A 55,266-nucleotide genomic window follows, 5' to 3' on the forward strand; every position below is an offset into this window, starting at 1 on the left:
ACTAGAGGTGCCAGCTTCTTCACGAACTGGAAGCTCGGGCGGTCCCTCTGGGGCTCTGTGAGGTAGTTACGCAGCACTGCTGGTTCCCAGTTTGGCAGAGGGTATGTCTGGGGTGGGAGGAGGGGAAGGCACCCTTGAGAGCTAACTGAGGCCCCTCCTCGCTGCCAGTCTGCCAGGCCTGAAGGGAACTCGCCGTGCTATCTCTGCAGTGGGGGCAGGGGACGGAGAGCAGTCCCACGTGGAGGGGCCCCAAACTTTCCCCCCTTCCCCAAAGTGCAACCAGGAGCCAACGGACCCCTTTCTCAGCTCCCTACCCCTTGGCAAGTCCCGCCCCCACGTCCCCCAGGAGCCTCAGAAGGGAAGGGACGCGTCTTTAGCTCACACTGTCTCCAGGAGCCCCTCTCAGACAGCCCAAGTCTGTGTCGAAAGATGGCTACTGCTTTGATTCAGAAGCGGCCTCTCTCAGCCTCTGTCTGTCTGTCTTTGGCACAGAGGAAAACGGACACAGAGCCACCTGGAGCGTCCCCCCCAGTGTTCTCTGGGTTTTACACGGGGTCTTTGCTGCAGTAGTGAGGCGTACCTCATAGCTCCCAACCACCCCCCTGGAATTGGAGAGCTCATGAGGAAAGGAATAAAGACTGACAAGGGACTGGGAGGGGGGGAGAGAGCAGCAGGGGATAAAATTCCCTGTCCCTCCACTCAGCTCTCTCCTACCCAGACCCCTCCGAGGAGTTGAGTCCACAATCCAAACTGCAAAAGGCAACCAGACCCTAGAGGGGATTAAAGCCATCGGGGTGTAACTGTCAGATGCAGCTTCAAAGTTAGTGAATCAAACCATTTTGGTTTTTTGTGTGTTCCACAGAATTAAAAAATATATCCTAAAGAGATGGTCCTTTCTTAAAAATATATATGTAGCGCACACACACACACACACATATATATAATCTTCGAGTATAAGAAGTGGTTTTTTAAAAGTCGCTTTTCTCAGATCATCCAAATCTCCCAAGTGCTTTTCACGTTGACTTCTCTCACCAAGGATGGGGAAATGGAGGTGATGTGCGGGAGGACAAGGAACTGGCCCAAGACCTAGCCTAGCCTAAGGGTCAAAGGTGGGCCCACCAAGACAGGTCCTTATCTCCCCTAAACTTTAACCACCAAACCATATTCCTTCTGCTTCTGGTAGGGTAACTTTCACAACCTTCCTGCTGGGCAAATGTCAGCGATGAGTGGAGCCGTGCTAATTCAACTCATATTGGATAGTCCCTCACCACACTTCCTGATCTCTTCTGGGAGCTGAACCAGCCAAAGGAAAAGGACGTGGGTTTAAGGTGTGAAGGGAGCAGGATCCCAAGGAAACTGAACACTGCAACAATCACATTTCAGGTACTGTGGGTGGTTTTTGTTTTTTTTCCTGCTGGTAGTCTGAACCAGATATTAAAGCATGCTTGCTGTTGGAAATTCACCTTAAATCACCAAATGGCCGATGTCTGAACGTTATCTGCTTCATTTTGGGATAAAGCATAGAGAGCCAGAGATGGAAGTTGGGAGACCCCCCCCTTTTTTTGTGGGTTAGGACAGGTGGGAAGCTCAAATTAGATTGGCCTGATATTACCCCTAAACGCTCTCCTGCATCCTCCTCTCTTTGGGGTAGACCATTCTGGAGGTTAAAAAGGAATGTCATGGGGACAAAGGGATAAGATATGAGCGAGGCAGGAACCTGTCCCCAATCACATTCCCATACCTCCTACCCCTCCTGGCCACCCACCACCCTAAATTAGGAATTCCTTTAGTTTGGGTCCACTCTTAAAATCAATCAGATCAATCTAAAGAAGATAGAGGAGACAGGGGAGCAGTCATCCGAGTGTCTGTCTGCTCCTTGGTCTGTTGATATAGACCAAAAAAGAATAGCAAGATGGAACTGAAATGAAAATAACAAAAAAAAAAGGAGGAAAAAGAAAAAGATTGCAATGACAAACCAGGCGGACCTCTCTGAGGGTGAGAGAGCAGCTTTGTCTCTTCCACCAACGGAATCTGGCTCCCATATTTCTAAACAGAGAAATAGAGGGGTTTTTTTTTTTTTAATGGGTATATTTTTTAGTTATTATTTCACTCCTCGATAAAACGGAGGCAATATTTTAAAATATCTCAACAGCACCACTGGTGGGGAAAACTGGCTGGGATGCCCTTTAACCAAAAAGGGAGAGAGGGGGCGGATGCCAGGGCCGGTTGCTGGGGACTGTTGTTTGCCCCTGGAGGCCTACAGCTCTGCTAGGTCTCTGAATCCCAACAGGCAGGAGATCAAGAGAGAGGCCCCAGTGGCGTAGGAATCCGGGAATCAGAGATCAGGGCCTCCCCCGGGCTCTCTCAACCTCGGGCCTGCGCAGCCCCAGCCTCCTCCCAAAGAGCCAGCCCCTCCTGCCTTGCCCACAGGGCCTGTTCTCCATAGAGAGATCCTAAAGGCTTACACTGGCTCATGTTGTAAGAAATTATGAAACATAACTTTCTCGTTTTTTTTCTTTTCATTAAAAAAATAAAATATTCAAGACTATCAGCTTCTCTTTTGCTTTGCTTTTCTTTTTTTATATAAAATATCAGCAAGCCGCAAAGAAAAAAAAAGGTTAAAAAAAAAAGGTGGGGGGAACAAAAAGGAAAGTAATTGCTGAGGTAACTTCATACCTTGAGGTAGTTTACTTCGCGCACAGCATTACCTGACTGACTCCGCCCACGTGTCATGGTTGTCTCGTTATTACTACTTTCGTTGTGGCAGTGTTGGAAGGAGGGGACTCCACGCATGGGCTTTTCCACATGCAGAGAGGCCTTCCTCCCTTCCCAGCACACTTGATAGCATTGTCCAAGGTAGCTAAAGTGCACCACCTGGCTAATATGCATTGACAATCAGTGTATTCGGAGGGGAGGCCTAACCTCATTTAACTGATGGCTGCCGTCTTCCATAAGGGCTGAACTTCCAACGGGATCTTATTGAGCCTAGTAAATTAATAAATTAAGGTTATTTACCCCTTTTGTGCATAATGCTGCTGGTATTTTGAATTTTGTTTTCAGGCACAACTTTGGTCATGCCAATGATTGACGGAGGCAGAAGCCATCGGTTAAATATGCCTCGAGGATAAAAACAGAAGCAAATACTCTCCAATTTACTGAATATTCGTAATACATGCCAGATGACGGGCTTCAGCTTTACCAGGAGTTCAGGGTTGGGTTCCACATCCCACCACCACCAAGGGAACAGTGCCGTGGGGAGGGAGTGCCCCGCAACCCCTGCCTCTGGGAACCAGCCCTTATAGGAGCACATGGGCTGGAGTGAGGGCACAGTGGCAGCCTTTGGGGCCACTCAAGTCCTCCATGGAACTGAGACTTTATCAAGGGGAGTCATGTCCCCTTCCCAGTGCTCATATCCAATCATTAAAATAGACTTTAAAAAAATATAAAATCTGCCTGAGAATGATGGGAATCAGGGACAGTACAGTGGTCAGCCCCTATCCCGCTGAGCATTCAGTACCACCCATGTGCACCTAGATGGGTAGGAGGACACGAATGGGGCAGGGAATCTTGGTGGGGAAGTCCCGACAGAGCGGAGAAAATTTTAATTGCGCCAATTTTTCAAGATGGTGATCTGGACTAGATCAGCCATAAGGGCACTCCTTTTAAACGTGGATTACTATATATTTTAATCATATTTTTCCCCCATTCTTTATTCCTTGCTGTTCCTATTGGTTGGTTAGGGAAGGAGTGGGATAATAAACTATAGATGCTGGTGTGTCTGCTCCTTTGAATCAATAACGTAAGCAAAGCAATGCACTGGTTCCCACTTTTTCTGGTAGCAGTACAGATAAAACAATTCGTGTGAATATAGGAAGAGGCTATGTCAGGGCACGAGAGTAGAGGTATTTTAATCAACGGACCAAGCAGGAGAAGGTTGGAAGGATTTTAGGGTCAAGAAGCAAACCATCCTTTGAGGCTGATTAAAACACCCCTCTGCATGATTGAAAAACCTGAAGGAAATTTTATTTCTCTTCCCACTGGGGTCTGACCCACCCTCTCGGTGGGACCTGGAGAACTTACTTAAACAATCCACGTTTAAAAGCACCCTGAGCTAGAAATTTCCATGGTGACACCCTGAGGGGTGGGCAGGGTCGGGCCAATTGGTTGGGCGTGTGGGGCCGAGGGATCAGGGTTCCTCACTGGAACGTCTTTTCTCAAGCAAGTGGGCAAACCTGATCTACATCCCGGCCCAAGTGTCCCTGATTCCCACTCATTCTCAGGCCTGCTGGGGAGAACGCGCTCTCGATTTCAGCCCGTTGTCCTTGAGTCGACGTGATGGGGAGGGGCTGGTCACTTCCTCCGTGCCTGGGCCTGGTTACTCTGTCCCTTTTGGTGCAGCTGTTTAACTTGGGCCAGGATGTCTCGTATTTTCCTCTGGGCCATCTGTGGGAGAACCAGAGAAGAGGCAAGAGTGAAGATCCCCAAAGGCAAGGAGAGAGCCAGACCCCAGGGGAGAGAAGCCATCGGGACCTAGACACCGGCAACAAACACAACAGAAAGAGAGTGAGTGAGTGGGACCTAAAGTTTGTCTGCCTCCCCGTGGGTCCTGAGCAGCCCCCACCACGGTGGGGAGGCGGGGGGAGCGGACAGAGTACAAACTCATTCACCAGAATTGAAAAATTGACAAACTCGCCACACAGGCTACTGAACCCAAAATAAAACCCCTGGAGTTTCCAGGTGTATGTTTGGTCAGAGGGTCATCAGGTAGGAGACCTCCTCACAAATCAGAGCTCCCAGTAAAGGGGATGGAACGTCCAGACACGGATTTACAAACAAGCAGTGAAACCTAAGCTCCAACGTAAAAAATGGACAAAATACCCAAGGATCGTCTCTTTACTCTTTCCTTTCTTCGCTAAGGACAGAGTTTTGCAAGGGAAACCAACTGCAACACGGGGTGCCCCTAACCGTTTACCAGAATCGCTTCCTTCCATAAACAGAGTGCTTGGTTTCTTGGTTCAAGAGAAAGGTGGTGTAGGTGGGGGAAAGGCTGTGGACTCAGGATTTATATTACTTCCTACTCAGCCGCAAGCAGATGGTTTGCAAAGATTTCCCTTAATTCTCATTCTAACACATGAAAAATACCACCACCACCACCACCCCCCCCACGTCGGTACTGAGAACATCCTGGCTCCGTGCATCCTTGGACCTATCCTTCACACTACCACACCCCTCATTTGTACAATGACATTGTCACGAGGATTAAATGAGCTAATATACGTGAACCACACAATACTGCTTGGTATATCAGATGCACCCAGAAATCTTAGATACTATCGTGACTCTTGATACCTCTCTCCAAGGACTGTCACAGAAAGTTTCTTAGCCAAGGCCATACAGCAGAAAAGCCATGTGGGGTCTGAGCGCAAAGCCCTCTGCCTCCAAAACCCGTTCCTGGTGCTGTCTGGCCACACCACACTGGGAGCCAAGAGCTGGGGTTCGGGGTTCCAGGATCCTGTATTGCCCTTGACCGCTTAGGCAGCATCTAGCTTTGAAGTGCCTATCCTCTGAACAGAAGGGCTTGTGTCCAGGAGTCTCCATATCCCTTCCAATCCCAACGCCAGAGGATTTTAGGGAAACCCCACTACCTTTCAATCAACCTTTCTCTGAGTTTTAAGATTCAGAGTTTTAAGATTCAAATTTAAGATTTGAACCTGATATCCACCCTCTTTCCAGACTCTGGGGTCAGTCCCAATGTCAGGCAGTGCTGACTGGGCCCCTGGAGGTGATATGGGGCTGGTGAGTTCTGGATGGGACAGTAGAACTGGAACCAGGGATGGAGTAGTCATTGTGAGAAAGGCAAAGGGACTGCACTGGAAAAAGGCAATCCAGAATGTTGTTACCACTGTTATTATTCCACAAACAAGACTGGGTGGTGGGTAATACCAATTTCCTTTCTTACCTGGTGCAAAAGGGGTGAGCGAAGGACTAAAGTCAGACAACAGGAAAGGCTTAACATATAGCAAGTAACACAGAAAAATGCTAGTCACTATATAGAATATATACTATATACAGAACTTCTCAACTCACTTTCCCTACAGTTCTAACAGAGCATAAAACACCTACACATCACACTCCTACACTTGGAAAAGAATGGCCCAGTCCAGAGGCAGGCAGAAGTCCACGGGACTGGTCAAAGCCATGGTCAAAGCTATGCAAATCAACATCTGGCCTCTTGCTTCTCCAATCCCTGGCCTCCTGCTGTCTTCCCACGAGGTGGCGGGGCGGGGCGGGGGGGCGGGGGGGACGGGTCGTGCCACATGTACCTGGCTGGCATAAAAATGCCCGATGATCTTGACGATGACCTGGTCATTCTCATCCGGGGTCTGGTCTCTTGGCACCACCACCTCGGCTGCTGTCAAATTCTGCAACTCATTCACCTGGGGGGGGGGGGGCAGAGAGAAGTTTGGGGTGCTATCAAGAAAGCAGGGAGGGGGCTGGAGGGAGGGGCAAGAGGTGAGTCCCTAGCAGGTAACTGGAGGACCTGGGAGCCGGGCTGGGGAGGAGAATTGGGTAAAGGAGCAAGTCGGAAGTCTTATTGTACGGGGTAGGGGAGTAGGAGGCCAGGGCAGAGCTATGGGGTTTGAGGACTAAGATCCGGAAGGTTCATCCCTGGTCTGAAGGCTCACCGTTTTGCCGCCTTTGCCAATGACCCTGCCAGCAGCTGACGCCGGCACCCGGATGTGGGTCTCCAGCTTTACTTCCTCCTTGGGACCAAAGAAGTTCTCCTCCTTGAGTTTTCCATAAATTCTTCCCTGAGCCTGAGAGGAGGGGGTCCTTGTTAATCAGCGGGCCACACACATGACAAAAGGGAAGTGAGGTACACGTGGAAATAGAGCCCCCAAGCTCCACCCCATCCTCTCTGGCCCCACAGGCCCAGCCCACGGGTGCATCAACCATCTACAACAGGGGATAGGAAAATGGCCAAGAGCACTGACCTGTTCCTTCTGCTTACTTGTAATACTGGAGAGCCTGGGTAGAATAACTGAACACATACTTCCCAGAAGTACAATTCATAAGCTACACAACCCTACAGAGTCTGGGATGATCCCATTTAGGTGAATAAGGCAGCTGATCAAGTCAGCCAGAGGACAGGATGTTGGACAGCCCACACAGCCTCGAGAGCATCCCCTTCTCCATCCCTGCCTAGGTCAGCAGGAGCTAACTGTTAGCTCTCTGGCTCTGTGACCAGAGGTTCAGGGACCCAGCAATGCAGTAGGACATGAAGAAGAGAAGAGAACTGGGCATCAAAGATCTTCCTTCCTAACTAAGGCAGGGCACCAGAAAGAAGCCCTCAGCCTTCCTTCTGTCCCGTATTTCTGTTCACCTTCAGAAGGAAAGAGGGAAGAAGTCAACAGAAGTTGAGTTTGATGCCAAATTGAAAGCAGCATTGCAATGCTGTCCACGGGCACCCAGCTGGCTCAGTCAGAAGAGCATGAGGGGCGCCTGGGTGGCTCAGTTGGTTAAGCGACTGCCTTCGGCTCAGGTCATGATCCTGGCAGTCCCCAGATCGAGTCCCACATCGGGCTCCCTGCTCAGCAGGGAGTCTGCTTCTCCCTCTGACCCTCCCCCCTCTCATGTGCTCTCTCTCTCTCTCTCTCAAATAAATAAATAAAATCAAAAAAAAAAAAAAAAGAAGAAGAGCATGAGACTCTTGCTCTTGGGGTCATGGGTTCAAGCCCCACATTGGATGTAGAGATTACTTAAATAAATAGATAAAAACTTTTTTAAGAAAGTGTTATGCAGATTTGCACTCCCACCCAACCTCAATTCCTTTTCTTTGGAAAAACAAAGATGAGAACCTTAAATTGGGCCTCTGGGGGTCCAGTGATGATGACCATACGAACTTTGGAGTCAGGAGTTTCAGGAGGAGCAATCTAGAAAGCAAAGAGCTGGTCAAAGAGGTGCCCCCTACCTCCACCTCCTCCAAGCCCCCTGCCACCATCCCACTTCCACCACCTACTTCCGAGGGCTAGGAGAGATGAGAACAAAGGCCCTGAACCCCAAGGGCATTGCCCTTGCACCAAAAATGTGATGAGGACGTGGGTGCGTGTGTTCCAGGGACATTCCCTCCTCACCGCCCACCCTCCCAGCTTCCCGGGGAGGCTTCTGTGGGGTCCTGCCCAGAGTGGGGAACAGACAAAATGCCCACGGTGAGGAGGGCAGGGACCACACTTCAGCAGAAAAGAATCCCTGCATCTGACCAAGTCCTTTAGGGGCCACTGACACAACTGGATTTAAGCTTGTGAAACTTTCACGAGGACACTCTCCCTTCTCTCTGCACTGGACCCCAGCCAAGGGGGGGCGAAAACACAGTCGGCATCTACCGCAACCCCCCCCCATCCCACCCCCCAGCGCTGGGCACTGGCCGAGAAATTTCACGGCCCTAGGACAATGATCGCAGTGACAAGGGAACAGTGGTTGAGGCTGACGGCCTTAGCTTAGGGGCTGCAGGCTGAACCCATGTCAGTCTAGGCCAGAACCTAAGCGATCCTCCTCTGCAGCAACTCGGCCTCCTCCCTCGCCCGGAAGCCCAGGAGCACCGAAGGCCCTGGGCAAAGTCATATGCAAAGGGGACGACAATCCATCAGAGAAACAGACCACACAACAGCGGGAAGAAAGGTTGAGGGGGTGGAAGCAGGGCGCTGCCCTCTTCCCAAGACCTGGAAGGAGACAGAGCAGGTCACCTTAATGGAGGCACTGGCGAAGCGGGAGAGCTGTTTGATGTGCTGTCCCTTCTTCCCGATGATAGCACCCACTGCCTGCGCCGGGATGAACACCTGCACCATCTCCTGCTCCGGAGCCTGCTGCCGAGACAGGGAGTGTTACGACCAGGGGTGAGGGACGCAGCCTGGAAGCCCTTCCACCCCCCAGGGCGTGCAGCCTCAAAGAGAAGAAGGCAGACACCCGGAGGCCAACGTGGGCAACCCGCTCCTTGGCTCTCCCCAGGCCCCCAAGGACAAAGGGAGAGGGCTGCCGGCAGCCCAGGTGGCATCTGAGACGCTGTGCACACAGCTGGGAGTACTGCCCAAGAGGGGCATCCCAGGCCTCCCTTCCCTCTCTCTGCAAATTCCCAAGCATCAGGCTCCCGCAGGGGGCTGGACCCTAAGGGAGGCCATGGAAGGGCCCAGGCACCTCCCCCCGCCCCCCAAGGAGATCTCGCACCTACCATAAAGGAGCTATAGGGAGCAGCCCCGGTGACGCTGCTGGGAGGTGGCGGGACCGCACTGGACGAGGCTGGAAACAGACCTACAGCCGCCAAGTTCAGGCCGGGGATGAGGTGTGACTGCAGCTGGGGAAGGAAGGTAAGGAGGGAGAGGTCAGCTCATGATGCAGGGCTGGCTGAATCCAGAAGGCAGTGCTGGGGTGGGGTGGGAGGGGTGGGAGAGGTGGGGGGCAGTGAACACAGGAGAACTGGGTGCTTTTGCACAAAACCTGCCTGCCCTTCCGGTTCTCACACACACACACGCACATACACTTAGAGCGTGGAGCTGTGAGTGATGGGACATTATCGCTGGACCAAGGAACCAGCAACACCAACCAGAAGGGTCAACCAGAGCCTCAGATGTCCCATCTCTCTGCTGGTTTACTCCACTAACCCTGCCCTGGAACATTCCTATGAGAAGGCACAGCAACAACAGATCTCCGTTAGACTCCAAGGCTCACCTTTTTTCCTGTACTCCACATCCTCACTCCCTTTTAAAAATCAGATGAGGGGCACCTGGGTGGCTCAGACGGTTAAGTGTCCGACTCTTGATTTCGGCTCAGGTCAGGATCTCGGGGTTGTGGGATCAAGCCCCGCATTGGGCTCTGCACTCAATGCAGAGTCTGCTTGTCCTTCTCTCTCTCCCTCTGCTCCTCCCCCACCCCCGGCTCACCCTGGCTCTCGTGCTATCTCTGAAATAAGTAAATAAAATCTTAAAAAAACAAATCAGATGAAAATTATGGCCCCTCTCCTCACTGAAGAACACACAAACACCAATCTTACAGGAAGACCACAGACTTTGAAACAGAAGATGAAACCCAACCCCCACCTCAGCAATCAGATAAAGAATCTCTATTCATTAAACGTAAAAGATCTGGAGGATTGGAGATCCAAAGGCGTGTGGCCTGCCCACCCCAGGTGGAGACCCCCATCTGCAGTGCCCCAGGCTCAGAGCATTAGGGTGACTGGCCCTCTGGCACTCACACTCATGGCAGCCACGTCGTTCTCGTAGGCCTCCCGGACTTTCTTCATGATCTCCTGCTCGGCCCTGCAGCAGTTCTCAATGGCCCCCTTCACAGTGATGGTCCTCTCGGGGTTATAGAGGGTGAGGTCCTGCAGCCTGGCGGGAGAGCAGAGCCGCGTCATCCTCCCAACAGGAAGGGGCCACGGCTGATTCAGAAACAGCTCCTGCAGGCTGTTTCACTTTCAGCAAATAGCTCCCCGTCTCTGGCCTTCAGGCTGTAACCCGGGCAGGGAGGGAGCAAGGTACAGGGAGAGGAGAACACCCAACTGAAACCCCTCGATTTGCAATGAGTCCAATCATAGACAGGTTTTCATCACCGGTAAAGCAATGAGGATGCTCAGGACTGGAAGTTTCTCCAGTGGTTCTATGCAACCCATTTCCTGTGCTTTTGGAACAGAGCGAGTCTGGGATGCAATGAAGAAGCACAGTGCTCACAGAAGAGGTAATCGATCTGCTTGGCTCTGGTTCTTCCGGGGGAGATAGGCCCCGACACAGGGGAGCATACACCCAATCCTCAGACCAGGACCTGGGTCGGTCTGCTTCTCACGGACCAGCAAACATGCCTGAGACCCCGCCCTAGCTGCAAGCTCTCTGAGATGCAGGGGATAGGAGTGATGGGCAGGCCAGAGGAGGAAAGGATGCGCTCCAGCAACCCCAGCCCTCGCAGAAATAAACGCTCTTTGCCATGTCACTGATTATTCTTCAACAGAACAGAAACTGCATCCAACTTACGGGGCCAAGCATGAAGGCCCAATGATATACTGCCGTCCCTGAGCCCACGGGCATCCCACCCATAAAGAGGTAAATGAGAGCCTTACGAGGAGATGGTGATCTTTGTCTCTGTGTCCTGCTCCACCTTCTTCAGGTTACGCCCTTCCTTGCCAATGAGACGCCCCACAAAGTTATTATGGGCCAGGATCTTCAGGGGAACCTCGTCGGCCCTTGGGAAAGAGAGAGGGACAGGAGCTGTTAAATGCTGGGGCACGCAGAGACACGGTCAGCATGCCACCGCAGACGTGGGGTTTCCGGGACAAAACTACATTTTAAAAGATGACAAAAATCAACAGATTGGTGGTTGCTTAGCACTAGAGAAATGGGGAAGTAGGGAGGGGCCGCCAAGGGGCACAAGGACTACCAGAGTGATGGCCATGCTCATTATCGTAATCGTGGTGATGGTTTTGCAGGTATACGCATGTTAATGCTCATTCAATTGTATACTTTTAAATAGCCACACTATAGAACTCCATGAAGTTTTAGAAAGAACTGAGATGGGTCAGTAATTACTGATCCATAAATGTGAAAAAAACTAACTACAGAACACGTTCATTACAGTCCTATTTGCGCTAAAACATGCACATGCACACCTGTGCGCACTAACGTATATGGACAAACGCATACACACGCTTGTAAGTGCACAGAATTGCTAAGAGAGGGGTGCCTGGGTGGCTCAGTTGGTTAAGCGATTGCCTTCGGCTCAGGTCATGATCCTGGAGTCCCGGGATCCAGTCCCGCATCAGGCTCCCTGCTCGGCAGGGAGTCTGCTTCTCCCTCTGACCCTCCCGACCCTCCCCCCTCTCTCATGCACTCTCTCTCTCAGTCTCTCTCTCTCAAATAAATAAATAAAATCTTAAAAAAAAAAAGTAAAAAAAAAAAAAGAGCTGCTAAGAGAGTATACAGGGTGTTACTTGTGGAAGAGAGGACCTCGTGTCTCAGTTTATGTCCTTTGTCTCATTTATCCCTGCATTCTTGCGAATAAAGTGTGTTGGAGCGGGGGAGGTGGCACTCCCCTCATTACGAGAAATGTTGAATAAAAGCCTTACGTTTTGGTGTCCTTTGCTTCCTTATGCATAATCTCCAAGATCATCTTACACGCAGATGAGCAGCCCTCAGGGGTCGAGTGGACGCTGATGGCCTTCTCCGCAGCGCCTGCATTCTCCTTCCTGTGCACATCTATCCTAAGGACCACAAGGTCAAGGATGGTTAGGGGTCCCTGGTGAAACCCAGAGTCTTCTTCACCCTCCTTACCACCTCTCCTCAACCAAAAGTACAGAAACGGCTCTTGGAACAAGTCCCAGTGCAGAACAGGAAAGGGCAGAGAAAAGGCCAGAGGAACCCAGGCCAGCCTGCTGCTCTGGATTCTGTCCCAGTCAGGAGGTGGGAGGGAGGGGGGGAACGGACGATGGTGGCATCTGGCATGGGAACACAGGGCTGGCAATAAGTAGCCCACAGCTCTAAAGCTGCATTCCCCTTAAATGCTGGATTCTATCCTGTAAAACTATAAAGGGAAGGCACACTGTCCCAAATTAAAAGTAAATAATAAAGGATGCATTCGGAGTAAGGACATGATGTGACCTGTTCTTTTCCAGAGTACCCTGATTAGCTATAAAGATTAGAGAAGAGGGGTCACTATACACAAATAAAAAAAATAAAGTCAGGGGCGCCTGGGTGGCTCAGTCGTTAGGCGTCTGCCTTCGGCTCAGGTCATGATCCCAGGGTCCTGGGATCGAGCCCCGCATCAGGCTCCCTGTTCCGCGGGAAGCCTGCTTCTCCCTCTCCCACTCCCCCTGCTTGTGTTCCCTCTCTTGCTGTGTCTCTGTCAGATAAATAAATAAAATCTTTAAAAAAAATAAAGTCAAAATTTAAAAAAGAGGTTAGAGGGGTTAACAGTAGGGGAATCGGAGATGGGGCAGGATGATGACCTATTACTGAGGGCTGGCTTTGGCCAAGCTGCCCAGCCCAGTGGCCACCAACAGGCAGTGCTGAACCCACAGTGCACCAGAGTGACTGACTCACCTAGACTAGGTTTGCTTGGTGGCACATCCTACGAGAAATTCTAGAACCATTCCTACTAATAACGGTGTGGCCCAGCCACTACCACCAACTGGCATGCACCAGGCCCATTCAACCTCCCCACCTTCCCAGGACGCTGCAATTGGAGCAGTAACCACCCCCATCCCCCAGTGAAGAGAAATGGGAACACATCCCAGGCAACATTTCCTGAAACGTAAATACTGAGACTCCCCGGTGCACTACCAGGCGGTACCCCGGCTCCCAGTGCCCAGCAGCCAAGACTCACTTGGACTGGGTCTGTTTCGTGATGTTTCGGATGGTGGCCCCCTCCTTGCCAATGATGGCACCCACGTACTGGGTTGGCACCAGGAGCCGCAGGGGGATATCCACTTGCTGCTGCTTGGCTGGGGCCCCCGCTGCTACAGGGGAGCCCTGGCGGGGCTGACCCCGAGAGCCAAAGCCTCCTCGGCGCCCATTCTCAGGACCCTGTGCTATCTGCTCGTCAGGAATGTAGGAGACTTTTAAGGCGTGGTTCTCCAGCTGGTGGCCATTCAGCTTCATGATGGCTCTGAGGACAGAGGGAGAGTCTACTGGTCACACCATGCCAATCACACCAAAGGCGTTCCGTGTGCAAAGCACTCTAGGTTACAACTTGGAACACACTAAAAACAAGGGAGATGACCACCTACCCACCACTCCCACCTCCACCTCAGAGAACTTGCCAGTCTAAACGGCTGAAGACATCAAAGGGAAACCTAAATTAAGTTATTCCCAATGAATTTCGAATTGGCTTATTAATTCCAGCCAGAACTACGCATCTCGTAAGATTAATGTGAGAATCACATGTGATTCATGGTAAGTGAATAAATATAATAAACACATGAAACAAGAGACTTGTTTTTACACCTGTTGAGTCTGGCACCTTCCATGTTTGAGGAAACTGTAAAAAAAAAAAATAGGGTTGGAGACGGAATGTCTTGCTTACAGCTTGGAAGCAGGAGTTCAAGTCTATCTGGAATGTCTGCAAAGCAGGAGTGAGTAACACTGTGGGAGGGGAGGAGGCAAGCTCCATCCAGTTCCACACCAGCTGATGCAGGTTAGAAATGTTAACAAGGCAGCAACAGGCAGTGGGGAGTAAGCCGAGTATTGACATGACCTTTAGAGCCAGGCTAAGGACCACACACTAGCCACAAGGGGCAGTTGGGACCTCCAGAAAATCCTGAGCCCAGAGAGCCACTTAAAAGAAAATGGGGGCAGGGCTCCTGGCGGGCTCGGTCAGTAGAGTGTGCTAACTCTTGACCTCAGGATCCTGAGTTCGAGCACCACGTCGGGTGTAGAGAGAAGTTAAAAATAAACTTTTAAGGGCGCCTGGGTGGCTCGGTTGGTTAAGCGACTGCCTTCGGCTCAGGTCATGATCCTGGAGTCCCGGGATCGAGTCCCGCATCGGGCTCCCTGCTCAGCGGGGAGTCTGCTTCTCCCTCTGACCCTCCCCCCTCTCATGTGCTCTCTCTCATTCTCTCTCAAATAAATAAATAAAATCTTTAAAAAAAAAAAGATTAAAAAAAAATAAACTTTTAAGGGGCGCCTGGGTGGCTCAGATGGTTAAGCGTCTGCCTTTGGCTCAGGTCATGATCCCAGAATTCTGGGATTGAGCCCCGCATCGGGCTCCCTGCTCAACGGGGAGCCTGATTCTCCCTCTCCCTCCCTCTGCCTCTCCCTCTGCTCATACTCTATCTCTGTGTCTCGAATGAATAAATAAATTTTTAAAATGTATCATCACCCAGCTAGAGGCAGCATGCTGAAGGAACAAGAAAGCTGTCAAAAGCTAAATGTGGCAAAAAGCCTGTAACGGGTGGGATGTGAGTAAATGCACAAAGTGTACAAAGTCTGTCAGTACCAGTGGGTGAGGCGTGTAGTTGCTCAACCAAAGGGCTTAAGGAGCGAGAAAGCACAGGTGTGTGGGACTAATAGGACCCGACAGAAGCACAATCGGGGCTCGTGGCATCACCGAAATAAAATGTCTACCCCCGCCACATCAGAACGTGAACAAATCCCTTTTGTAAACCTCACAGTTCCTCCTTACTATCACTAGATGGCGCCGTCAACACAGCAAAGGACCCTTGCAGTGCCGGGGCACCCGGAGACCCAACGCGAAGCCCACTTTTTCTCTTACAGAGGATTCCCTACCTTTCCTGGGAGGGTCTTTGGGTCCCTTCCCGTCCATGGATTTGCTACCAATCTTGGTAAGTTTCTGAACCATTGAGATACCTGAACCTGAACCTGAACCAAAAAGAGTCTGCGACTGGCTATCACAGTAACAGAAGGCGCTCCTGCCTGCCTGGACCCCAGCCTGGAGAAGCACGAGTACTTGGCTCCCAACAACCCGCGAAGACCCGCCCCGCCCCGCTTTCCGGCCCACTTACTGCCTGGTCTGTTCCCGGTTGGAATAGGTGACATTCACCACCGCAGTCTCACTCTCGGTGTTCACTGGGGGAGCAAAACAGAGGCCAAGGTTAGAGCAGCAAGATCTGGAGATGCCGCCAATGAACTCCCAAGTGTTAAAAGCTCATCCTTTCGGGCGCCTGGGTGGCTCAGTTGGTTAAGCGACTGCCTTCGGCTCAGGTCATGATCCTGGAGTCCCGGGATCGAGTCCCGCATCGGGCTCCCTGCTCGGCAGGGGGTCTGCTTCTCCCTCTGACCCTCTTCCCTCTCATGCTCTCTGTCTCTCATTCTCTCTGTCTCAAATAAATGAATAAAATCTTAAAAAAAAAAAAAAAAGCTCATCCTTTCAGGTTATAAGGTTCTAAGAAGTTACATGTGTTGTAAGAAGGAATACATGAATGACAAGGCAAACTATGTGCCCTTTAGGCCCCTCTCTCCAGAACTCCTAGAAAATTCAAATTAACCTTTTTGCATTTTCCCTCCTGTGTCTTCTTTTGATCTCCCCTGGCCACCCCCCTACCCCCGAGAGCTGGGCGACAAAAGGGTGCTGAAGTCAGCATAGCAGTTAGGCGGCAGGGAGCGCACACACCAGGTCTGGGAGACGAATTTATTCTTGGGAAGCTAAACTAGTTAAAAATGCACACACCGTAAGATTAGCAATTTATAGAAGCAAACATCCCAAGACATGGTCTCTAAGAATACGGTCAAGAGACCCACTTCCACTGCAGAGCATCCTCAAGGACAGATGGACCACACGTGAGTGTATCATAACCCAAGCTAAATGGGCTGAGAGGAGCAGCTACTGGGGAACCGAGGGGTGGCGATTTCCTGACTCAGTCTTCCAAACATCTTGGCAATGGAAATGCACATTCAATCCATCATAAATCCATGGCACCTGCCATTATTCCCATCCAAGTCCTCCGTTCTTACCATGAAACCTCTTGGTCTTCCCTGGATTTTGCCATATACTCTTTCCTACAGGGAGAGACTGGGCTGGACAATAGAATTCCAGGCGGTCTGGGGGCACACTTCTTGAATTAATAAAATTAACGTGTCTTGTGTCTGTCTTTTGATTTGGGGTTCCCTAGGCCAGCTCAGCCCTGGGGTGGAGGGAGGACAGTGACAAAAACCAAGCCTCTGCCCCCATCATCCTGAGGATAAGTCACCTGGCCACAGACCCTCAGCGCAGACCACTCTAAACCCCTCTGGCCTTCATCCGCAGAGCTCCCCCACCAGTGGTGAGTAAGGGAGATTCCACCAAGAACTATCTTTCCAGTTAAACTGAAACACAGGAATGAATGAAACCAACGAAGGCTCTGCCTTCCCGGAGCTTACGGGAGCAGACAACGCGAAGTACAATAAGCAAATTCTCTAACCTATCAGATGGGTTGATGATGGCATGGAGAAATGTAAATCAGGGTTAAAGGAGGTGGTGGGAAGGGGTGCGATTTTAAAGAGTGGACAGAAAGGGGACTTCACTTAGAAAGTGACACCAGAAGACTTTCTCTGTTGTCCAACAAAATCAAACATTTCCCATTGTGTTCTCTCCAGGGAACGGGTCTCCCCTCCTGATATGGTGTGTTACAGCTCTTGGGTGAGCCCCAGACAGATTTGAGCTATCGTGGACTCCTGCGGGGCCTCCCAGGGCGGCTCACAATGTGCTCCCAAGCCCGCACTCATTCTTGCTATTTGTCCAAGAGTAACTCAGTCATTAGTCTAACGCGTGAGCAGTACTGGGCAATGGTTTTCAGCGTGTCCAGCTGTGTCCTGGCATTTATGATAAAAAGGCAACCTACAGGATTAGAGCTGGAGAACCTGTTTGATAGATTCAGCACTTAACCTATGTGCAGGCAAGTATTTTAATCTAGAGTGATTTCTAGCTTGCACCTTTCCAAAGAAAATGGAGATAAGCATTTAAATCTCGATGGGGTGATTCTTTACGCTTCTGAAGATCTACAAACTCCACTTGTATCTTCTCGAATGGACAAGCTCTACCTTGTGTCAACCAAAACCATTCTTATTTTAGCTCATTTCCTCTGAAAATTATTTATAACCTGAAGCAATGGAGAAACCTCAGAAATCTTAGCAAATATTTTATGACCCAGATTTCTTAGTATTTCTCCTGTGGGCCCACTCTTGAAAGACTGTGCCTGCCCATCACTATGTGCCCAGTAATAAAATCTGTTTTTTTTTAATTGACCAAAGCCATAGAGCTGACAATCAGAGCTTCTATAAAGAGATAACCAGTTGACTATTCCAGCCAAACATAAAGAATCATGAAGCTTTTAAAGTAAAGGGGCTGCAGACTTACTCAGGCCGAGTGCCCCATTTCCATGCTGCTAAACCCTTCAGACCTCTCTTTCGACCGTGACTGACCCCTAAGAGCTTGGGACCCCATGCTGGAAATGAGTGACTTTTGCTCATTAAAGAGAGAAACCTGTTCCAGAGAGAAGCAGCACAGCCAAAGCCGGGACGACATGCCCACGTCCCCCATGTGTGGATCTCCCTTCGTGCCATATTCTGTCTGCCTGCCTTGTCTGCTTTTGCTATGCCAGGTGGATGTGGTCGTGGAAAACGAAGCAGAGTAGATCCCCCAAACTGCTCCAGCACCCACCCCCCACTTCCCCACTGTACCCTTACCTTGCTCGCAGTTCTCCACTGTACCGTACTGAGCAAGCAGGCTGTCCAGCACCTAGAAGCATGGACGAGAGAAGAGAGGAAGGCTATTCTGAGCATCCCAGGAACTGTCATGAAGCCAGCCACCAGCCACCCTCACCCCAAAGGATGGTGGCACAGGCAGAGCCTTAGGTGGGGACTGAGCAGTATGACCTGTTTTAGCTTACTCCCTCTAGGGTACCAATAACTGCTGGTAACCTGTCAGGGTATCTTTGAAGAAATGTACTTGAGCACAACAAAAAGGCCTCTAAGGGCCTTTTTGGAAGTAGACTTGGGCCTCCGGGGTCTAAGTCTGGGGCTCAGGGAAGACCCTACCCACCTTCCTAATGCCTCTCATCACAGGGACAAGCCCAAAGGACTAACATGGGTAGTCCTGGGCTGAGGATGAGAACCAACCAACTCCCTCAGTACTAGCATCCCTGGCCGACGCCCAAACCACCAGGGGACCTCCCCAGTCATCTCTGCCAACTCAGATTGGCCCGGGCTTCCTTTCCAGTCTCCACTTCCCCATGTCTTGAGTTTCCCCCAATCACTTACTTCCCAACGGAGCTGGGGTGGGATGTTTCGAATCTGAATTTTCCGACTCCTGAAATTAGAGGGAACAGGATTAATGACCACTCTGGATGCTTTAGGGGCCTATGACCTGGCAGTGTTTAATCCCTACGTCAGTCTGTATCTCCCTACCTTCTGTTCAACACCAAAGTCTGAGAATCCAAGAATGATAACCTTTGGGAATGAAGATTTGGTGGAAGGGTGCCTCACTTCAGAGTGTAAATTATCAGTGCTACGACAGATAGGAAGACTGTGATCAGAGGCCCGAAGCACCAGGGTAACATAATTCCCCCCAAATCACACCTGCTTTTTTTGTCCCTGTGCTCCGGTCTCGCCCTGCTCTTTCCTTCACTAACCACCTATTCTCACCTCTTACCTCCCACCATGTTTCAGGCATTAGGAATATAAAGCTGCTACAAAGACTTCATTCATTAATCCAATACCCATTTAACTGTTGCCTACTTCAGGCTATACTTTGTTCTAGATACTGGGGACACGGTGACAAACAAAAAAGACAACGTACCTGGCCTCAAGGTGCTCACAATTTATTGGGAGAGACACACATGCAAACAAATGACAGGAGGATAATAGTGCGGTAATTAAGTGTTTTTTATACAGGTATGGATTTAAATCTCTGTTCCACTTAACAGCACTGATCTTAAAATTATTTCACTTCTTTGAGGCTCACTTTCCTTTCTTTGTAAAACAGGGATAATACCTATTCACAGGGTGGTTTCAGGTGATGTTAGATAATATTAGGGCTTAGCAAAGGGCTTCAAGTACTTCAAGTGTAGTAACAGACGCATTTGGAATACTAAGGTGGAAACGATTAACACACAACACAGCATCAGGACCACCACCTTCCCTCCTTCCAAATGACTTCTCTTTCTCCTTCCCATCTTTCAAATACCTCTTAAAAGTGTAATTTTCCCCAGGAAGGCTTTCAGGTTCAAGGTTGATTCCCAGGGCAATTAACTGCTCACTACCCAAATCGATGCCCTAATCCCTGGGCTTACAACATTTCAATTGACTTGATCTTCATTGGTCAATTGTCATTTATGTCTCAGCATATCCTTGATCACAAACTTAGTTCAGGGACATGGTCCAATGAAATTCTAACAGCATGAGGGAAAACTGGCCTGGGAAGCAAGAAAATCCAGTTCTAGCTCTTGAACTACCCCTGATTGAGTCTTCATCTGACTAAGCCATGTAAGCTTCAGGCCTCAATGTTCCTACTGGGCCCTTGTCAGCTCCTAGCTTGCTAGGGGAGGGGGGTGTTGAAAACACATGAGGAAGGGATGCTAAGCTCTCACCATAAATGTTTCCCTCTTGGCTCTGTCCTAGGCCAGCTCACTCATTCCATCCCTGTGACCTTAAGTATCTTACAGCTGCAAAATGGAAACTGGAGGGTCTCTAAGATCCCTTCTAATTGTGCAGCTCTGAGCAGGGAAAGTCTTTACTGATGAAATACACAAAGGAAACCTCTTCCTGGGACAAAATGACTTCAGGGAAAAGGAGGATACGTGTTGAAGGGAATCTACATGTATGGCTCTCTACCTTGGGTGGTTCATGAACCTGATCTAAAGTCGTCAGGCTACACTGCAGGACAAGAGAGCAAGGATAAGAAACAAGTCCAGTCGTCAGATCCCACACCAGGCCACTCTCTTTGATTCCATTCATAGGCAAAAGAGGGGGCCCCATGGCATCTAGCCTAGTGAGGGATGTCCCATATAACACTCATTTTGTGCCCAAACAGGCTGAGAAAATGCAGGAACCGTCACAATCAAAGTCCAACTGTTGGAGAACTGAGGAACAGATGGTTACACCATTGGAAGACTGAGAACACTGACCTAGCTTGATGCCCCATGACAGGAGTCACTCCCTCTAGGAGCTGCCTGCCTGGGAATTCAAACCAGTAAGGGCTTAAAGCAACCCCCAGGCAGGAGGCTCAGTGTGAAGACAGCTCTTTCAAGATTGTCCCTTAGTGTAATCTCAGATCGAAGATCAAAAATACCCTCCTCCTACTACTACTTCAAACTCCCAGATTTAGGGGCTTTCTTTTCAGGGTAGGGAGAAGTTGGGGAGGGGATGGGGTAAGGAAATCAAATCTCAGTTTGGGGTTTTAATCCATATCCTGAAAGCAATGGCAGTCTGGAATGTCTGGAATGTTCCAGGAGAAGGAGGGGGAGGAGGGCAGGGCCACACAACCAATGAAAGAAAAGACCTCCTCCCAGCCCTCTCCCACCCTCAAGAGGCAGAGACTCACCCACCCCTCTAGGACATGCACACCCAATCCTGGGAACCCCGTCAGGCCTCCAAACCTCCTTTCCCCAAGCCCCCAACCCTGACAAACACACAACAGAAGCCCCAGAAGACCCTTTGTCTTTTAAGCCCTTGGCCTGGTTTCTATTACTTATGGTGCTACCCAAGTTCTTTCAGGCCCAAAGCACATGGGGTGACGTTGGGAACTGTACCCTTCCCAGGACCCCCGCTGAACTCATCCGCCCCACAAACTATGGAAGGCCAGGTGCAAGCTGGACCGGGTTGGTATGCTGAGGGCTTGGGGGTCCAGAGAGAAGCTACGGCATTTGATGGGGGTACTCCTTGGCTCATACCTGTTTCTTCCTGTGGAAACTGACAGAGCTTTTGGGAGGACTTCAAGAGATAAGCTGTGTGAATGAGGGCGCCTGACTTGGGAGTGGGTCCTCAGGAGCCTACAGGTATCCAGACGAGCATGGAGGAGGCGGAAGAAGGGCTGGCAATGAGCGCTCTCACCATGGGACAGTAACACCGTCGTTAACAATATTTAGACATCACTGCTGCGGAAACAGTGGGGAAATACCAGCGCCTACAGTCCCACTCCCCTGCCTCCCTTGACAACTAAAGGGTTATGGTCTGGCCCAGGGCCCCACTCCACACTCCAGTGCATCAGCTTCCACTAGGGTTGAGCAGTAGTACCTTTGCCCTAGAACAGGGCACTCTACTCTGAGCAGAGCCTGGAGTGCCTAAACCCCAACATCCCTCGTTCAGAAAAAGCAAGAGAATGCCTAGAGGTTCATGAGCCACCACCTCTGCACCCTCAGGAGCAGATAAACCTGTTGCGTGATAGCCCCTGGCAATGAAAGCAATGGTTTCACCAACCTAATTCTTTCCTGGGTGCCAACGCCCAGTGGCTTCTGACCTCTTTGCATGCCCTGACCTGAAGGGCAGTTTACCAAGCCCTGAGGCAGCTCCCAATACAGAGCAACCACAGGAGACCTATCTCTCTAATGCTGGCGGAAGCGGGGGGGGGGGGGGGGGGGGGGGGGGGGGGGGGGCGGCGGCATGAAGGCCACAGAGACCAAGTGACCATTTTTCTCAAGCCCTGGGGAGATTTCAGGAGAGAACAGAGGGAGAGAGCACCCATGCAACAGCAGAAGGAGTTAAGTAGCAAACCAAGAATTTCAGGAAGCACAGGAGCTGGATACCCGGAAAGGGATGTGGTCGGGAGTTCTCCCTGGGAAGGAAGTTCTCGTCCTTTTCACCTTTTCAGAGAAGTGTCACTGGCTTAGACTGGGAAGGAAAACAGGTCAATTAGGGAAGGGCCTAACATTTGAGGAATGCTTAACAGATGCCAAGCTGAAATTCAGCACTTGCTAGAAGACCCTCATTGCCCATGAGGGTGGGGCCCGCCTCTCCGTTTTACAGACCAGGACCCTGAGAATGGGAGATTATCTCTGCCAAGTACACAGCTACCAAAAGCCAGAGTCAGGCTTTGAACTCAAAACTTGTCTGGTTCCAGGCTCTGTGCGCTGTCCCCAGCGCTGCTCTTTTGATGGAAGAATGGCGACAAAAAGCCTTTGTCAAAATTCAATCAAGTTAGGCCAAAGGACAATTAAAAATATTCAGAATTTGGGCTCCTGGGTGGCTCATTCTGTTCAGCAGCTGCCTTCGGCTCAGGTCATGATCTCAGGGTCCTGGGATCAAGCCCCAAGTTGGGCTTCCTGCTCAGCGGGAAGGCTGCTTCTCCCTCTCCCTCTGCTGCCCGCTCCCCCACCCCCTCGCCGCTTGTGCTCTCCCGCTCACACTCTCTCTCAAATAAAATAATAAAAAAATCTTTAAAGAAAAAAATATTCAGAATTCATACAACATAGTGAACAGTGGGCCTGGGTAAGTGGGTACTATTGTCCAATAAATCAAAACGTCCCACCTGTAATTCCTTAAACTAGGAACTTTTCCCAGCTGCATATTTCCATAAGTGGGTGAAGTGATTCTAATGGCATACTGAACACTGATTAGATACTGGATAACACTGTTAACTAAGAATCAATGATTTTGCAAGTTCTTATTTTTTTTAAGTAGGCTCTATGCCCAGTGTGGAGCCCAATGCAGGTCTTGAACCCTCGACCCTGAGATCAGGACCTCAGCTGAGATCAAGAGTCAGATGCCTAACTGACTGAGCCACCCAGGTAACCCTCAAGTTCTTATATTTTTTTAAAAAAAGAGACAGGGACGCCTGGGTAGCTCAGTTGGTTAAGTGTCTGCCTTCGGTTCAGGTCATGATCCCAGAGTCCTGGGATCGAGCCTGCATCCTCGCATCGGGCTCCTTGCTCAGCGGAGAGCCTGCTTCTCCCTCTGCCTGCCACTCCCCCCCACCCCTGCTGTGCTCTCTCTCTCTCTGACAAATAAATAAATAAAATCTTTTTTTTTTTAAGAGAGAGACAAACAATTACAGATAAAATAAGGTGTCCAGGATTTGCTTCAAAATAATTAGAGCGTGAAGAAAAAATAAACACCGATTGGATATGAGTTGGTATTTTTAAAGCTAGGTGATAGGTACATGGGAGATTTATTACATTATCTTTTATACCTTTTTGTTTACATTTTTTTCCATAATTAAAACTGTTTTGTTTTAAGCAGGGCTCAAACCCAGGACCCTTAGATCAAGACCTGAGCCGAGACTAAGAGTCGGACGCTGAAGCAACCGGGCCACCCAGGTGCCCCTAAAATTGTTTTTCAAATTATTCCAGCTTAGACAGTTTTAAAGTCATAGCAGGTTCCAAATTAGTGGATCTAACTAATGAGGTTTTCCAGTTGGTGTTGTATCAGCAAGAATGTAAGCCTTGGTGATGAGCCCACTGGGGACTGGAAGGGGGCAGGGGCCTGGGGTCCAGGGTTGAGAAGAGCAGATGCACAAATGATAGCCTTCAGAATGGGGCCTCCCTGCAGGGCAGAATGCACAGGAGGTACAAGGACTCCAGCTCTACTGGAAAAAGGCTGAAACCTGCCCCAGGGAGTGCTCTATTCCTCTTTCCACCCCCACAGCCCCAGGGGAAGGGACCTCATTCCCCCCCTCCCCCCAGAAGGAGGAGTTCCTTTAAACCAGGGTGGGGTAAACCAGCGGAAGGTGGGGGGAGTGGGAAGGAAGCAGCAACAGGTTTTGGAAATCTTGTCAAGCTTGGGGCCCCCGATCAAGAGTCAAACCTGGACTTTCATCTCAGCAGAGAACCAGGATTAAACTGGGATTTCCAGATTAGATGCTGCACCTCCAGCCCTCCCCCAAGCTGTGATTTTCTGACAAGCAGGCTGTGTGGCCTTGGATAAGTCCAACCTTCAACTCTCTGGACCTCAGTTTCTCACGTGTGGGAAACAAGGACCAGGATTGGTCTGTTTTACAAGGTCTAGTGTTCCCAGACCGGGATCAACCCTGTCTACCTATAGGAAAAGGCTTTCTTTCTTTCTTTCTTTCTTTCTTTTTTAAAGATTTTATTTATTTGACAGCAAGAGAGGGCACACAAGCAGGCAGGGAGAGTGGGAGAGGGAGAAGCAGGCTGCCCGGGGAGCAGGGAGCCTGATGTGGGACTCGATTCCAGGACCCTGGGATCATGACCTGAGCCGAAGGCAGACGCTTAACAACTGAGCCACCCATGTGTCCCAGGAAAAGTCTTTCTTAATCTGAGGAATTTTCTATGGACTAAAGATCTTAAATAAGTGGTTCTTTTTTTTTTTTTTTTTTAAGATTTTATTTATTGGACAGAAAGAGCGCACAAGCAGGGGGAGCAGCAGGCAGAGGGAGAGGGAGAAGCAGGCTCCCCACAGAGCAGGGAGCTGATGCAGGGCTTGATCCCAGAATCCTGGGATCATGACCTGAGCCGAAGGCAGACACTTAACCTACTGAGCCACCCAAACATCCCTTAAATAAGTGGTTCTTAACAGACCCCCGACACACACATCTTTGTCGATACTCCGTTCCCATTAGGAATGTGATAAAAACTACAAACACTCTGCACCAGAAAAGCGCCAACATTCTGCACACACTTTCAAGATCTCAGGAGTTTATGAAGACTTTGGAATCCACCCGTAAGTCCAAATTTAAGACATCCTCCCACACATCTACACATTGATGCCCCAGTCCTGGCTCAAGCCTACGGGCAGCTCCTCGAAAAGCTGGTAAGAAACTAACCCAAGGCGATGAGAACACAAGCCTGGCTGGGGACCAGCTGGAGCAGTTACCTGCATGTCGGACGAGAGTGAGCCACAAAGGTTGCAAACCTGCAGGCGCACCCTGCTTGCATTCATTCTCATCCACAAACTCACTACCATGACTTGCCCCAAGGTTTCTGTGGTCCAGCTGCTGCAGTCCTTCATTCCACAGATTTTCTTGGCACCTACTAAGCACTGGGCCCCTGCTGTCCACCCCACAGTAGCCACCAGTCACATGTGGCTTTTGAGCCACTAAATTGTGGCTACTGCAACTGACGAACAGAATGCTCGTTTTAGAGGTATTTATGTAATTTAACTTTTCCTCTGTAAAATTTGTGAAATCTAAATGCTGATCGGGGGGCGCCTGCTTGGCTCGGTCGGTTGAGCATCCCACTCTACATTTCAGCTCAGGTCATGGTCTCAGGGTCTTGGGATCGAGCCCCGCCTCGGGATCCATGCTCTGTGAGGAGTCTGCTTGGGATTCTCTCTCCCTCTCCCTCTGCAACTCCCTCCCCAGCTCCTGCACTCTCACTTCTCTCTATCAAATAAATAAATAAAATCTTCATAAATTATAAAATGCTGATTGAATGTTTCCAATGCAAACTTAGCATCTGAACTGGAATAGGCTCTAAGTAGAAAATACTACACACCAGATTCCTTATGACTTTGTACCCCCCTCCCCCAAAAATAAAACCTCATTATTACATTGATTCCATGTTCAATTAATAATACTTTGAATTTCTAAATTAATTTTCAAATTAATCTTTTACATTATTTTCCCTCTTTTCTGACATAGCTATTAGGAAATTTTTAAAAAGAATCTAAGCAAAAAAAAAAAAATTTACTTACATATGTGGCTGTCAATGCATTTCTACTGGATAAGGCTGGGCACTGTGCTACAGTGCAGAGCATAAGGTGATGGCGACAGGCATGCCTCCTGCTCTCAAGGAGCTGACAGTCCAGTAGGGGATCCCATTTGGTTGGGGATGGGAGAAGGGAATGGACAAGGTTAACTGGGGAGTGGGGCGGGGGGGGGGCCTGTCCACTGCATCCCTGGCTGATCCTGTTGACTCTTCAACAAGAGAGTCCCGGACCGCTGACGCTGGAGTAGAAGCACCCTCCCGAAGCTGGCTCTCCTCCCAGTTTTTTCCAGCTGGAAATCACACATCAAACGCCCTAAAGTGCCAACCCCTGCCTTTTCCGTAAGATCACCACTGACCCAGTCCTTCTTCCCCACCCTGCCTCCTTACCCCTCTAGGGTGCAGAGGTGAAGAAAGTAATTGTCCAGGAAAGCCTCCGAAGGGGGCGGGCCTGGCACGCTCCAGGCACGGCGGTAGCTGAGAAAGGGGGCGGGGCTGAAGGGGGGGGGAGGAGCTGGCCCAATGCCCAGGGCTCCGTGCCAGGCTGATCCAGAGGCAGGGCAGCCAGACAGGCGGGCTGTCGGGTGGGCTGATGGGCAGGGTAGGGGCTGGAAAGGAAAACATGAACCTACTGAAAGGTACAGGACTAGGCAGAGCAGACACCACCGCCCAGGTGAATGCCTGGGTGGAGGAGGGGCAACTGGAAGGCAGGGGACACCACTGCGATGTTATCTGTGGTCCCGTGAACATGGTCTTTCAAATGTATGTAGCACCCCTGCACTGTCCCACGTGTGTTCGGACTCCTGTGCTAATGCTGGGGACAAGGAGAAAGGAAAATCAAATCTCCAGGAGAGATTCTGGGATGAACCATACCCCCCCACACACACACCTTTGGAAGGCTCTGTATCATGTTTAATATGCTTCCAGCCTACCTAGAGGCAGAAAAGCAGGTGGGGGGCGGGGAGGGGTCGCTAGGCTGCTCACATGACTAAGGATGCACGCATGCGCACACCCACACAAACGTGAACCCAGCACCAGCAAGTTCCAGTCGAAGGAAATCAGATTCATACATTGAGGCGGGAGAGGGGTAAGCCCCTCGAGTCTGAGAGCCCCTCGAGCCTCAACAGTCACCATCGACTGACGCCTGGAGAAACCAGGGCTCAGAAAAAAGGAAATGAGCCTTTGGTGACGCTAAGGTAGAACCGGAACTCAGCTCTCCTCCCAGGCTGGTTTATGCTCATCTCCACCAAACCTTGCTGCTTTCTCTCTGACAAGAAGTGTTAACACAGCAGAAGCTTGTATAGCCCCGATGTCAGCAGCAGGAAAAATGCCCATATTCTGTATGGCTAAGTGCATGCCAACTGGCTTTTACTGCATGCGGCTCTAATTTGGGCACAGGGTTTAACTCACACAAGAGCTAACTATACTATAATACGGCTGGATGCCTGTCAGAGAAATGTTAGCAGTGTAAAAGGATAGTCACCAAAAATTCGTGCAAGATTTCGTGTATGTTTAGGGACAGGCAAGGAAGCAAAGGTGAGACGTGGAGTGGGGAAGGCGCTAACCGGTGTTAGCAAGCAAACCTCATGGATGAATACTTCACTCAATTCACTCATCTCGGAAATAAATGGTTTGACAAGACAGCCCACGTTTTTTTTTTCTTGCCCATCTGGGCAGCACCAGAGAGGAAGCCAAAACAGAAGCTCTGAGACAGTGGAGTTCTTTCCAGACAAATCTCAAGTCGGCCTGGGCCAACTGCCTCTCCCCCTCTCCACCTTGCGTTCTGCCTCGGAATTGTGCTCTTTCACCTGAGTGGTTCCTAAGAGTGGGAGCTGGCCACGTGAGCTCTGCAGGGTGAAGTGGGAGGAAGGAGAAATCTGGGTATGGGGACGTGGGGAGAAGCCTTCAGCATAAACCTAACTTGTGGGGACAAATGATAAAGAGGTGACCCAACGTGAGCAGCGCAGCCTTCCTGGTGGAGGCAGCGATGGTGTGGGATCAGAAATGAACCGCTGCAGACATCATTCGCCATCCTTCTCAGGCTAGCAGTGAGAAGCACTTCCAGCATCTTCACCGGGGGGTGGGGTGGGGAAGCTAATACACTCTGAGAGGAAAAGGCAGAAGGGGGGCTAGAAAGACTATTCCTGCCCCAACGTCACCAGAGATGTTGGCTGAACGCTCACCCCCCAGTGGAGAGGTCAGCATTTCTCCAGAAAGCTTACGAGCCAAAGGGTCTGGCCCTCCGTGGAAAGCATCATGGGGGCAAGCCTCGGAACTAGAGAAAGGCTGAGTCTCTCCCTCAGGAGGGAACGGCAAGCTTGGAGAGCCCAGTTCAAGACAGGACTTGGCGGTGAAGCTCTCAGAAGAAAGGGTAAGGAAACGAGACCAGCCTCAAGAGAAATCAGTCTTCAACAACTCAATTCCCCACCGAGAAAACGACCCTATGGGACTTAGCGTAATTCTTGGACTCGGCAGTGTTTCCTGTGAAAGGACGCGAATGTCTCCCACTCAACATTAAAAATAATAACCGATCTTCCCATTAGTGGAAAGGAGTGCTCGTTGTGTCCCTCCGGCATGAGGTTAACCAGCTCAAGGCACGGCTCCCCTCCAGCTGCCCGCAAAGACCTGTTGGTAGTCAGAAACTTCAGGAGGCTGGTGTCTGTCTCTTCCTAGTGGGGTGGGGAGTTATCACAACAACTCTCCTCGGACACGGACACCCATCCCGACTTCGGCCCTGCCTTGAGGCAGGCGCAGATGCCCTTTTGGTATTTGGTAGGTCCTTCTTCCCAGCCCAGGGATGGCGTCCAGGAGTTGCAGCAGCACCTTCCAAGATGGTGCCGCAAGCAAGGTCTCAGACATGCCAGGAGACCCAGGGTGGCGGGCAGGGCCTTCCGCCGCGGAGGGCCGCCAAAGCGGGGGCAGGCAGGGCAACGGAGGAGAAAGAGGTGCCTGGGAAGGGCGGCAGCAGCTGAGGGTGGGGGAGGGCTGGCAGCAGCTGGGGGGAGGAGGGGAGCCCTCATGAACGGGCAATTGAGAAGGCCTGAGCAGCTGAGCGGCCGCGCTGGCGTCGCCGGGCCTGCGCCCCACGCGGGCGGCCCCTTCCCCCAGCCCCTCACCTCGCCCAGGGAAAGCTGAGCGCGCGGCCTCCCACCCCAGCCGCTGGGTGGGCCGCGTCGGCAGGGCTCCGGGAGGGGGGCAGGCGATGCCCCCCGGGTCCCCGCCCCCCTTCTCTGCCGCAGGCTCGGCAGTCTAGAATGTTCTGCCGCCAGAACCCCCTCGGTACCCCGACTCATTCGGGGCCGGTCCCGCCCGGCCCAGGGAGCCCTGGGCTCCCCGGCGGGGCCCAGGAGGGGGAGGGGACAAGCGCCCCCGGGCTGCCGGGTGGGGGTGGGGACAGGACTTTGCCCTTTGTCTCTCTCTCCAGAGCCACCGGCCGAAACCCGACCCCGTGAGCGAGCCAGGCAGCCAGCGAGGGGCAGGCTCCCCCTCCGGGGTCCTTTAGTAAATCCAGACCCGACCTCCCTGTGGTCAGGGCTGTGACTGAGGTGGTCCTGTGGGGGAGGGGGCTTCCCGCCTGCAAACAGGCCTGCAAGCATTTAAGTGGGAACCGGCTGGGGGTAGGGGGCCGGGAGAGGGCTGGAAGTGGGGCCGCAGAAGCTGGAGGGGAGAAAATGGCCCGGGAGGCGGCATTCCTTAGAGACCTCGGCCGGGCTGCGGGGAGGAGGCAGGACCAGGCCAGGGAGGCCTCCCACTGCGAAGGCAGGAACTGAGGCCCGGCAGTGGGCTGGGCTGGGCTGGGGGCACGGGACGCAAGGGCCTTCCGGGCCTGAAGAAAAAAGACCCTGTTCCCGGGACGTCCTGGGAGCCTCCTCAGAAAAGCTACAATCCAAGAGCCATCTTCCGCACCCCCATGCAGAGTAGGGCATTTGTCTGGGGGTGAGAAGGACCTTCTTTGTCCTCTTGGGGTGTCATCAGTTAATGATAATCATTAATAACTCACATTTGCACGGACTTTATAGAGTTTACAAAGTCCTTCTTTACACCCGCACCTCCTATGAACCTAGAACCGCGACAAGAGATTGATTTGAGCCTCTGAACCGCCAAAGAATGAGAATATTTTTTATTTCCATTCTGCAGTTAAAAAAAAAAAAAAAAAAAAAAAACCCGGCTCAGAGAGGTTAAGTGACTAACCCAAGGTGACACTAGCCAGCAAGCGTGGCTACACCATGAAGCCAGCCTGTTCCTCCTGCTTCTCAGGAAAAAGAAGATGCCTAGGTTCTTGCTCCTCAAAAGCATACATAAGCTATGAATTATGGTTCTGTAGGCTTTGCAACAAAGGTGAATTCTTTGTCCCTTCCTGCTAAGAGGGGGAGGGGGTGGGTGGGAGAAGCATCTCAATCCCTGCCCCTCCCCCCAGCCTCCCATGTTCCCTGGGGTTGAACCCAAACAAAGAGGGGGGGGGGATACCAGCCAAAGGCTCCAGCCCTGGTGCCTATCAGAATGCCAAAGGATGAATGGAGGCCCTTAAAACTCAAAATACCTAGCTCATTTCCTGGGGTTTCTGGAGATGGGGATGTTGAAGATGAGGAAATGAGGCCCAGGAAAAGATAGGGACCCCGGATCCCACAGTTTACCCATCTGGAGAGATAGCAAGCTGAGGCTGATACCTGAACTTTAACCCCATCCAAGTCCTTCTCCACTTTGCTCAGCTCCCTCTCTGTGGGTCTTTTTCTATCTAAAAACAGAATCCCCATTTCCCATCTTAGCTGTCCAGACAAGAGAATTTTCTGGGTTTTTTTTAACCACTGAAGATTGCCTGAAAATCCCAACAGTGAGAGGAAAATAAAATGCAAAGCAGGTATAAAACACCTGGGGAAGAAGGAGGCTCAGAACAGGGTGAAATTCATGTTAGGCACGTTTTTTATTTGCTAAACTTATTTATGCACTCCCCCCAGAAAAGCTCAAGATAAGATTCAATTTCCTCGAACTTTAGAGGATCACCTGTTCCCACCTTCTAAGAGAGCTCAGCCTTAGAGGTGGAAAGGCTTGGGTTTGAATCCCAGCACTACCACCTATTCAAGGTGCTGACCCTGGCTAAGTTACTTTACCCGCTCAGAGCTTCAGCTTCTTCTGTAGAAGGAAATCACTTGCACAGGGCTCTTTATGAGGATTCAGGGATGTGACAAGATACTCAATAAATGCTCATCTTTTGACCTGAGTCACCTCGAACAGAGCTCTGGAGCCAAGAAGATGCTCTATAAGGGAAATAAACAGGGATATCTGCCCTACCTGCCTGAGGGCCTCACTACAATGCCACCCCTCTCTTCTAGATGAACTGTCTTCCCGTCAACATCTCCCTGTCAATCCATCATGCTCTCCTTAATCCACTCCTATTTTGTCTGCCTGTCCTCCAAAACACAGCTTAGCTCCCTCAAAGCCTCCCTCCTCTATTTGAGTCCCTGAGGTTGTGTGCCTCCCATTTTAATACATAGTCTCTTGGCCTCTGCCGTCCCACAGCTCTTCCTAGCTCTAAAGTGAAAATGCTGGAGGGCAGAGATTTTTATCTTGCACCTCTCTTGTGCAGCTCCCTCTCTCAACCCTTGTCTCTCTCCCCCACTCTGAAAAAAACCCAATAGTGCTAAATAAAAACCCAACAAATAATTAGTGTTAATGCAAGAGAGAGGTCAGGCAAAGACTCCTGTATTTATGGAAGGATGAAGAGGTGACCACCATGTAGGAAGGAAAAAGAAAAACTGGCAATGGTTTGAATACCACTAGAGGCGGGGTGGGTGGGGGAGTTCGTTTACCGGGTACAGTTTCGGTCCTGAAAGATGAAGAGTTCTAGAGATGAATGCAGGTGTTGGCTTCATGACAGCGTGAATGTTCTCCATAACCCAGCTGCACGCTTAATGCTCACAATAGTAAATGCCATGTTATGTATGCCTCACCACGTAAAATTATTTAGATATTTAAGAGGTATTTAATTAACTGAAATTATTTTAAAATACTTAAAATTATTTTTAACTTAGGGGCGCCTGGCTGGCTCAGTCGGTAGAACACACAGCTCGACCTTGGGGGTTGTTACATCAGAGCCCCAGGTTGGGTAAAGAAATTACTTAAAAATAAAATCTTATAAATTAATAAGTAAGTAGATAGATAAATAATTTTTAACTTAAAAAATTTAAAAACATTTTTTTTATTTAAAATTCTCTTAAAACACCAAGGAGCAAGTTAAAAATCTAAAAGCTCCTGGAGGAAAATGAACTGAGAAGTTGTATTTCCTTCCATCTCTAATACTAGTCTTTCATTTGTCATTCATTGTATTTCTAATACCTGGCAGAGGCGTGGCACGCAGTAGAAGACTCTGAATACATAAAAACGAGTGGATGAACATACGCGGGCGTGAGTGAACCCACTGTAAGAGGTACCAAACTTCCCAGCAAAATGCTAGCGATCACACCAAGCCGTACCATCTTTTTAAATATTTTCTTACGTGGAATTTGGTTGTAAATATGTCATTTTAAAAATCTCTCCTCCCCCCTGCAAAAATGGCTAATGTTTGAGTGGCAAAGCCCCCCCCCCCCCCCCAACCCAAGCTAAAGTTGCTGACCAGGGGATGTTTTGAAGAGAGCAAAGGAACCTGAGCCTAGACAGGCTCCATTCTTCCTCTAGTTAGAAGTTTAAATTTAGCAAACTACTCATTCAAGATAGTCAGTGAGGGACAAGCATAGGAAAGTGAAAGAAAGATTATCTCAGAGAGACATAGGATGTTTGTGAAGATCGTCGTATTCCCCCTGCCTGCCTCCAGCTTATTCTGGTTGGGTATCACTCTACCCTATTCTAAAAAGCCAGCAGCAGCAGCTTTGAATCAAATGGTGATAACCATAGGCAGGAAAACCCTCTAGATCAAATTAACTACAGTGAGCTAGATTTTCCCTTCTTTTCAACAAAAAGTTGCTGGTGTGGACACTCGACATAAGGAATCAAGAGAATATCTTCGGAATCCCGCTGTTTCCCCCCAAGCCAACATCCTCTGTCTAGTCGCTACCCAGAGCACACTGGCTGCAGGCACCAACAGCCTGGTCTGCGAAGGATCATCTCTACTCTTTAATTTCGGGGTCTGTCTCCAAATCCTGCCAAAACCAACTGCTCTATTACAATCGGACTTCTCCTCCCGAGAAACTCAGAGACCTGGAGGAGGAAGTAGAATAAATATTTCTGGCCCTGAACAGACATCCTCACCAAGTTTACTCCACCCGACAGCCCCCACTTTAGTTCCTGCCTCCCCTCATTTTGTCCTCTTCAGCTTCAGAATACCTCATGGGAAGTTGAGGAGCCCCAAGCAATCCCAGATGGCACTCCAGAGAAGAGGCAACACACATCATTCCACATAAACTAATTGTAAAACCCTTTATAGTAACTGATTAAAGTCACAAGCCTGTTAAATGGCCAAAAGCCACATCCGGATTGGAAGCCCTTCCTCTCCCCACCCCACTGAGAAGGTTCAATCCTCAGTCCCTAGACTGAGATTTCGAAAGGGGCAATAGGTCTGTGCGAGTGGGTGTTGTGTGCACCCTTTCAGCAGGGAGGCCCAAAGAGAGGAAGTGGGTGGCAAGATGGGCTCTCTTTCCAGCCCATGGGGCCAGGGCAAGTGAAGCCACTGGGGCTGTGCCCTCTATAAGGGGAACAATGTATGCGGTCACTTCCTGGGCATCCAGGGATCCCCAACTCCTGAAAGGCTACTTTGTTAGCTGACCAAGAGCTGAACATCAAGGCAAACATGCCCATCTCCCACCAGGTGGGAGAAGCTGCTCTCTGCTCTCATTTCTTCCTTCCTCTGACCCCCAAGGACTCAAAGTCCCCTTCAGCCTGAATCTTTGTAACACTTACCTCATTGCCAGAATTAAGGCGGTTCTTCTCTCACCAATGTCCCTGCCCTACATGCACCTTTGACGGTAGCCCCCAAGTATGAAATTTCATCTGGCCTGGGTTCATGGCACCAACAACAGAATATATGGCCCACTCCCCTAAGGAATAATCAGCAGTAGCATTCTCCACCATCTCTTCAAGTCTCTTGTCTGACAGGATGGGGTCCATAATGCAGGGGGTCTGGGAGGATTGCCCTGGTGACCTTCATCTCCCTCTCCCAAAAGGTGGCTTTTCTTTTCAGCATGCAGGTTATCAAAGCACCCTACACCTAAGTCCCCTTCAATATGCCTATCCATCACTGTTCCATATAAAATACATGCCAAAGTCACAGAAGGATAAACACCCTACCTACTGCCTTAGATTATGCCCCAAGCTGCCACAGTCCAAAGACAGGAGGCAGAGAGGTCCGTATCTAAAACAAACAATAGCAATAATAATAGTTAATGTGTAATAACACCAGTTCAGTTACAGAAATCGAGGCTTAAGAAGATTAACTTCTGCAGTTTCAGTCACTGCCTGGCTCCAAAGCTCTTGTTTTTAAACACTGAGCTCTCCTGAGAGACCTTTCCTCCACAGTCCTAAAGAGGATAGAAGGAGGCACCTAGGGTAGGTCAGGAGACCCTGACCCCATAGAGCGTCCTCTCTCCTTGAGCCTGAGGAATTCAGAATGATTCCTGTCCACCCAACTCCTGCTGCCAAAGAACTCAGACCCCACAAACAACCTTTACATGGAACAACTTCTTCCTGAATCCTGATTTCTCCTCTTGGAGATTCTAACTACATCCAATCAACTAAACTATCCAATCAAATTTCACTCAGACTTAACATTTTCCATTTCAAGTGGTCAAAACATCTGGATGAAGGACTAATTTTTCAACTGAAACTAACTCAACATGAATGAAAATTGAAGTTTTCCTCACCCTTTTCCTACAGAAATATGTAGAGGGCTGACTAGAACCCATCGAACAGACACGGTGTGGGAAAGAGGTCCTCCATTTCTGCCGTCTCCTCTCAAAGAGGGATGTCTGCAACACCCCTTCCCTAAACTATAAGCAGAATTCACACCCATCCATCCTGACTGGTCCCTTATGTGCCTCTAGCCACCAAAATGCCACTTGTCTAATAATCACACTTGTCTGTAGGGGTCCTGCAAACACCTTGACATAGCAGTCAAAAATTCTTATCATCCAGCTATTTGCTCTGTATTTCATTCAAAAGCAGTTGTACTAATGGTTCACCATGCTCTGTGCTCTCTGCCACACAACCAGAACATCAAATCCTGGAAGACTGGACTTCTGCAATAGGACTGCATTTCGGGGGCGGGGGGGGGGGGGGGGCGCGGGCGGGGGGTTCTGTATACAGCCACATTTCAGTGTTTTGCAATCAGGTTTCCTCCAACTGCATGAAAATGATGAGGCCCAGACCCACTTTTCTCCTGTGATTTGCCCATAATCCACATACATTGTATTTCAGTGGTCTGTGTTTAGGGTAAAAGCTTGTTGGAGCCTGTTGTGCCTTCGTTTTCCAACTATTTACTGCAAACCTACTAGCTGCAAACAGGCCTTACAAAGCTGGCTCAGCCTGTTCCATACTAGGATGACCCCTCCCACTCACTAAAAAAGGACAGAGCCCCCTCTGAACACAATCTGAGGGGACACCCAAGCTCTTCTACTGGAATGGAGTTTGCAAACTGGGGGCTGAGCCTCTTCCTGCTGGCAGTGCCCCCCTCGGGATGGTATGTTATCACAGACGCTCCCCCGGTTGGATCTTTCGCTAGCCAAATCAAATTTTTATCAGTAACCAAAAGAGCATGTACTGTCTTGAGTGCATGTTTTTTGAGACCTTTTCTTGCTTTTGTTTTGACAGGCATTTTAAAAAGTGTGGGCGAGGAGAGGAAATGTGCTCAGCACAGGTGGAAATGGTGTGCAAATCTGGCGGTTCACATGGAGTCAAACACTGGCTGGGACCCTAAGACGCGTCTTGCAAGCCCAGTCAGTGGCCCACCGGAGGACCTGCTGTTCTCTCTTTCACCACACGAATAAAACCCACCCTAGAACCTCTGGTTACTATTCCCCCGCTTTGTTATTGTTTCAGTCTGCCTCTGGGACATGGAGACTGGCCATTTTCTAAAGATTACTGGACCCTGTTAACTCTTCCAGCTCTATGCCCCGTTGCCAAGGGGCCTCAGCTCCGGGGAGAGGGCCACCACTATGTGCACCTCCATTTTCTCTCCACCTCCCGTCCTCTTTCCTCCTTACCCCTTCCTCTCTCCCCACCCTCCTCACCCAGCCCTCTTCACTCCGCCTTGGCCTTTAGCTTTTGCCTTCGAATGGAAAGGTCTGCAGGCAGCCGGGGCGGGAATGGGAAGGTCTGCAGGCAGCCGGGGCGCTGCAAAGGGGCTGCGCCCGCAGCCGGGGACCGCTGCACGTGGGCGAGGTCGGGGATCTGGGGCTCTCGGGAGCCGGGTGAGGCTGTCGGCCGGCGCGCCGCGGCCGGGGTCTCGGGGACCCCGGGAAAGGCAGCCCTGCGGGGAGCCCCGGGCCCGCGGGGGCGCGGGCAGGGACTGCGGGGCCGCCGGGGGCCGCAGCGGGCCGGGCAGGGTCAGGGCAGCGGGGCGGGCGCGGGCTCTCCAGGAAGCGCCTCCAGCGCCGCCGCGACTTTCTCTGCTTTTTGAAAAAGAGGAAGGGAAGGCAGGCAACTCCGACAGCCGAAGGAGCCCTGCCCTACGCCCAGTCTCCCACCCGTCTTCCAAAGCTGCTGTCTGCGACCCCCTCTCCCGTGGGTCGCTGTGCGCCTCCAGCCGCTTCTCTTTAAAAGGGAAGCGGGAACTCCACCCAACCCCCATCTCTCTCTCTCTCTCTCTCTCTCTCTCTCTTTTTTCCCCGTCTGGAATTTCCAACCCAGGACTAACTCGTCTGATTTCTCCAGTCTCCCCTGCTGCTTTTTTTCTTCCTCTTTTCTCTCCCTAACACTCCCATCCCAAATTCTAAGCTGCACTTTCTGGAAGGCATTAGCCACATTTTAAGAACCTTTAAAGAGGATGGGGAGCGAACAAGACGGAATTCAAATCCTAACAGCTGACAAAATGTCTGTTCTTCCAACGTCTTTGGTTCACACATTTATTCTAATGACACCACCACCACCACTACCACCACCAAAAACCAACAGAGATATAACCAATGTCCACCTTCAACAAAAAGATCCCCAAATTTCACACACCACTTGCTGGTCTCCCCCCTTTTCACTCAACTAAACCAGATCTGAAATTTTTAAAAATAATTTAAAATTGTATACTCACTAGTCTATCTCAATAGTATCTTTGTCAACTGGCTGTTACACATTAAAGTTTAGAATAAACCCTTAAAAAATAAGCCTTAAAAGTACCCAAACACATAAAAAAAGATTCAAATGACCTATATTAAGGTAATTTAAAAAGATTAGAAGCTCAGAACCCTCGAATCAAGATTCTTCCAATGGCTAATGTCACGTATTTCATCTCTAAAACATAATTATAATAATGTTTTGCTCCTTTTCCACCAAAAGCTGTGCCATTAAAACTTTACATTTGGAACAGTTAACTATACTTTGAATAAATTAGTGATGGGAATTACAATTCTTCCCCTTCTTTCCCCCAAGGTTCTCCATCTGAGAAAGCATTAGAGTAAAATTTCATCCTTCTACTCTCGGTCAGAAAATAAAGGGTTCTAGAACCTACCACTCTTCCAATGGACAAATACCACTATCCTTTAGGAAAGCATCTTGAAATACTGTGCACTAAATGACAACAGATTCTCTAGCAGTGAAGAAAACATAATTTATGAATTTGTAAGATCTACTTTCTAGGTGGAAACTAAAATGTTGAGTGAATTGATTTCCACTTTCCCTCCAAACAGTGCAGAAAAATGTTAAGAATCAACCATTTTAAAATTTATTTAAAGGCAAAAAAACTAACCTATTATTACTAAGAAAACCTTTTACCGAAAGTATCATAAACTGTTTCTACTTTAATCTTAACTGGGTGAATACAGGTCAGATGTATCTTTCAACTACAACCACATAAGTAAAAGTGCCTGAAAATCCTCCCACTCTAGTACTTTTTACTCCTTTGTTGTTTTTTTAAGACATTCCCTTGCTTCTTAACCCCCTTACTATAATTCATTTTCAGCCCCTCAGAACAATTTTCATTAAAGACAAGTCCATTTCTGAAGGCAAAATCTTTTTGCTTGTTTTGAAAACGTTTAGTGATCCAATTACTTCAGAGCAAATCACTTAAAATTAAAAATACTATTTTTGCCACTTACAAGACATCCCTTCACATAGATTTTCCAAAACTGCCAACTTTAGGAAATTAAACTGTAAGATCTGAATAAAGTTTAAGCACTTTCTGAGAGTTCTCACACTTCTATGGCTCTGACACCAATTTCTTTTTTTTTTTTTAATACTTGGAAAATCAAGGTAAAGTGTTTAGCCCACCTCATTTTAAGTCAGCTTAGAGAAAAGAACAACCATTAACCTGCCTAAGAAAATCAGTCTTTTAAGTCGAACACATTTCATGCAGAGAAATGCAGTACAACTCTTGCATTTTTTTCTTAACAGCAACACCTTTTATTTTGATGACAGCAGTTGACAGTAGGTATGCTATCTTTAGGTCACATGCCTCTAGAAAAAGGCACACACAGTGGCAAATGAAACACAAGCTTAATTCCTTTAAAAAGCAAGTCAAGTCTCAAAATAAACAAGTCTAAAATGGGACCCCCCCCTTACCTTCACTACTCTTATGTCTCTCAAAATAAAACACATGTACAAACCTCTTCCACAACTGTTTTAAAAATGCTTTAGGCTTTTCTCCTTTGTCCTAATATTTGACAGTGAATATATACAAATTCTCAACAAAAAGCCAAAACTGTTAGCCAAAATTCCAACGCTAAGAGAGGGTTTGGGAAGGTGGAAGAAATTTAGTATCATCCATTTTAAAATTTCAAATTAATGTTTTCACTTTAAATGCATGGTGCTCAGTCTCTTGGGTTCTTAAAAAGGTACAAATAGTATATCTATCAAATAGATACAAAGTTAGAACAAAATTAATATTTCAAAAATCAGAGGATGCTAAGATAACTGCTGTAATATTACTTTTTTGTTTGATTCCCCCCTCTAAGAAACAAAAAACAACCAAACAAAAACCAGGAACACTTAGGTTGTTAGATTTTTATGAATCTCTTAGAAATGTTTAAAGTCGTAACTCAGGGCTCCTGGGTGGCTCAGTTGGTTAGGCGACTGCCTTCGGCTCAGGTCATGATCCTGGAGTCCCGGGATCGAGTCCCGCATCGGGCTCCCTGCTTGACGGGGAGCCTGCTTCTCCCTCTGACCCTCCCCCCTCTCATGTGCTCTCTCTCATTCTCTCTCTCAAATAAATAAATAAAATCTTTAAAAAAAAAAAAAAAAAAAAAAAAAAAATAAAGTCGTAACTCATTTGGAACTGAGTGCATCAGGAAGTTACTTATTTTCTATTTTTTTAAACAGTGGAAACAAGAGTATATACATACAAAATACATATGCACAGTCCATTCATTTTGCTTAAAATGTATTAGTCATATTTAATTAACTAGTTCCTGTTCTGTACATCCATGAGATTGAAAAAGCCAGTAACAGACCAACTGAATAGTTTTCAGACAGACTAAAAACACATACCACAAAATGCTTCCTTCAAAGAACACAAAATGATAGAGCAAACTTACTTCATAAAAACAAACTCTTTTTTTAAACTCTAAAACTTCAAAAATTGATTCATTCTAGAAAAATGAAGTGCCTTCTCAACCACCCCACAAACACACACACACACACACACACACAAACTGACTCCGTGTTTGTGCTCAAAAAATTATTTCAGGGAAGGGGAGAACACACAAAAGATGGAATCTAATATGGATGTGGAAAGGAAGATTTTGTACCCACTCTTCTCACAAACCCCACCCCTTCCCAACTCAAAAGCGCCCTAAGTAATGCATTTTGGAGGGAACAAGAAGGAGCCTAAAAATGGCTTGAAAGCAAGCAGATGGCTTAGGGGGAAAAGATCCATAAATACAGAGCACCATGGAAATTAAAATATAAATGTTTTGGGTCCCAACTCATCACATTTTGCTATTTCTCTTGCTTTCACTTCATTTCCTTTAAAATTTAAACCATCCATAAGAGCAAAAGGAAAAAAAATCCCATGTATGTCAGAATTCCAATTATTCTGGACATTTCTCATCAACATGTTTCAAACACTCAGCTTTCAGTTCAAATATCCACAATCTTCTCAACAAATCTACTGTTGTCAGTTATCTTTCTCTCAGGCCCATCTCCAGGAAATGTTTCAAAATAATAAATAAGACTTTTTTTTCTTCCTTCTGATTTTATTGCCTCTTTACTCCTAACTCTAATTGCCTTTCCAATAAGAGTATTTGAAGCGCTTGAGGTTAAATCACAGGCTCTATAAACATAGTTACAAGCCATATTGATCATCTATAGATACAATAGTTCTAAGTTACTTAAAATATCTTAAGCTAAACCCACTGAACAGATTTTTATCTCACTTAAACTTTACAGTTAAACTTCACAGGCTCAAAAAAACAAAACAAAACAAAAAAACTATACAGAGCCACCCACCTCCACCTTCCCACCCAGAAAAGGCCAGGATTATTCCAAATGCAGCAAGTTTCCAGTTGAAATGAGGGGGAGAACACACCTAGGGAGGGGAGGGGGTAACAAGAGGATCAAAGATTTCCTGGGGGCTGCAACACGAGGGAAAATTCTGCACTGTCAACATGTTTAAATGAGAAAGCAGACAGACTCTGCCCCTATACTTTGCAGCCCAGGGTTCAATGAAAGATCTGAAATCCACCATGAATCAGATTTGGGGATAACATGATAGAGGTAACCCCACTTTGCTTAAATGAGAATAGAAAGGTATTGGGACATACACACACACTATCACTCTCTCTCTCTCTCTCTCTCACTATTCATCCAGGGAGTTCTAGACCCTCCAAAGAGCCCCAGCTCACAGCCTGAACACAAAGCTCTCACCCCAGATGGTCCCCTTGTAACAATGGACTGAAGGAGTGGGGGTGGGGGGGCTCGGAAAGGATAGCACAGCCAAAGCATATTCTTTGCAAAATCCAGTTGGGATGGGAGGATGTGTGATGTGAGGGACTAGGGGTAGGTGTCTGAAAAAAAAAACGCCCTTGCCTGTTGCAGAAATATATATAAAGCACAAGCAAAAGGGAATTCTTTTGGGGACAGGAACTCATTCCACTTCCCCTTGGATGTCGAAGGGGAGCCCCCCGAATCCACTTAAGAATTATGGGATGGGTGGGGAGAAAAGGAGGCCTGCTAGAAGTTGCAGAATGTCCAGGAGTTGTAACTCTTCAAATATTTTTAGCTTCCTCACAAAAATGGCCCCCCACACACCTTGAACAAATCCACAAGGTTTCTCTCCTATTGATTTTTTCCCTTTTACTTCTCCAAATACCATCTCTCAGCCCACCCCAGCCCCGGCTTATTTTTTACAAGCTGTAAACCACCCATTACAAGATCTTAGCCAATCTTCCCTCCCTGCCCCCAACATCCGGAGTGGGGGGTGGGAAGGCCCGTAATGGGTTTCTTCCACTGGAGACACTATGGACCCCTTAACACAGCCTCTAAGCGCCCCCAGGTTGCCTCCCTTCTCAAAGAGCCCTTTCCTACCTTTGTTTTTTGGGGACTGAGTGTTCAATCTCTAGGCGTTTTCCTTGCAATTCGACTTTCCCTAAAGATTTAAAAAAAAAAAAAAAAAAAGGCAATATAAGAGCTGCAACAGGGGTGTGGGGTGGGAAAAGGACCAAGAGGATAATTCAGGAGTTACTGGGATCTGAGATCTGCCTAGGAATCCAGGCAGTGGGTTCCGTGGCCAGACGCGAAACGGTCGCTCTGGGAATGGTGGAATCTATAAATTCGTTATTGTGTTTTGTTAATTTTCGGTTTGTTGTTATCTGAGGCCAGTTGGGTAGTGGATCGCTCTGGGAGCCCGATCTGGGAATGGGGCGACCAGGGCGTTTGTGTGGGCGGGCTGCCTACTCGGCTCCCAGAGCTGGGGAGCTGGGGCCGGGAGAGAAAGGGCTCCCCGTTGGTCCCAAAGTGTGTTGCGGGGGAGGGGTGCAGAATGAAACTTTAGTTTTCGGTCGAGCCGCGGGGCAGGGCTCCCGGCGGCGGGGCGCTCACCTGTCGGGGCCGGGGGCGAGCAGAGGCCCTGGGGGAGCGGAGCGGGGCCCCGCGGGCAGGGTCCCCCGCGGCCGCGGCGCGCGCCTCTCGGCCCAGCCTGGGCGTCTCGGGAAGCAGCATGGCGACCCGGCGCCGCCGCCGCCGCCGCGCCACCCCGCTCACGCCCCACTTTCAAATCAAAATGGCTCAAGCCCAGGCCCTGGGCGGGAGGCGGGACCCCCTTCCTCTCCGGCCCTGCCCGAAGGCTGCCGTCCCCACTGGGCACCCGGGAGATCGGGGACGGAGCGGGGACCTCTTCCCCGCCTGGAAAGGCCTAGGGTGGAGGAAAGGGAGCTGGGGGTGTTCGCGCTGGGGGGCTGGGGGGAGGGGGTCCAGCCTCGAATAGGGAGGGGCGGGCATGGAAATAAGGCCCAGACGGGAGCCGCCTGAGTGGGGACCCCCCCACACACTACCAATGGGGCCCCCGCCCCGTCGGCGGGGGGTAGGGGCGGCCTTACTAAAGCCTCCAGCTTCTGCTCTGGGGCTGGGAGGAAGGGGTGAGGGGGTCCAGGATATTTCCGCGCGAGGGGCGAGAGCGGGGATGGAGGGGGCGTCGAAGGAGGTGGGCGGAGGGTCGATGCCGAGGCCAAGCCCCGCAGGCCGGAGCGAGAGGGGAGTTGGCGGGCAAGGAGAGAAGAGGAGCAGGTCTCCGTTGTTGGGGGATTTCGTTGTGGCTTTTCCGGGGAGGTGGGTGCACTCTTACCGGAGAAAGTTTCGATGGCTTTCATCGCCCAGTGCTCGTCGGGGCAGTCCACGAAGGCATAGCCGGACTTGACCAAGAACTGGCCGCTGTAGGAGATCTTGTGCTCCGCAAACACTTTCTCCAAGTCCGCGGGGGTCACGCTCTCGTTGAGGTTGCCGATGTACAGCTTGTTCATGGTGGCGGTCTCCGGGCGGGACGCGGTCCCTGGCAAGGCCGAGCGGGCGGGCGCGGGCGGCGAGCCTCCTAGGCCGAGAGGCGGGAGGCCGGCGGCAGCAGCCGCAAACTTTCTTTGCACCCCACCCCTGAAGTTGTCCGGAGCCCGCGGCGGGGAGGGCGGCCTGAGGGCGCGCAGAGGTCGCGGGAGAGTTAGGGGAGGCCAGGGAGAAGTGCCCGCGGCGCGCTGGGAGGCGGACGACGCGGCGCTGCTCCTTCCCTTCTGTCCGAAACCCCTCCGAGCGGGCTGGTGTGTCACGTTTCTCCGCGGCCGCCCTGGCGCCGCCTCTAAATAAAATCGACTTGAAAAAAAATGGAGCGGAAAAAAAAAAAAAAGGCGAAGCCACGTGGTGAAAGCCCCCACCCACCCTGCTCGGGAAGACCCCCGAAGCCTCTGGGCCCATCGGCCCTCCAGCCCGGCCCAGCCCACCAATCTCCAGCCTGGGGGTGGGGGGCATTCAACTCACCCCCCGGGGGAAACAGGGCGGTGGGGGCTGCGTTCCCGAAGCTCTACTTGCCCCCTCCCCTTTGGCAAGAATCTGGCCCCAAGGGAGGCGCCCCGCCCCCACCCATCCCCCTACCCCGGCCCCGGCTGGGGGAGGGTGGTCGGGCCCAGAATCTCCCACCTCTTTATGGGTAAAACGTACGGTTATTTTTTATTCGTGCGGTGTCTGGGGGGAGAGTTTGCCCACCCTACCCCGGTTAACTGCTAGCGACTGACAGGCGGGGGACGGCCGAGATAGACAAAGAGAAGCTGAGGACTCTGGGGTCTTCAGGCGGGGGTCGCGCGAGCCGGTGATTTTAAAAGAAAGGCGCTTTTCCCCTAGATATTTAAGTGAGGGGTCTCGGCCTTCCCGACCGCAGCCCTAGGAGACTCCTCCGCCTCCGGGCAATCCAGGACCCAGGGACCCTGCGAGCGCGGGACCGAGAAGCTAGGAACACGGGGGACCGCGGCTGGGAACGAGGGATCCGCAGGAAATCATGTTTCGGGATTCCCACGGGAGAAGGGTGGCTCGCACCCGGCTTCCGCCGCCGAACGAGACGGTCTCGGGGTCTAGGGGGGAACGCGCGGCTCCGGCCCAAGCTGACCCCAGGAGAGAGGGAGGGGTGGAGAGGAGGAAGAGGAGTGGTAGCGTGAGCCGACCCGAGCGAACCGAAGGGGGAGGTCTCAGGGAGGGAGTGACCGGGTGGAGATCCGAACGCTCCCCTCCTCCCTCCCTGACGCGGGGGCAGACAGGTGGAGTCCCCTCCGTCCGCCCCACCCAGGCCGGCGACCGCAGCTTTCCCAGCGCTGGGTTCGGGTCTCGGAACTTTGTTTGGGGTGCAGCGTTCGGATCCGGGCGGGAAGGCGGGAGAGGGGCCGGGGGCGGGGGGCCGAGGGCTGAAGCCCCGCCCACGTCCCCAGGTCAGACCCGCGGGGGGAGGGGGTAATTTCCGCTCGGCGCTCGGGGAAGCGAGGGGCGGGAGCTGCGAGGAGGGGGCGGCGGCCCCTCCCCCCTCCCGTTCCTGGGGAGGGGGAAGCGGATCCGCCCTGGTCCCTTTCCTCGCCTTTGACCAACTCGCTCCGGATCCTCCGGCCCCGGGAGCCCGAGGGACGGACCCGACTGGGCAAGGGGCGACACGTGGGCGGTCGCACCCCGTCTCGGCGGTGGGGGAGGGGGCGGTTCGCCGCGCGTTTCGGAGTCCTGGATAGGCGGCGGAGAGCGGGACGCGCGGTCCACGCGCAACCGGGATCCCGGGCCGAGTGGCGGGCGAGGGCAACGAGTTCCTAGCGGAGGGGGCTGGGACGGCGCCGGGGGCTGGGGGGTGGCGGAGAGCGCAGCCCGGGTACCCCGGAGCCCCCCTGGCCCGGGGACCGGGGAAAGAGGGGGTGGACCCCCAGTAATGCCAGACTCTCCCTGAACTGGGCGGAAGCTCGGGTTTTGCTCGGCGTTCTGCGGGTGGGAGAAACAATTTTGTCGGGGGCACGCGTGCTGCGAGGGCAGGTGAGGAAGGGGGTCACTCTCCCTTTCCCCGTCCCCGACCCCATTGTCTCAGTCGCCTGCGGCCCGGGCCGACTCCGCAACACGTGTTGGCTGCACTGATAGGAATGCCTTGGATTTTTTTTTTTCTTGTTATTATTTTTTATTTGCAGTCAGTGAACTGACTCCCGACTTGGGCGCCCCGCTCTTCTGCCAGACGATTTTATACCGTTCAAAAAGTCGGGAGTTAAAAGACCACACGCCGCACCTTTGTCCCCCTCCTGGTTTTCCCCGCGCGCTGCAAAGAAATGGGGCTTGGGCGTGGGGGGAGGGCTTCCAACTCGGTTTCTCCATCTCCACCACCTTCAAAACCCACTCTCCAAATCCGCGTTTTGTTCTAGCCAGCCACGTGTTTGTCGGATTTGGGGGTTTGTGATTTTTTTCTTTGCATGGGGCGACAGAAAATACTATGAGCTGTTAGTTGCTGAGTAGAAAAAGAATGTTTTCTAGGCAAGAAGGTGGGCGACGTCTGTATCCTACCCCCCCACACCTCCGGCCCTCCCCCCTCCCCCACCGTTTCTGACTCTTAATATTTAGTCAGCTCTTTGACCATAATTTTCACACAAACCAACGAGCTGGAAACGGAGTCTGCCACATAGTAGGCATTCAATAAACATTTTTTAAATGAAAAAACCAGCTAATACAAACTGCAGGGCAAAGAGAATTCAGAGAAAAATTGAGAGTCCAGGGGGGGAAAAAAAAAAAAATCTTGCCAGAATGTGTGTCTGTTGCCCGGGGACTTTCTTGGTGATGTGTGTGGACTTTTGAAAGGGCTCAAAGATGGTCTCAGAAAGGCTGTTGTATTCCTTGGCCTCTTCCTAAAAAGGAGCCCCAATCTCCTGAAATCCTTTCTGTTATATTGGGGAACAAGAAAGAGGGTCCTAGGCAGGGCACTGCAGTTCCCAGAAACTTTAAGTGCTGTTTCCTTCATTTAATTTAAATCTCTAAGAATTAATAGAAGCACCTCTCAGGGTTTCTCCCTGGGGAACATGCCTACTACTCTATCTCTTTATTCCTAAAACAAAAGCAAGTTACACCCCACAAAAATTTCCATCCAGACCACTAAACTCCTGTAAAATGCAGTCCACCTTTTCCTATCCTAGATTCAAAGGGAAACAAAAATTGTAAAAGTAATAATTGAATTCAGTTCACTTTTAGATTTTTTTTCCATGTAAAAAATATAAAAGAAATAGACTAGAAGTTAGTTGAATTTAGTTTCTTTTACATGTTTTAAAATGACAGTAGGGGAGAAAATACACATTTGTGAAAATAAAAATTTACCAACTATTGCTAAAGTGAAACTGGTTAGTTCTTTTTAAAAATCAGATGTTTCAGTGAATTCTAATCCTCCCCCCTGCCCCCACCAAGGGCTTCTGTGTATAGTCAGAGGCTGCAAGAACACAAGAGAGCGGAGACAGCTGGGGTGAGATGCAGACCTTTTTAGCCCCCAAATCAGTTTTGCCTCAGTGATCTGGCTATTTTAGGCTGGGGTTGGGGGCACTGAATGATGTTGACTGGTGCTTCATCTCCCCTCTGAGTGAGCCCAGCACTAAAATTAACCTGAGGGTAGGGTTATTTCTTGTCAAGACTCACATTCCTAGGATAGGGATAGGAATGGGCCAGCTTGGAATGCCATGCCACAATTTATCATTCCCCTTTTCTGCCTTTTCTTTTGTTATTAAAGACAACTAATAAACATTGTATTTGTTTTCCTTTTTGTTTCTACACAGCTTCTTTGAGAAAGATTGATCATCAGTGCAGTATCAAACTTTGTAAGAATTAAAAATATAGCTGCAGAATAAATTATTTTCTTTAATAACATTTTTATTTTTATTATTTTATTCCACTTATTTACTATCATTGGGATTGTTTTGTTTTGTTTTGTTTTGTTTGTTCTCCTCTTCCTCTCTCTCCTTCCTCTTCATTTTTCCTGGAGAAGTGTTTGGTCTAGTTAACAGGATTCAATTCTCTGAATCCAGAAACACTGAAACTTGACTCCATTTTAAAGATGGGATTCTGATCTATTTTCCTTCAATGTGGACATACAAATTCAGAGAGAAAAAAAAAAAACCCAAAGACAGAAAACAACTTTTTTAACAAAATGGAAATATGACATGAGAAAATCAGCAATTCCCTTGTCCTAGAGTATTTTTATTTTTAAATGTTTCTTCCCAATATTTGTCCATTGCTAATAGTTTGAGATTTTGTCATCTTATTTGTATATCTTCATTTTTCACTTGCTGTTCTACCGTTGCTGCCTCAAAATTTTCATAACTGTCATTTTTCACCAACATGTAACATTTAATCCAGTAGACGTGAGTTAATCATTAATCGTTATTTTTAGATATATAAGTTACATCGATTTTTTTTAAACTTTTGTAAGTGCTGAATAGTTATTTGGGAACATATAACTTTTTCTTCTCTTAAATTAGCTCATTTGAATAAATCCCCAGAATATAAACTTCTTTTTTAATCTTATATTTGTCTATGACTTCCTATATTAAAAGTTCACATTTTACAAAAGGGAGGACAAAAAATTGGAAAGCACTTAGGAGGGAAATATATTAAAATAGAACTTTTCTGTGTTTTATTTTCTAATGAATCCTAATCAATTTTGAAGTAGAGTTATGGTTTCTATGAAATATAGAAAAAGAAAGAATTTACATTTACTGAGACAGGGCTACTTAGACTTCACAGTTCTTGGAGGAATTTGTTTTTTGTTTGCTCGGGTTTTATTTATTTTTCTGTTGTTTGCTTGTTTTTTCCTTGTTACTGCCTTGGGATATTTTGTTTCTGCCAGCAACTTGAAGTCTTGGTGTGGTTCTTTTAAATGCCCATAAACTTTGAAGAAGTGTAAATGAGTCCCAATTTAAAAGCACATGAAGCATTTTCTCCTGTCAAATAAATAAGGATAATTATGTGTTTAAGATAACTCATAAAATGTAAGGGAATTGTAAGCAGCAAAGGAAAATTTCCTCCTTCAAATTATTATTGAAAAGTGTTCCATGTTGAAGACCTTAAAAAGAAATGTGTTTAAAAAGACTCAAAGACAAAAAAGAACTTTAAGAACAATCATCTGTTTTTCTATGGGTCACACAGCCTGTGTGACAAAACTGCTCAGTGTTTTGTTTTGACTCAGGTTGGCGATGTAGAAACCTCCAGATAAGGAAGGGAATCGTTTATTTTGTTAACTTTTGGAAAATAGATGGCTCCAAATTCAGTTTGTGAGTAAATTAAACTACACCACACTAGCCCTATTGACAAACGTACAAGAAAATGGTCAATAACATTCCTCACACTACACGACTGCTGCCTTTTGCATTTTTTTGACTCTGAAATCATTTGGTTAAAAGATAATGAGCAATTTTGTGTAGTCCCTATGTGGCACAAAATGCAAAATAAGTCACAGGTTAATTTGGGGGAAGATTGTAGAATTCAAGAAAAGACAAGGAAATGTTATTTTTCAAAATAAAACAAATTGTAAAAAGCAACAAAAGAGAGAAAATCCATACCTCAATATTATTTAAAGTGGAAATAGTAATAAGACAATTAGGTACTTGACATCCACATAGCTTCTAAGTATGCAAATGATTTTAATTCAAAATGCATCAGTTACAACTTCAAACTGCATGGAGTTAATTCAGTTTTAGCTACATAACATCTATGCTTTTTAAGACTAAAAGAATGTTTCTATCTAGAAAGCAAATTATTTTTGTTTGCTTTAAAATTTTATTCCTGATGATAAGATTAATTGCTTTTACTCCTGTTGCTAGTTAGGATTTTTTTTTTTTTTTTCAGGAGCTGTCTCAAATATTTCAGAATGCTTAAGAGGGAATGCTACTATGATTTTTTATATTTAGGTTTAAAAATTATACACACATACTATTTCACTAATACCTCATCACCAAAATACTCATTAAAAACACTTCATCTGTCTCTGTAAAACAAATCAGTTTTACAAAGAAAAGGGACCCAGGCTACTAGAATGTTATTTTGGTTGTTTGACTAAGCTGAGATATAATTCTAAAAAATGATTTCTGATTTTCATGGGTCAACTATCTAGAAAGAGTTTTGGTCCACACACCTCTCCCAAAAACACTCTCAATTTTTAAAAAATTATTAACACAACTTAATTTCCATTCTTAAACATAACCTGAAAGTATTTGGTAAGCATTTATATGCTAAATTCTTCAATACATTTTTATGATTTTCTTTTCATTTCTAAAATGTGTTTACAAAGTGTGTAGAAAATACATATTAGAGTTATTTCTAAATTGCTTTGAAATGAGGTTCATGATGTCCTTCCCTATCTTCCTCTTCCTCCCTGCCCCTCGCCCCGCCCCTCCCCTTTCTCCCCCCCCTTTTGTTCCTCCATTTTTCTTCCTACTCCCGACACTGTCAATTCCTTTCCTCCTCCCCCTTTCCCTTTACCCTCTTTTTAATTTTTCTTTTTTCTTTGTTACTTCTCTTCCCCTTTTTATTCTTCTTTGGCTCCTCTGCCCCCAACTCACTTCTTTCCTCTTTTTAATCAATAAACCTATCCCAACTTTCTATACTTTACTTCATTCCTTCCCTTTTCCTTTTTCCTGTGCCTCTATCACTAACTTGCTATCATTCAAGCTGTCACTTCTGGTGAAGTGGAAGGCTACAGAGATGCTTGAGTTATTTTATACACCAAAACAAAAAGCTCGTTACATTTTTGAGGTGAACATCAATTGATTCAGACCACAGAGCTCCCTGTTCTCCCAGCATTTATTGTCTGAACATTCACTAGACACTTTTACTTCTTTGTATCATTTTTCCTGTGTCTTATGTTGCTTATGACTGATTTTGTTATTAGCATTTGATGTATCAAATCCTTGACGGCACAGCCTATGTATCACCCAAGGAGTTCTAACACAATGCTGACAGGTATCCAAAAATACATAGTAGGTATCTTTTGATACTATCTGGAAAGACATCGTCAGTGTGATCAAATAAAATGCTGTGTTCAGCCTGTCATGCTTTTTCTTTTTTCTTTTTTGTTTGTTTCTTTCTTTTTCTTCCTTCCTTCCTTCCTTCCTTCCTTCCTTCCTTTCTTTTTTTCTTTCTTTCTTTCTTTCTTTCTTTCTTTTTTCCTTGTTTTAATTTTTGTAAATACAATACTCCACAATCCTCAGATTAAATACAGGTAAATTCAGTCATTCAAAAGGCTGATTGGTCTACAGCAACCAAGAGATATCTTTTGGCTTGTCACTCCCTAGTCTTGTACCTATGACTGTCCTATGCCTGATGTCCATTGATGAGCATCCTCTTCACCTTGTGTCTGGTTAAGTAGCCTTGGAGTTCTTCTCAATTCAAGGCTTCAGGCAGTCAATGTCAACCATCAGAGTTACTTGGCACAACCCTTTGCCGTCCTTATCTCCTTGATGCCATCCAAGCAGGATGACAATCTCAAGGGACAGTCCACATGCACTTCCTGCCAACAGGTCTCTTAGGGTCTTCTTAATGGGAATGTAGCCAGCACCCCATTAACCATGTAAAGATTTATTATTTTGTATGTCATTTAAAGCAAAAGTGTCATTCCCACACAGCCGCCCATCTCAGTGATTCCCAGGATGTCTGGTACAGCCGCTTCCCATAATAGATGTTTATTGAATACCTACCTATCAATACAGCTATGAACACGAAGGAGAAGGCAAACCAATTTTTATAACAGCTAAATTAAAGCCAAATTTAAGCAGGTCATGAAAATAGCAAAGTGCTTTGTTTTGTTTTTAATTTATAATACTCATTACTAGCAAGAATATAGTGAAATAAAACATTCCATATGGCTGTGTGGAAGAACGATTTTAAGGCAACAAAAACCTTTAAAAATTCATATTATTTGACTTAGAAGTTGCACTTTTGAGTAATTTTTCTAACAAAAATCCAGTATATAGAACATTTTATTCAGCCTTAAAAAAGAAGGAAATTCTGATACCTGGTACAACATAGAGGAACCTTGAAAACATTACGCTAAGTAAAATAAGCCAGGTACAAAGGATAAATATGTATGAGATACCTAGAATAGTCAGATTCATAGAGGCAAAAAGTAGAATAATGCTTACCAGGGCTTGGGAGGAGTGGGTGAAGTGGGGAGTTAGTGTATAGAGTTTCAACTTGAGAGGAGAAGGAAGTTCTGGAGATGGATACTGGGATGGTTGCACAACAATGTAAATATACTTAATGCCACTGAATCTTAAAACACTTAAAAATAGCTAAAATTTTTTTTTAAATTTAAAGATTTTATTTATTTATTTGACAGAGAGACACAGCGAGAGAGGGAACACAAGCAGGGGGAGTGGGAGAGGGAGAAGCAGGCTTCCCACAGAGCAGGGACCTGGATTTGGGGCTCGATCCCATGATCTGGGATCACAACCCCAGCCGAAGGCAGAGGCTTAAGGACTGAGCCACCCAGGCGCCCCTAAAATTAAAAATTGTATGTATTTATTTTTAAAGATTTATTTATTTGCGAGAGAGAGAGCAAGCAGGAGGGGCAGAGGGAGAGGGAGAAAGAGAATCCCAAGCAGACTCCCCGCTGTGCACAGAGCCAGACCTCAGGGCTCCATCCCGGGACCCCGAGATCACAACCTGAGCTGAAATCAAGAGTCAGCAGGTCAAACAACTGAGCCACCAAGGCGCCCCTGTGTTATGTATATTTTACCATTTTTTAAAGATTTTATTTATTTATTAGAGAGAGAAAGAGAGCACGCTTGCAACTGCGGGGGCAAAGGGAGAAGCGGGACTCCCCGCTGAGCAGGGAGCCCGACCTTTACCATGATTTTTTTTAATACCATGATTTTTTAAAACAAAAATTTTAGCCTTTTCAAAATATCACAACAACAAAAAACTGAACAATGATGTTATTTATCACTGTTAAGGAAAAAAAAAACTGTTAGCAATATAAATGCTCACAAACAGGGAAATCTTCAAATAACTTCAAACATAGCCAGTTGGTAAAATATTATGCAGCCATTAAAAATTATGTCCAGGACGCCTGGGTGGCTCAGTTGGTTAAGCGTCTGCCTTCGGCTCAGGTCATGATCCCCGGGTCCTGGGATCAAGCCCCTCATTGGGCTCCCTGCTCAGTGGGGAACCTGCTTCTCCCTCTCCCTCTGCCCCTCCCCCCACTTGTGCACAAGCACGCACTCTCCCTCTCTCTCGCAAAAGTAAATAAATAGATAAAAATCTTTAAAAAAAAATTATGTCCGAAAGGGGTTTAGAAAAACTTAGGGGACGTTTATAAAAAAAATGCACATCACAAAATTTAGTATTTGTGCTCATATAGTCTGTATGATTGGACCAATCTTAACAACAATGAGAAAAGCTACAAGTACATTAAAGACAAGAAATTACCTTACAGAAACTCTTGCATATGGATACCCAGAATATGTACAAGAATATTCATAGCAGAATTGCTTACAATAACAAAACCTAGAAACCCTACAAATGTCCATCTCCAAGGAGAATGGATAAGCAAAGCTGGGTATAGTCCTACAGTGGAATCTGGAGGCAATCACAATAAAGGAACTTCTGCAATGTGTATCAATGTGAGTGAATTTCACAATTCTGACCAATAAACAAAAAGAAAAACCAAGAGACTGAAGAATATGCACATAATGGTTCTGTTTATAGAAGTTCAAGAATATGCAAAAGTAACATTGTGTTGTTTAGGGATGCATCCAGAAGAGGTTGAAATTTAAAGAAAAGGAAGAGCCCTGCAACTGCTAGGCGGCTTTTAACCACCTTGGAGCCCTCTCCCAAACCATGGACCAAATGAAACAATAAAGCTTTCTGCAGAAAAAAAGGAAAGGAAAGGAAAGGAAAGAAGGACGAGTATGATAAACAAAATTCCAGAATGTGGTTAATTCTGGGAAGTAGCATAGGGATGATTGTGGAGGGGCTCACAGGGCACTTCAAAGATATTGGGGATGGATGTTCTAGTTCTCAATCTGAGCGGTAGCTACACAAGTATTTTATTATTTATTCTTTTAAGCTGTACATGTATGGTTTACATTATCTTTCTTAAGTATAAATATTTCATAACAAAAATTAATTGAAATAATAAAAAGTCTGGAAAACACTGTTAATAATAACTCTCTGGTTTTGAGAAGATTAGTGGATTTCTCTCTATTCCTGTCTGTTTCTCTCTCCCTTTCTCTCTCCCCGTTTCTCTCTCTCTTGACTCTACTATATTTTTCAAGATTTCTAGACTATTACGTTTTTATAACAAACTTAAAAAAAGTCAAATGGATGTTCAAATGAATCACCCTGGAATACCTTTACAAACCAAATAGGGAATAGTTTTGGATCATCCATTCTTCCAAGATTTGAGGCAGCCAGAAATCTTCCATTAGCGACCAGGGTTGAGGGTTAACTGCAACTCACCCTGATCAATCACGGATGTGGCTTGACTTTAGCTAAAGGTCTGATTAATTATACATGTATTCATAATAAACTGAGATGGTGTGTACTGAAACTCAGGACCAGCATGGTAAACAGGAACCAAGCACGCAGATTCACACCTGCCCAGTCTGTCCTGGATCTTGCTGATATATTGCTCCTTTCAACTCCCATGCATGAGCTTTTTTGTTTTCGTGTACATTCACTGGAAACCTCTAAGGCTGAAGCCCATTTCTGCCTCATCAGTCTGGGAGTTTCTTGCGAGATCACGCCTTTCAGCACACTGGAAACCTCGGGGCAGGATCCATGTTGTTTCCTTTCTCTAAGTGAGCAGTTTCCATTATGTTCATCAACTAAGATCTCCTGTATTATTTTTCCATGAGCCCAGTGTTTTGAAAAATGTTGCCTATCAAAAAATTCCAATGACCAAGTAATAAATTGTTCTCAGAGTGAGTGGCTAAGCAGAGCTTCTACATAAGTGGCAAGAGGTTATACTATTCCCACCAAAAGTAAAGGGACTTGGAATTGGAATTTGCCCATACAGCCTCGCCTGGAGCAAATGTCTGATTTGCATGAGATATCCTAACTGACTGAAAATAGTTTATGGATACTACTGTGCCCATTACACTTTCTTTCCTTCCTTCTTAGATCCTGGATCTGGGAAGCCTAGGGTTAGAGAAACATTCCTTAGGACCAGCTTTCCCGGTTCCAGCGCTATGCCCAGGAGAAGAGCAGAAAAGAAAAGAAAAGAGAGAGGATGTTGTAAAATGTGGTAAACACCCAAGGTGGGTAGCTTCATGGTTTCTACTTTGTATCAACTATGCCACAGATAAGCAGCAAAACCAGGATTCCAGCCTGATTGTCCTGGATCCCAAGTCCTTGTTCTTGCCCTTATGTAAGTGCAGCATTTAAAAATCCTTGTGCATGGAGCGCCTGGCTGGCTTGGTCCATGGAGCATGCAACTCTTCATCTTCTTAAAACATAAATAAACAAAAATTCTAGTACAACCCACACATATATCACAATTTATTTATTTATTTAGACTTTTAAAAAATATTTTATTTATTTATTTATTTATTTGACAGAGAGAGAGAGCGAGCACAAGCAGGGGGAGCAGCAGAGGGAGAGGGAGAAGCAGACTTCCGGCTGAGCAGGGAGCCCGACATGGGGCTTGATCCCAAGACCTTGGGATCATGACCTGAGCCGAGGGCAGATGCTTAACCTACTGAGCCACCCAGGAGCACCACAATTTAAATTTTTTTTAAGATTTATTTATTTATTTTAGAGAGAAATAGCAGGGGGAGGTGCAGAGGGAGAGAGAGAATCCTCAAGCAGACTCCTCGCTGAGTGCAGAGCCCAACATAGGGCTCGATCCCAGGACCCTGAGATCATGACCCGAACAAATCAAGAGTCAGATGCTCAACCAACTGAGCCACCCAGGCACCCCTATCACAACTTATTTTATGCAGAGGTGTAAAGACAACTCAACAGAGAAAGGATAATCTTTTCGACAAATAGTGCTGAAACAATTGGATATTCAAATGCAAAAAATAAATTTCCTTCCACATCCCATCCTATATACAAAAAATAACTCAATCATGTACTTTAATCATTTAGGTCATATAACTAAC

General features: G+C 48.2%; 1 protein-coding gene across 2 annotated transcripts; it reads right to left on the bottom strand.

Moving 5' to 3' along the window:
* Positions 1–4,350: 4,350 nt before the first annotated feature.
* On the bottom strand, positions 4,351–43,152 carry IGF2BP1 (insulin like growth factor 2 mRNA binding protein 1). Of its 2 annotated transcripts, XM_021704247.1 has the most exons (15): positions 42,978–43,152; positions 41,723–41,783; positions 18,732–18,780; positions 18,159–18,210; positions 15,500–15,563; positions 13,363–13,644; positions 12,107–12,241; positions 11,105–11,227; positions 10,247–10,382; positions 9,227–9,349; positions 8,745–8,864; positions 7,860–7,934; positions 6,687–6,818; positions 6,324–6,437; positions 4,351–4,443 (listed from the first exon to the last, which is right to left on the bottom strand). In XM_021704247.1, the coding sequence occupies exons 1-15, from the start codon at positions 43,150–43,152 to the stop codon at positions 4,351–4,353; spliced, it is 1,734 nt and encodes a 577-aa protein (XP_021559922.1). The 2 variants fall into 2 exon arrangements, with proteins under 2 accessions (XP_021559922.1, XP_021559923.1); XM_021704248.1 differs by lacking the exons at positions 12,107–12,241; positions 13,363–13,644.
* Between the last annotated feature and the right edge of the window lie 12,114 nt (positions 43,153–55,266).

The sequence above is a fragment of the Neomonachus schauinslandi genome, chromosome 15 (assembly GCF_002201575.2).
Source record: "Neomonachus schauinslandi chromosome 15, ASM220157v2, whole genome shotgun sequence".
Taxonomy (NCBI): Eukaryota; Metazoa; Chordata; class Mammalia; order Carnivora; family Phocidae; genus Neomonachus; species Neomonachus schauinslandi.

Excerpts from the sequence above, each read along its gene's own strand:
- IGF2BP1 (XM_021704247.1), bottom strand. The coding sequence starts at position 43,152 with ATGAACAAGCTGTACATCGGCAACCTCAACGAGAGCGTGACCCCCGCG. Across the intron at positions 7,935-8,744 it reads TCGCCAGTGCCTCCATTAAG|ATTGCTCCTCCTGAAACTCC; the intron begins GTGACCTGCTCT and ends TTTGCTTTCTAG. Across the intron at positions 6,438-6,686 it reads TTGGCAAAGGCGGCAAAACG|GTGAATGAGTTGCAGAATTT; the intron begins GTGAGCCTTCAG and ends CCCCCCCCCCAG.